At 44.0% G+C, this 72,089-nt stretch overlaps 1 long non-coding RNA gene across 2 annotated transcripts; it reads right to left on the reverse strand.

The window, feature by feature from the left end:
• Positions 1 to 12,190: 12,190 nt before the first annotated feature.
• On the reverse strand, positions 12,191 to 56,127 carry LOC138794983 (uncharacterized). Of its 2 annotated transcripts, XR_011363546.1 has the most exons (4): positions 55,138 to 56,127; positions 53,345 to 53,449; positions 14,005 to 14,139; positions 12,191 to 13,797 (listed from the first exon to the last, which is right to left on the reverse strand). It is a non-coding gene; the product is annotated as an uncharacterized lncRNA (long non-coding RNA). The 2 variants fall into 2 exon arrangements; XR_011363545.1 differs by having other exon boundaries at positions 12,191 to 14,139.
• Positions 56,128 to 72,089: the final 15,962 nt, after the last annotated feature.

Genomic DNA, 72,089 nt, shown 5'->3' on the forward strand with positions numbered 1-72,089 from the left:
ACTGAAAATAAAACATTTCCTGCAGGACATACAGAAGCTGATAAGTATGGGAAGACTTGAGATTTTTTTAATAAAAGTAAATTACAAATCTTTATAAGTTTCTGACACCAGTTGATTTGGAAGAAAAAGATTTTCACTGGATATCCCCTTTAAGAATAACAGAGTAATGCTGTTCAAAACTGTATACAATAAAACAGAGTTACAATGTTAGACTATATACTCTTCTTTAGTCTCCGATACTGGTACACATTATACTTTTTCTTCTTCGGCACACTCTCTGCAATCCTTTGCAATATGATTCCTGATTTTTCCGAATGTGATTTAAGACAAGTACATAAGAACATATGACTACTTTGACCTTTTATTTATGGTAATTTTTTTTTACTTTGAGACAGTACATAGATGTTTTTTTTCCTTTTTTCACTTTATCTGAGCAGAGATAATATTTCCATCAAGATAAGGGGAATTTGCATTTCTTTATACCTTGAGATTCTATCTACAATGATAATCAATGCTTTTGTATAAAAGGAATAATTTCTACTTTAAAGGCCCCTTTTTGGTTTCTCCCTACCTGGATCCCATTTGGAGGTGATATGAAATGCGTCATTGTCATCCAATGTCACTCACTGTCTGTCACGATGTGATGGCAGCATAATAAAAAGGTTTACAGCTAAATATCCACCTTACTAAGGACAGGCATATTCATACTCGGCATCTGTTGTCAATTTTTGAGGTTTTACAGAATTACTAAGCACAATCCAATCCAAATAAATTAGGTTTTACAAAACACTCTTCACATATGGCTGAACATGGTGAAGCAACTCTGTACCCACAATCTGCCCATCCCAAACCACTTGTACCTTCGGATAGCTGCTTTTAATCCAAGATCTGTCCCGAGGTCCATTCGGCAGGTGATGCAGTTATTGTCATAAGAAAACAACTTTTAAACTTGCAGTCCTGTGTCAAATTGGCGTGGCCAAGAGTGTCTATGCCCTAGGCTTGCACTGCCCCTCCATCCCTCCTCCCCGCCCTCTTCATCATTAGGAATGCCCCAAGAATAATTTCTCCTATTTATCACCTGTGTGAACACTGCACATGAGCTGAATCGTTAAGGCACCTGTGCAGTGTTCAGGTGAGGAGTAGGAAAAATCCTGCCCGGGGGCCTTTCTGTTGATGAGAAGGGACGGAGGGGTGTTGCAATCCTAGGGTGGACACACACTGTAGGCCACGCCAAGTTTAAAAGTTGTTTTTTAGGACAATAACTGCATCAACTGCTGAACGGACCCTAGGACAGATCTTGGATTAAAAGCAGCTATCCGAATGTACTAGCAGTTTGGGGAGTCAGATTGTGGGTACAGAGTCACTTTAAATTCTCAAATCCACACCATGCTTTGTCTGTTTTGCAGTAAATGTCAGCCAATACAACGAAAAGGGTTTGATTTACATTGGTCTTGATCAGTTAATCAGTCAGAAAGTCAAAAGTTTTGATCAGTGCGGGTCTAAGTGTTAAGACCTATACCGATTGGGAGAACAAGCAGGGAGAGGACCGCCATAAACTTACATTATGAGCCCGACTCTAATTTTTCTAACAGAGATTGGGAATGTGCGTCCTCTCCTGCTTGTTCACCCGATCGGTACGGGCCTGAACACTCAGACCCGGAACGATCAAAACTTTTGACATGTCTCTATAATTTTCTACAAACGATAGCTACACTTTAAGAGTAATCACTGTTTGTTTTTTTCTGCAGTAAAGAGTCAGTAAAGTTTACCCTTACAAGTTACAAGTGTGTCTGCACTGTTCAATTGCAGGCATAATGCAACTGATGCGGCCCCAGGCATCTTACACAACAAACATTTGGGGCAAGGACTTCCTTTATTATGAAGACCCCCTTTGATTAAAAAAAAAAAAAAGCATCCACAAGGTAGTTAACAAGGTCTACCAATACCCTCAGTTTCCCTGACTACTCTACCTATTCTCCTCCCCTGCAGGCACCACATTAGGAGGGCTCCATATACTGTACATGAGAAAGCTGATACCGCTAACCTGACAGTTTTTCCCTTGGAGACAAAAAGGCAAGAAAAAAACCATAGTCTGATAAAATTAATCTAGTTCACTTTGTGGCTGCAAACTTTACTCAAACAAGATGGCATGATTTCATAAATGTCACAAACAAATATAAACAGATTTCAGAATTTAAGATATAGATTAAAGGGGTATTCCAGGATATTTTGACATTTACTCTACAGATTAGTCTTGTAATAAAATTAATTTGTCTCATTAGTTTCTATTACGAATTTTGTCTCTTTCTCGCAATTTTTACATGAGTCACCTGGTCCTGTGACGTCACCGAACCGGAAGAGTGCTGACTTGCCGACTCAGCCGGCCTCTAGTTAGTTATTCACTTAGCAGGCTTCAGAGCCTTACAAACGGCCCTCCCTGAGCACGGGACGTCACATGACGCCCTGTTCCAGAGCAAGCCTGTCAGTGTAATCACCTCAATCCTCCCGGCCCCCCTCCCTGTGTAATGATTGCGGACCCCTCAGCCCCGGCCCCCCTCTCTCTGTAAATCATTGCGGACCCCCCGGCCGCGTCCCCCCCCCCCCTCTGTAATGATTGCGGACCCCTCCCGGCCGCGTCCCCCGACCCTGTGTAATAATTGCGCCCCCCTCTCCCTCTCTGTAATGATTGCGGACCCCTCCCGGCCGCGTCCCCCATCTCTGTGTAAACATTACAATATACAGATCACTCACCCCCTGGTGTAAAGGCCCTATTCCACCAACAGATCGGACGACAGATTATCTGCCAAAGATTTGAAGCCAAACCCAGGAACGGACTATAATCAGAGAACAGGTCATAAAGGAAAGACTGGATTTCTCCTCTTTTCAAATCCACTCCTGGGTTTGGCTTCAAATCTGTGGCAGATAATCTGTCGTCAGATCTGTTGGTGGAATAGGGCCTTAAGCCTGTTGCATCGCTGGACCCGATTTCGGCGCCTTTTTCAAGCAGCTATCCTCAGCTGACAGGCGCTCTGTGTGAGGCAGGAGAGATTCCTTTCCTGCTTCGTACAGAGCGCCTATAGATCGCCCAATACAACTCAGCTGACAGGCGCTCTGTACGAAGCAGGAAAGGAATCTCTCCTGCCTCACACAGAGCGCCTGTCAGCTGAGGATAGCTGCTTGAAAAAGGCGCCGAAATCGGGTCCAGCAATGCAACAGGCTTACACCAGGGGGTGAGTGATCTGTATATTGTAATGTTTACACAGAGATGGGGGACGCGGCCGGGAGGGGTCCGCAATCATTACAGAGAGTGGGGGGACGCGGACGTGGGGTCCGCAATGATTTACAGAGAGAGGGGGGCGCAATCATTACACAGGGAGGGGGGCCGGGGCTGAGGGGTCCGCAATCATTACACAGGGAGGGATTAAGGTGATTACACTGACAGGCCAGCTCTGGAACAGGGCGTCATGTGATGTCCCGTGCTCAGGGAGGGCCGTTTGTAAGGCTCTGAAGCCTGCTAAGTGAATAACTAACTAGAGGCCGGCTGAGTCGGCAAGTCAGTACTCTTCCAGTTCGGTGACGTCACAGGACCACGTGACTCATGTAAAAATTGCGAGAAAGAGACAAAATTCGTAATAGAAACTAATGAGACAAATTGATTATATTACAAGACTAATCTGTAGAGTAAATGTCAAAATATCCTGGAATACCCCTTTAAGTATCCTGTTTCTTTACCAGAATCTCCTGCTGCACTGTGTTACCTCACAAAGTATTACCCCTATATTTTACTTCCCACCATTAAGCCTCACTACATGGGCCAATGGTGAGGAGCAAGCGAGCGCTGACCTGTCAGAACAGCGCTTGCTTGCTCCTTGTTCCCCATTTGCGCTATTACATATGCCAACAGCGAGCGGGTCAGAACGGGGGTGGGGGGTGGGGAAGCATACCGTCGTTATCACTCAAAAATTTTTCAACATGTTAAAAGACAAGATTCAGCCAACACTGTGCATGTCGGCTGATCGTTGCCATATAACAGGAGCTATTACACCAAGTGATTATCGGCTGTAATGGCCAATAATTGCTTGGTGTAATGGGGCCTTTAACCTGTAAACTACTTGCTTATGGGAGACTTCACTCTCAAAGGCTCATTCTTTCACTCTTTAGACTTTTGTCCCAGTTCCCTACATTTAAAGAGTTCTGTCTTTCTGTTAATATTACCTGTGTCCCAAGGGTTTTATCCCTAAGCCATAGTATCTAGGCTCTCGCAGGACTAAAATACTGTCCAGTAGACAATCTTCTTACAAAACAAGAAACGGTGGCGCAGTCTTGTAGCTTTGACCCTGACTCTTCAAGGGCTTCCAACACGCTCTCCCTTTCACTGTCTACCGGAGCTTGTCTACCTATCTGGCATTTGCCCGAATACCAGATGACCAGTCCAGTCCTGGCAGAAAATGCTTTAGTCCACCAATGCCTTAATCTTTAATCAGACATTGCTGACTTTCTCAAAGTAGCATTTCTCAAACAGGAGCTGCCACTCAAACAGGAGCTGCCACTTGGCTGGGTCCTTCCCGGAGGGATATCTGGCTAGTCCTGTGTTTTGAGACTCTTCAATGAGGCTCCACGGACTCCTCTTTTGCATACTCATGTTTCCCAGGGGGCAATGCACCTAGGACTTCACTGCATTGAGCGCTTTCATTAGCAGCCGGCAGTGTTGTCATTTGGCTGTTCTCCCTGAGTTCAGCAATCTGTTTCTCTTATGGCTCTACTAGGCATTGCTCCCACCTAGCCAGAATCCTGCTCCACACTGATGAGGGGCAACACCCCGAAACAGCTGTCTGTGGATGGTTACCTAGCCTTGGTTTATCCCTTGTCATTACACTGACTTATAGGGCCACTTAATATGGTGGATTTGGTGGTTTCCTAACAGGAGCTGCCACTTGGCTGGGTCCTTCCCGGAGGGATATCTGGCTAGTCCTGTGTTTTGAGACTCTTCAATGAGGCTCCACGGACTCCTCTTTTGCATACTCATGTTTCCCAGGGGGCAATGCACCTAGGACTTCACTGCATTGAGCGCTTTCATTAGCAGCCGGCAGTGTTGTCATTTGGCTGTTCTCCCTGAGTTCAGCAATCTGTTTCTCTTATGGCTCTACTAGGCATTGCTCCCACCTAGCCAGAATCCTGCTCCACACTGATGAGGGGCAACACCCCGAAACAGCTGTCTGTGGATGGTTACCTAGCCTTGGTTTATCCCTTGTCATTACACTGACTTATAGGGCCACTTAATATGGTGGATTTGGTGGTTTCCTAACAGGAGCTGCCACTTGGCTGGGTCCTTCCCGGAGGGATATCTGGCTAGTCCTGTGTTTTGAGACTCTTCAATGAGGCTCCACGGACTCCTCTTTTGCATACTCATATTTCTCAAATGAGAAAGTCAGCAATGTCTGATGAAACATGTTAGATTAAAGATTAAGGCATTGGTGAATTTTAACAGCTGCATCCCTGATACCTACTACAGTTGCTATACACAGGAGAGGAGAGGATTATGGAGGAGGACAGATAGTGCAGATAGAGCGTATATACAAATCGCTCATTAACTTACCAGTCCATTATCATACCTCCTGGTATAGGCCAGTGGTAGACACAGGGCACAGTGCAAACATGAGTACCCAGGAATGAGACTCTAAAACTTGCAAGTAATACCGTGGAATTGGTAGTACAAGACAGAGAGCCCAGAGTCTAAAGCCAACTAGGCCGAGCACTTATACAGTAATACCTGGTCTCCCTGCCTATAGCGTCTGATACGTTCAATAGTAGGTAACGCCATCCAACTAGACAGCAACAATTATACAACTAGTTATACACAAGTTTATACTCTGATGCAAGAGATAATACATGAGTATATGTAGATGGATCTGGAATGGGACAGCTGTTTATTAGAGCACTGGAAATAGTGGGTGAAACATTTTAAAGCATACCGAATAAAAGCTAAGTATTAACCTTTGGGCAAGTAAGGTATCCTTTTGAGAACTTGATTCTCAATGAATGAATAGACAAGTGTGTGTCTATTAGTAGCTGTATGCCCTAAACATACTGAAGCATTAATCTAAAGCATTTGTGGCATCAAGCTCATCTGGGATGTCATTGCTCAGCAATTGCAAAGGGACCTGCCAGCACTGGATCTTAATGGTTTGTGTGCCTACCAATAACATCCTGTGCTTTCCAAACTTCAACAACTTTTTCTTCTGGATGTTGTCATTTCAATATGGTAGTGGGCAGAGGTTTTAAGCAGGTATGGAATAATGCCTTCTATCCCACTATTTTTTTTTATTCTGCACCAGGACAACAACCCGAAATGTACAGGTGACGTCATTAGCGTAAAAAAGAACTCAACATCTCAACATCACTGAGTGTCTGAAATTACATGAACAATTACATGAAGAGTACAAGTAGCTTTGTAGTTAAAGATAAGAAATAGAAAAAGCAACATTGTTTCTTAACTTTATGGAAGGTCACTCAAAACGTAATCATTTTTGTGAATGTAATCTAATAAAACAGTATTATAAAGGACTTACCTTAGTTATTCTTACATGTGTCTGTTTGCAGGAAACAAACGGGAAACCTTCTCCATCAAAAACTTCTTACTGTTTGTTGTAAATACATAATTCTCACTGTAGGCAGGGTGGTGGGAGTGATAAACTGCTCTGTGTAGTCTGTCAGATAAGGGGACAGTTCCTTTTCCATTACCCAATACTTTAAACACAACCACAAACTTACCACGAAATCCTATTTGAAATACCAGACACAGTTCTAGTAGGATTTCCAGCCACAGCGCCTCCAAGTAAACACATTAAAGCACTGCCATCCTTAGTGGTCCCATCCAAGTTCTATCCTAATTCCATCATAACACTACCAGCTACAATAAAGGTGCTATTATTATATTTGCCAAAGTGTTTCCATAAAAGTGCAAGCTACGCTCCTTATTACATTAAGAGCCACAGTCCCCCCTTGTCCCCCCCTAATACAAGCAGTCATGGTGTCCCATTAAAAGTGCTAGCCACAGACTCATATCATCACCATTCATGCTATATTTGTACAAGTGCCAGCCAAAGTCCTACCAACTAAGGCTACTAGAAGACTATAAGACTACCAACTACAGTGTCCCAATACCGGTTCTAGCCACAATCCCACCATAAAAAAAACCCACAGTATCCCCCCAAAAAGTCACAGCCACAGTCCCATAATAACATTAAAGGGGTTGTCCAGCGAAAATCTTTTTCTTTCAAATCAACTGGTGTCAGAAAGTTATATAGATTTGTTATTTACTTCTATTAAAAATCTCCAGTCTTCCAGTCCTTATCAGCTGCTGTATGTCCTGCAGGAAATGTTGTTTTATTTTCAGTCTGACTCCGTGCTCTCTGCTTGCTTCTCTGGACAAAACAGGAACTCTCCAGGGTAGGAGATGCTTTCTATGGGAATCCCCATAGAAAATCTCTCCTGTTCTGGACAGTTTCTGTCTCGGCCAGAGATGTCAGCAGAGAGCACGGAGTCAGACTGAAAATAAAGAAAAAGATTTTCGCTGAACAACCCCTTTAACATTCACAGTTTCACATACAGGTACTAGCCACAGCCTGTACACAGCCAAATACTGTGTGCCATAGTGTCCTTATATTACCAGCTACATCCCCTTTATAAGGCTGCCAGCTACTCTCCCCCCCCCCCCCAAGTACCAGCCGTGGAGAGCCCCTTTTAACTAGTATTAGGGACGGGATTGGACACTTTCCCACTGGAACAGCTCGCCAGCCAATAGTAGGAGACAGGAGGACTATTTTATAATTCTAGTTTCAGACACAGAGCTACTGCAGACTGAGTAGTTTGGCTTGACAAATATTATTATTTATTATTATTTATTTATAAAGCACCCTTAATTCCAGAGCGCTATACAAGCGATGGGGGTAACAAACAGAACAATACAAGATCAAAACACATTACATGAAGGCAAAAGGCAGAATGGTACATGGGGAGAGAGGACCCTGCCCGCGAGGGCTTACAATCTATAAGACAAACTGCTAACATGGTTGACTAGCCAGAAAAAGATGTGCAGATCCCAGAAAGAATTTGCAGTGTTGTGGTATATTCTTTCCAGTCTGACATAGTGCTCTCCACTGCCACCTCTGTCTGTGTCAGGAACAGTCCAGAGCAGTAGCAAATCTTTATAGAAAACCTCTCCTGCTTTAGACAGTTCCTGATATGAACAGAGGTGGCAGCAGAGAGCTCTGTGTCAGACTGGAAAGAATACAACACAACCTGCAAGATATACAGCAGCCGATAAGTACAGGAAGATTTAAGTTTTTTTTTTTTTACTTAAATAGAAGTAATTTGAAAATATGTATCACTTTGTGGCACCATTGAGTTAAAACCATTTTTTCTGGACTTCCCCTTTAAAAGAGAACAAATATTTTTCAATGTCTGATATGTGGTTTATATGACCTATTTTTCTTTTTGCATTCATTAAGCTCGCCCAAGAGAAGATAAATGTTAAAGGAAATGTAAGGTTTGCTGTGGTGTCAAAACATGCAGAGAAACCAGGGCATATAAAATTTAAAGTATATATAATATATGTTTCCAAGCATGGCATCACAAAGAACCAGATTAAGGGGGGAACATAAGCGTGCCCTGGGGTCAGGGCTGTATTACCAGCTGCTGCTGCCCTAGGCACTAAACCTGCAGACGCCCCATCTTCACTCACCAAGTAGCATCAAGATTTTCTAGTTTCTGAACATGATTTTGATATGTGATCAGTCTTAGCCGGCGTTCCCACATTTACTGTACGTCACCATATGCAGCCGAAACCAGACCCTCATGCAGTAACCAATAGGCGCATGGCCAATAATCCTGGTAACTGCACATGACTACTGGGGAAGAAATGGGAGCCTGGTTTCGGCCACATGCATTTCTATGCATGTAGAAACATTGTCTGAATTGCATTTTTCATGGTTTTTAACTGCTTAAAACATACAAATTTCCACATTGAATCAATGATTAGAGTCATCTGCATATTGTCTGAGGGAATTCTCACCACAGGATTGGTAGATTGGTAGGTAATAGCTCCAGGCGTCACATTTAACAATGCCATACCAGACCTGAACAATACCGCCATACTGTGACTGCATAACACTGCCATACCAGACCTGACCAACACCGCCATACTGTGACTGAAGTGACTGGATAATACGGATATACTGTAACTGGATAACACCGCCACATCAGACCTGAACAATACTGCCATACTGTGACTGCATAACACCGCCATATCAGACCTGACCAACACAGCCATACTGTGACTGAAGAGACTGGATAATACCGATATACTGTGACTGGATAACACCGCCACACCAGACCTGAACAATACTGCTATACTGTGACTGGATAACACCACCATACCAGACCTGACCAATACCACCATACCCCCCCCCCCTTTTGAAAAGACACCAGATGGTCTGGCAAGTCTGAATGGGAGGTGGGAGACGGAAACAAATTAAAAAAAAAAGTTTTTTCCTTCCTTTGCAACATGCTGTCTGCACAGTGGACTCTGATACCATATGGGGCTGCACAGATGTGGTTAGAACTAAAGAGGGGGGCTGTCCTAAGGGGGTTAATACTATACAATAGCTGCACAAAAAGGAGCCAATGTCCTGTATGGAGGTAAAGAAGAGGCTTATCCACTATATTAGGGAACAGACAGGGGCCTTTCTACTATGTGAGGGCATAGAGAGGGCTTAAAGCGACTCTGTACCCACAATCTGACCCCCCAAACCAGAAGCAATGAGACAGTTGAATGATCGCAACTGCTACAGGAAACTTACGGAGAATCCCCTAACTGTATTCAAAAAACGACTATGGGACATCCTGGGATGTGCCCTAAGAGAGGGCATAATTACAAAAAAAGTGCATGACGGGTTGATGGTTGAACATCCAATTATTCCAACCCTATATCTGTTACCCAAAATCCACAAAGATATTCTAAACCCACCAGGAAGACCTATTGTCTCCGGTAAAGGGGGACTTTGTGAACCAGTTTGCCGCTTCTTAGATTACTACTTGAAACCGTGTGTACAGGACCTACCATCTTATATTAGAGACTCGAATGAAGTACTGCAAAGACTTGATGGTGTGGTATTGGAAAGCGACATGTACATGGTCAAGCGATGTTGAGTCCTTGTACACCTGTATAAACCATCAGCACGGATTAATGGCATGTAGGTTCTTTCTGAGCAATAGTGGTCTTGATCCCAGACTAATAGATCTATTACTGATTTTGTTGGAGTTCATTCTTCACCATAATTTTTTCCTTTTCAGGGATAGATATTTTTTGCAAACGATCGGCATGGCCATGGGCGCGACATGTGCACCATCGTATGCTAATTTATTTCTGGGCCACTGGGAAAAGGAAAACGTATTGACCTATGACACGTCATCGTATGGCCAGGTAATTATGTGGATGCGCTTTATCGATGATATTTTGTTTTTGTGGCAAGGGACCAAACAGGGCCTGGAGAGGTTCATTGCAAACCTCAATGACAATAGTTTGAATATCAAGTTAACACATGTCATTAAACAGGATAACATTGACTTACTGGACTTGCATATTTTTGCAGATAATGGGGGCCTACTTCACACAAAAATTCATCGAAAAAATACCAGCACCAATTCTCTTCTTCATGCAAATTCATCACACCCCAGACATGTTGTGAAAGCTATACCAACAGGCCAGTTTTTGCCGGCGCGCAGGATCTGTGACCTGGATGAGGAATTTGAAATAGAATCCAGGGAGATGGAGCGGAGATTCCAACAAACAGGTTATAAATCCAGGGATATTGATGCTGGAATTGTGAGAGCCAGAGCAGCACATGGCCGCGAGCTGTTGGTACCACACCAGAAACGGACGAATGATGAGCAGATTCGACTGATCACAAGATACCATACTAGGTGGGCAGAGATGACTCAGGTATTTAGGAGACACTGGCCTTTATTATCACAAGATCCTGATTTGAAAAAGATTTTGTCCCCCCAACCTATGATTACACCTAAACGGAGCCAGTCATTGCGTGATCTATTGGTGCAGAGCCATTATATACCTTCTAAATCGAACTTTATTTTTCAGACACGTGGCCCGAAATGGGGATCATTTCCTTGTGGCAGATGCTCCATTTGTCCACATATTGTGAGAACGGATCGTTTCTGTGACTCCACTAAGGGACGTGAATTTCGCATTGTACATCACATTGATTGTCGGACTACTGGCGTTATATACTACGCTACATGTCCCTGTGATCTGATTTATATCGGACTTACATCAAGAGACTTGAGAGTCAGAACACAGGAACATATACGGAATATTAAGGCGGCTATGAATGCCCCTCTGGAGGATAATTACGCCATCCGACAACTAAAACCACTGGCTCGACATTTTCGGATTCAACATGGTGGAAAATGGAAAGAACTGACAGTACGAGGAATTGATCATGTACGACTTGGATCCAGAGGGGGAGACGTGGCCAAAATGTTGGCGCAACGTGAATGCGAATGGATCACAAAACCCAGAACAACCTCACCAGATGGTCTGAATGAACAATGGACATTCTCAAGTTTTCTGTGAAGCTAACACTTTTGAAATTCAGGTTATAATTAAAATGGATCTCAGAGTCATATGGAAGAGTACTGATTTTATGGGTTGGATTTTTAATTAATTTGTTATGGTATTGAGGCTGGGTAGTTAGGATTACTTATGGGATATCTTTCTCTATCATGTTTGACCTACGAGGGTACTATATATTATGGTGCTGCCCTTTAAACTTAAATTCCCTGCAACCTAATTTATATTTTTTATATATTTTATTTAAAAAAAAAAATAATTTATTTTTTTTTAAAAAATTTCTTCATGCGCACGGTTTCAAAACACAGTTTTCGCTTTCTGTTTTTTTTTGTTTTTTCACTTGTTCATCCTCACTCACGCAGCACTTATTTCACCCATATAGTGCACTCATACACTAGTATATTGCTCTTTCAGGTTATGCCACGTTTATGGGTTTTTTTGTGGCTCCAGTATTTTTCATTTATTGTGTTTTTTTCACACTTAATGTTTAGTAATTGACACACACTGATGCTTATTTTAATTTATATCTTTTATTTTGAGCTATTTTTCACTTTTTTCACAATCGGTATAATATACATCACTTTGCATTTCATGTCATTATGTATATCATGTATTAATGTCACTTTACCATATTTGCACAGCACCTTTTTTGCTTTCATTCCACAATCCGTATAAAAACATAGAAAAAAAAAATTCATTAGATTTGTACACTTATACAAATACAGTAATTTTTTTATGCATATATGCACTTTAATTAATCATGTTGTACATTTATTTTTGTAGTAATCCTTATAGCTGATATATATATAGATATTACATATAACAGTTGCAGGGCTATTCATTAATTCATCTGTACCAGGGAATATAATCTAATCATGTTATATGGAATATGAATTTTCCCTGGCCCTTTGTTTCTTATACTTTGGGCTATATCCAGCGGTTGCCCTCATCCAAGATGACCACCGGGATTGAGCGCTCCGAGGCGCATGCGCCCTCGGATCCGCGGTCGCCTCCGGTCTGACGTCCGTATCCCTGATGACGCACTTCCGGCGCCCTCGGTGATGCGGACTGACGACTAGCGCGATCCCGGATGTTGGGGGCGGCATGGCATCTGAGCGCCCGGTAATTAAAATCACGGTATGTTATTGGTCAAGATAAGCAACATCAGGTATTTAAACCTGGCCAGCCCCATACACCTCACCACTCCTTGAGAAAGGTTTACGAAACGCGTTGGAGGGTGAGGTGCAGGGGATGCAGTCGTGGGGGATGGTGTTTCCTATAGGTGAATTGGTCGTGAGTACAGGAAGCTTTTGGGCAATTTAGTCATTTGACTATTTTTACAGTACCTTATCTCATGACCATTTGTTTACAAATAGGCATATTGCACTTTAAGGATATATGAATTGGACCTATAGGAACCCCATGTATTTATTATTTGTTGTTTCCCCCGTTGTTTGCATAATTTATTAGAATTGGAATTGCATATTGTTATGATCCCCTGCACCCGTTGTTTTTAAATTGTCCATTGTGTTCTTGTTGCTTTTAATGGGATTATTTTGGGATTTATGAACTAATAAAGATTTATATATTTTTGGTATATTTGATTTTGGTAATTTTTTAAATTAATTGGTTGAAGGGTTTGTTTCTTTGGTAATACAGAGCTACTGCAGACTGAGTAGTTTGGCTTGACAAATATTATTATTTATTATTATTATTTATTTATAAAGCACCCTTAATTCCAGAGCGCTATACAAGCGATGGGGGTAAATGGGGGCAAATGGCAGAATGGTACATGGGGAGAGAGGACACTGCCCGCGAGGGCTTACAATCTATAAGACAAACTGCTAACATGGTTGACTAGCCAGAAAAAGATGTGCAGATCCCAGAAAGAATTTGCAGTGTTGTGGTATATTCTTTCCAGTCTGACATAGTGCTCTCCACTGCCACCTCTGTCTGTGTCAGGAACAGTCCAGAGCAGTAGCAAATCTTTATAGAAAACCTCTCCTGTGAGGGCGTGGTCAGGCTGCCTGACGGTGTGGATGTGATCTCCTGAGGCTCCGTGCTCAGCATCAAAAATAATCGACTGAACACAGCACATAACCGGCAATTTCCACACACAAAGGTAAATAAGACTATCCCCGACATGTCTGGAAGAAGAAAAAGACTTTCTAAGTCCACTATCCCAGCAAAATTCTATTTTACAAAAAAGATGCCTCAGGAGCAAGATGGCGCCGAGAAAGAAAGTAGTTCCGGCACGCCGCGCCGACAGCAGCCCTTGCGAGCAACAGCGATTATACATGAGGATATGCGCATCCGACGCTCATCATCAGAACCGGAGCTCAACAAAACATTACCTGACGCTTCAGATGGTTCTGACAGATCCAGATCTCCCTCTACCTTGAGTGAAAGCGGCGTTCCACTCGGCCGCAATGCGGAAGCACACAGCAGCTCCCATGAGGCAGATGCAATAGAATCCCCCACATCCAGCCCTGCAAAGCAAAAACAGAGACTGTCAGCCGATGTGCAGACTGAGGGGGCCTCACAAAGCACAAGACCACAACCAAATGATGCACTAGAGAGCCTGCCCACTCATAAAGGTAACTTTACTATGGACAATATGAAAGATATGCTGAAAGCACTCCGCAAATCCTTTCAACAGGACATTGCTAATCTATATGTCCCACTAAAAGCCACAGTAGAGGACATAGGAGACAGAGTGAATCATATAGAATCCAAAATGGAGGAGTTGGCAACTTCCCATAATACAGCAGTTGACTCGCAAGAAAAACTAGAAGAGCAGGTTGAGTTCCTTAAATCTAAAGTGGCGGATTTGGAGGACCGCAGTCGCAGAAATAATGTTAAGCTGCGAGGGATCCCCGAGTCCATCCACCCTAAAGATATTACACAATTTGTTAAGGACATTCTAAAAGCAACACTGCCATCTTGCTCACCTACTGATCTAGAAGTGGACAGAGCACACAGAGTGCCAAAGCCTCAGCACCTGGATGCTACAGTCCCCAGAGACGTGCTGGCCAGAATTCATTTTTTCCAAACAAAGGAAAAACTAATGGAATATACCAAAAAAAATGATGGACTCCCCCCTCCATACCACAATATCTCAGTCTATGCTGATCTATCAGCTGCTACGCTACAGGCTAGACGCGCATTAACACCTATCACTGCTACTTTGCGCCATAATAATATACAATATCGCTGGGGATTCCCAACCAAGCTAATCATTTCTTACAACAACAAAACCCATGTTGCCACAACAATAGAAGATGGAGAACAGCTACTGAAATCCTGGCAAATCAACATAATACAACCTCGACCACCGAACTCCTCCCGACCACGTTTACAGAAGGAATGGTCAACTATCAAGTGACTGCCGGATAGAACCACGAGCAGATGCTGATGGATGCCTAAACAGTATCTTCTCAAGTTAGGTTTCAGGTTGGACACTGTAATTTCCCCCCAACTACCTTAAGCTAACAAAAGTGTGTTAGCTATTCTAAACTTTCTTTGGTTTGTTTGCATTACATGTAAATAGTTTTGTTTTTGTTCTTTTATACCACCATGTTCTCTTGGTATCACTCTCACTCTAAAAGGGGTACAACAAATCTGTATGATAGTTACTGTTGGCACGTGTTCTCATGCTGGGAAACACTATGGGGGAGATTTATCAAAGGGTGTAAAATTTAGACTGGTGCAAACTACCCACAGCAACCAATCACAGCTCAGCTTTTCTTTCAGCACTGCCTAAAGCTGAGCTGTGATTGGTTGCTGTGGATAGTTTGCACCCGTCTAAATTTTACACCCTTTGATAAATCTCCCCCTATGTGCCTACTCAAAAAATGGTTACTACTACTTTACTTCATATTCAACTTCATTTATAGATGGTTCTTAAAATTGCATGCTTAAATGTTAACGGTTTAAACAGTCCACATAAAAGGGCTCATGTGTGGAGAGAAACAAAAGTGACCAATTGTGATATATTATGTCTCCAGGAAACACATTTGTTAGAAAGCGACGCATCCAGACTCCAACACCGTAACTTCCCCCACATTTTCCAAGCCCATTACTCTAAAAAGACCAGAGGTGTCGCAATATTAGTAAAAACTCAGTAGCATTCAACCTCATTACCCACATTGCAGACCCAAAAGGGCAATATACCATACTAAGATGTCTTATAAACTCAATAGAATACACGTTAGTATCCGTATATGCCCCAAACTCTCACCAACTAACGTTTATAAAGAAAACAATTAAAATAATCAAGAAAAACTGCGGGGGTCACTTAATCATATGTGGTGATTTTAACATTACATCCGACCCATCAATGGACTCATCCAATACAACTAGACTACCAACTCATTCTCTCTCTGAGCTTCTCAGGAGAGAAGACCTGTATGACATATGGCGGTTACACCTCGCCTCCGAAAAAGATTATACCTACCACTCAGTGGCCCACAATATGTACTCCAGATTGGACATGTTCCTTATAAATTTTATATCACTGTCCCTTGCTGAAAAAACCACAATTGAAAATATCACGTGGTCTGATCATGCTACCATTACCCTCACCTTAAGGGAAAAATATAATCAAGCCCCTACATACCTTTGGCGGTGTAATGCATCTCTCATGACCCACACCCATTTCGGCCCTCTACTACTAAATGATCTAAAAGAATATTTTAAATTAAACTCACCCTCTGTATCCAATCCCACTATTCTATGGAACGCCCACAAGGCGTATATAAGGGGCTCATTTGTAAAATATGGTGCTGCTATGAAAAAACTGAGAGAACAAAAAAATGCAAAACATCCTGAAAGAAACCACTGAATCCAACAACAAAATAACCCCTACACCTGAATTAAACAACAAGCTTAGAAAATTACGCCTAGAATTAAGAAGCATTCTCCTTGAATCTTATGAACGGAACTTAAGACATACGAAGGCCCTATACTACTCACAGAATAATAAAGCTGGGAAACTGTTAGCGGCACGCCTCAAATCTAAACAAACCAAAGCAAAAATCCCACTCCTGATTCATCCAACCACAGGCAATAAATTATTATCCCCTATAGATGTAGCAGAGGGTTTTAGAGAATACTACTCTAAATTATACAATTTAGCAGACTCTGAAGGCCGCCCCTCGATTACAGAGGAATCCCTTAACAATTATCTACATAACTTACACCTCCCAAGTCTGTCACCTGAACAGCTCAGCTCCCTAAACAAAGAGATAACAACTAGAGAATTAGAAAAAATAATCCATGCCCTCCCTTTAGATAAAGCCCCCGGTCCTGATGGATTTATCAATAGATATTACAAGCAATACTCCTCCATATTGATTCCACACCTAAAGGCCATGTGCCAGCAAGCTATGAATACAGGAACACTTCCTAAAGAAAACCTCCAAGCCTTAATAATAACACTTCCCAAGCCAGGTAAATCCACAGAACATCCACAACATTTCCGTCCAATCTCATTATTAAATGGAGATATTAAAATTTACGCCCGATTGTTGGCCTTGAGGTTAGCAAATGTCCTGCCTTGTCTAGTGACAACAGATCAGGCGGGCTTCGTTGCAGGTCGTCAGACTTTTCATAATACTAGACGTATGTTAAACATTTTACATCACATAGAATCTACAAAACTGCCTGCATTGTTTGAAGTGTTGGATGCCGAGAAGGCGTTAGACCGCCTCCGGTGGTCGTATGCCTTCTCGGCATTGGAGCATCTGGGATTTGGTGGGCCGATATTATCGGCCATGAAGGCCCTATACTCTAACCCCACGGCCCGTGTGTTTACCAACGGTTCCCTCTCCGATGAGCTAATTATTACTAACGGAACTAGACAGGTGTGCCCCCTCTCCCCCCTTATCTTTGTAATGGCTATGGAGCCTCTAGCCCAGGCTATACGCCTTAACACCTCTGTAAAAGGTGTCCAAATAGGTAACAAGTCTCATGTCATCACCTTATATGCAGATGACATTATTCTCTCCATAACGGACCCGAGTGTCTCACTCCCAGCAGTTATGCACTTAATCAGTGAATTTGGGAATATAACGTACTATCACCTAAATTCCTTGAAAACCCAAGTAATGCCAATGAACTTACCCCCTCAGGCTGGGTTCACACTACGTATATTTGAGGCTGTATGTTTGAGGCTGTATAGCAACCAAAACAAGGAGTGGATTGAAAACACAGAAAAGCTATGTTCACATAATGTTGTAATTGAGTGGATGGCCGTCATTTAATGGCAAATATTTGCTGTTATTTTAAAACAACGGCTGTTATATTGAAATAATGGAAGTTATTTACCGTTATATGGCGGCCATCCACTCAATTTCAACATTGTGTGAACAGATCCTTTCTGGGTTTTCAATCCACTCCTGGTTTTGGTTGCTATGAGGACCTGACATGAGGACCAAATACAGCCTGAAATATACATAGTGTGAACCCAGCCTCAGATTGTAACAGATCTTAAATCCTCCTATCCTTTTGACTGGACGCAAAATGGAATTACTTACCTGGGCGTCACAATTCCGCCATCCTTCCGGTCCATATATGAAGCGAACTTCATTCCCTTTCTAAACTCCATAGAGAAGGAAGCCAGCGTTCTTTCAAAGCAGGACAGATCATGGATGGGAAGGATAGCAACATTCAAAATGTTTTTACTTCCAAAATTCCTGTACCTATTCCAAACCCTCCCCATCACCATGTCCACAACTTTTTTCAACAAAGCCCAAAAAATAATCTCCAAATTCATATGGGCTGGGGAAAAACCCCGTATAGCAGCCCACTTAATACTTAAGCATAGATATGTTGGGGGACTGGGGGTCCCAAATATTAAAGGTTATCATACAGCAACCATTCTGTCTCAAATTAAGTGTTGGTGGAGCTCAGAGAAACAAATGCCATGGGAACAAATTGAAGAACTATCCGTATCACCATGTTCACTACAACATATATTACTATTACCATTTTGGAAAAATACAGTTACTCCAAGCTCAAACCCATTGGTGAATACATCTCTCCAGGTCTGGAAAGACTATCATAAGCAAATAGGCATCAAAACCAAGCTGCCCAAAGCTTTTATTCCATTATCCTTACTAACTATACTGATCCCAAATTTGGACCTGTCCTTATGGATAAATAACGGAATAACTAAAACCTCCCAAATGTGGAGAGAGGGCCTACTACTCCCATATCAAGAACTACAGAGAGAATTTGACTTACCACCTTATGATTTCCATAAATATCTGCATATTAGAAATTTACTACTGGGCCCAAAATATCTAACTACCTTGGTAGATAAATCTATATTTCATTACCTTATGACAAAGCAAAAAGGGCTGAGACCTATCTACGACAGCTACTGTGCATATTCTGCATTCAATAAGACCCATCCAATAAGAGCTTGGGAAACAGACCTGGGTTTGACCTTTTCTAATGAGTCTTGGAAGAAAGCTTTCACTATAATACACCAATCACTTCATTGTGTGTCTCATGTAGAGGCAGCTATAAAGACCTCCCTACGCTGGTACTACACACCAGACCGTTTAGCCAAAATGTTTCCAGGTTCCTCAGACTTGTGTTGGAGGGGATGTGGAGAGAGGGGCTCCCTATATCATACCCTTTGGACATGTCCATTGATCCAACAATTTTGGTATCAATACAAAAATCTCATTACACAATTGATACCATACCCTATAGACTGGTCCCCCCAATTGGTACTATTATTTATTAATATTGATAATGTACCTACTATGTATAGACCTTTACTATGTCAACTACTAATAATAGGTAAATTGGCCCTCACAAAATATTGGAAATCAACCAAGACCCCCCCACTAGACGAACTTATAAACATGATAAATAATACATGCATTTATGAAAACATCATGTCAAAAGGGCTATTGACTAATAAAAAATACATGTCCAGGTGGTATCTGTGGATCACCTCGTCCCACTTCCCGATACAACTATAAATAAAACCAGAGTAATCATATGCGAATCTTCCATCATTCGAGCATTGGGGAAAACTACTATCGTTAAATTATTTAGTATTGCTATACTGAACTCTAATGCTAACTGTCATCCCCTCTTTTTTGACCTTTCTTTCATAAGAGCTATAGGTGGTTCAATTAGTTCTGTTTCCTTTTCTGTTAATTTGTATGTGAAATTAATGCTTTAATTAACACACTGACTTTGACTTACGTCATCCATTCTAAAAATAACATCCCATAAGATGTAGACATGTATGCAATTGTGATGTACTTTCCTAAAAAAATTAGAGCAATGTTTCTAAACATGTCGTGTAACATCTACTGTTTAAATCTTAAAAATTCTCAATAAAAATAGTGAACAAGAAAACCTCTCCTGCTTTAGACAGTTCCTGATATGAACAGAGGTGGCAGCAGAGAGCACTGTTTCAGACTGGAAAGAATACAACACTTCCTGCAAGATATACAGCAGCTGATAAGTACAGGAAGATTTAAGTTGTTTTTTTTTTTACTTAAATAGAAGTAATTTGAAAATATGTATCACTTTGTGGCACCATTGAGTTAAAACCATTTTTTCTGGACTTCCCCTTTAACCCCTTGCCTCTTCAGCCTGTTTTGGCCTTAATGCCCAGGGCCTATTTTTAAAATCTGACCTGTCTCTCTTTATGTAGTTATAACTCTGCGGTGCTTTTAACTATCGCGGTTATTCTGAGATTGTTTTTTCGTGACATATTCCTCTTTATGTTTGTGGTATACTTTGGCTGATACACTCAGTAGTTTTTTGTAAAAAACACAACATTTGCACAAAAATTAGAAAAAATTACATTTCTTTATAATCAAAACTCTCTTTTCTGAGAAAAATAGTTATGTCACATGAACTAATTATTACTGCAACATCTACAACATGTCTGCTTTAAGGTGACGTCATTTGGTGAACGTCCTTTTACTTGTTAGGAATGTAGAGGGCTTCGAAACTTTGCAGTGATTTTTCAAATTTTCCGGAAAATTTCAAATTCTGATTTTATTAGGGACCAGTTCCCAGAAGTGGATTTGTGGGGCCTGTATGTTAGTTACCCCCATAAATCCTACCACTGTAAAAACTGAACCCCTCAAAGTATGCAAAGTAACATTTCATAAGTTCATTAACCCTTTAGGTGTTTCACAGAAATTTAAGCAAGTTGGAGGGGAAATTTAAAATTTTAATTTTTTTGGCAGATATTCCATTTTAACCCCTTCCCCCAATATGACGTCCAGGGACGTCATGAAAAGCAGTGGCAGAACGCATCATGACGTCCCTGGACGTCATGGCTTCCCTGCCTCCCCCCTCTGTCCCTAGGTGAGATCGGGCAGCAGGAGGAGGCTATGTCACACAGCATCCTCCTGCTGCCATTGCCCGGAGGAGAGCTGCGCTCCCCCCCGGGCAGTTAACCCCATAAACGCCGCGGTCAATGCGACCGCAGCGTGGGGGCGTGGGGGCGGTGGGGGGAGGCAGAACGCTGCCTCCCCCCACCGCCACTCAATATGTGTCCCCCGGCCCCCTCCCCTCGTCCCCCGATACCGACGGATCGCCGCTACTACCGTTTTAGCGGCGATCCGCCGGTACCTGGCATTACCGGCGCCGCCGATAGCTTTCATCTCCCCCCACCGTGAATCCACGGTGGGGGGAGATGAAAAATGTCCCCTCAGACCCCAGATCAGCCTACCCAGGCGGCCATCAGATCCAAGATGGCCGCCCCCATCCCTGCGAACAAACAATGTTTGTTCGCAGGGATGGAAATGAATTAGTGATCAAAGCCCCATGCTCTCCGCCACCGGAGGTAGCGGAGAGCATGGGGCAGTGATCGGGGACCCCCCCGTGTGGTCCCGGAGCAGGCGATCGGCGGTATACACTATATACCGCCGATCGCCTGTTCCCAGTGCTGATCAGCACCATAAATCATTGGTGACAGGGGATAAAAAGTGTCACCGTGCCCCCCCCCCAAGTCGCCCCCCACCCCCCCCAGTCACCCCCGTCCCCCAGTCACACCCCCTTCCCCACATACGTTACCTGATCCACGAAGGTCCGTCCTCCTCGACGTCCAGGCTGATTCTGAAGTGCGCATGCACTCCAGAATCAGTTATCTCAGAAAATTTAAAGTGACAGAGACCAATTTGGTCTCTGTCACTGAACTATGATTACTGTGATAGAAAATATCACAGTAATCATAGTAATACAGTGAAAATTAATGTATAATGTACAAAAAGTGACAAACATACAAAAAAATAAAACACACTTTTTATTATAGTAATAATTGCAGTTTACTCCCAGATTACCCCTAGCCCCCCCCAAATTACCCGTAACCACCCCAGATTGCCCGTTTCCGCCCCAGATTGCACGTATCCGCCCCAGATTGCAAGTAATCACCGCACGTTGCCCATAACCACCGCACGTTGCCCATAACCACCGCACATTGCCCATAACCACCGCACATTGCCACTAACCACCGCACGTTGCCACTAACCACCGCACGTTGCCACTAACCACCGCACGTTGCCCATAACCACCGCACGTTGCCCATAACCACCGCACGTTGCCCATAACCACCGCACGCTGCCCATAACCACCGCACGTTGCCACTAACCACCGCACGTTGCCCATAACCACACCACCGCACATTGCCCATAACCACCGCACGTTGCCTATAACCACCACACATTGCCTATAACCACCACACATTGCCCATAACCACTGCACGTTGCCCATAACCACCGCACGCTGCCCATAACCACCGCATGCTGCCCATAACCACCGCACGCTGCCCATAACCACCGCACGTTGCCACTAACCACCGCATGTTGCCCATAACCACACCACCGCACATTGCCCATAACCACCACACATTGCCTATAACCACCACACATTGCCCATAACCACCGCACGTTGCCCATAACCACCGCACGTTGCCTGTAACCACCCCAAATTGCCAGTGAGCCCCTCCAGATGGTCCGTAATCAGCCCCGATTGCCCGTAACCCCCATATTGCACGTAACCACTGCACGTTGCCTCTAACTCACACACATTGCCAGTGACCCCCTCCAGATTGCCCGTAACCACACCAGATTGCCGTAACCACCCAAAATTACATGTACCCACCCCTGATTACCTATAAGCACTTCAGTTTTCCGTAACCACCCCAGATTGTCTGTAACCACCCCATGTTGCCCGTAACCACCACAGATTGTCTGTAACCACCCCATGTTGCCCATAACCACCGCAGATTGTCTGTAACCCCCCCAGGTTGCCCCTAATCACATGTAATTCCCACCAGATTGCCTCTGACCACCGCACGTTGCCTATAACCACCACACGTTGCTATAACCACCACACATTGCCTATAACCACCGCACGTTGCCCATAACCGCCGCACGTTGCCCATAACCGCCGCACGTTGCCCATAACCGCCGCACGTTGCCCATAACCACCGCACGTTGCCTGTAACCACCCCAAATTGCCAGTGACCCCCTCCAGATGGTCCGTAATCAGCCCCGATTGCCCGTAACCCCCCATATTGCACGTAACCACCGCACGTTGCCTCTAACCACTGCACGTTGCCTATAACTCACACACGTTGCCAGTGACCCCCTCCAGATTGCCCGTAACCACACCAGATTGCCGTAACCACCCAAAATTATATGTACCCACCCCTGATTACCTATTAGCACTTCCGTTTATCCGTAACCACCCCAGATTGTCTGTAACCACCCCATGTTGCCCGTAACCACCGCAGATTGTCTGTAACCACCCCATGTTGCCCATAACCACCGCAGATTGTCTGTAACCCCCCCAGGTTGCCCCTAATCACATGTAATTACCCCCAGATTGCCTCTGACCACCGCACGTTGCCCCCGACCACCGCACGTTGCCCCCGACCACCACACGTTGCCCCCGACCACTGCATGTTGCCCCCGACCACCCCAAATTGCCAGTGACCCTCTCCAGATTGCCCGAAACCACCCCAAATTACAGGTTCCCATCCCAGATTACCTATAAGCACTTCAGTTTATCCGTAACCACCCCACGTTGCCCGTTACCACCCCACGTTGCCCGTTACCACCCCACGTTGCCCGTAACCACCGCAGGTTGCCCGTAACCACCGCAGGTTGCCCATAACCACCCCAGATTACCCGTAACCACCCCACATTACCTGTAATCTCATTTTTTTATTGTATTTTAGTAACTGCGCTATTCTAATAACCATTACTAGCTGCGGTTTTGCTCCAGCAAATTGGCGCTCCCTTCCTTCTGAGCCCTGCTGTGTGCCCATACAGTGGGGTCAAACAGCTCACTGCACCCCAAGATGAATTCTTTGAACGGTGTACTTTCCTAAATGGGGTGACTTTTGGGGGGGTTCTCTTCTGCTGACACTACAGGGGCACTGCAAACGCACCTGGAGCTCAGAAACTTCTTCGGAAAAATCTGCACTGAAAATGCTAATTGGCGCTCCTTCCCTTCTGAGATCGGCTGTGTGCCCATACAGTAGTTTATGCCCACATATGCGGTACCGTTCTACTCAGAAGAACCTGCGTTACAGATTTTGGCATGCAGCTTCTCTCCTGTTCCTCATGAAATTGAGAAATTTCAAACTAAACAAACATATTATTGGAAAAATTCTAGTTTTTCAATTTTACTGTCTTATTTTGAATACTTTCCTCTAATACCTGTGGGGTCAAAATGGTCACCACACCCCAAGATGAATTCTTTGAGGGGTGCACTTTCCAAAATGGGGTGATTTTTGCGGGGGTTCTCTTCTGCGGACACTACAGGGGCACTGCAAACGCACCTGGGGCTCAGAAACTTCTTCAGCAAAATCTGAACTGAAAATGCTAATTGGCGCTCCCTTCCTTCTGAGCCCTCCTGTGTGCCCATACAGTGGTTTATGCCCCCATATGGGGTACCGTTGTACTCAGGAGAACCTGCGTTACAAATTTTGGGGTGCGGATTCTCTCATGTTCCTTGTGAAATTGAGAAATTTTAAACTAAACGAACATATTATTGGAAAAATTTGTGTTTTTCATTTTTACTGTCTAATTTTGAATACTTTCCTCTAATACATGTGGGGTCAAAATGCTCATCCTACCCCAAGATGAATTCTTTGAGGGGTGTACTTTCGAAAATGGGGTGACTTTTGGGGGGATTCTATTCTGCTGACACTACAGGAGCACTGCAAACGCACCTGGCGCTCAGAAACTTTTTCAGAAAAATCTGCATTAAAAAAGCTAATTGGCGCTCCTTCCCTTCTGAGCCCGGCTGTGTGCCCATACAGTGGTTTACGCCCACATATGGGGTACCGTTGTACTCAAGAGAACCTGTGTTACAAATTTTGGGGTGCAGATTCTCTCATGTTCCTTTTGGAAAGGAGAAACTTTAATCTAAACATATATGTTATTGGAAAATTAAAATATTCGATTTTTTTACGGCCTAATTGTGAATACTTTCCTCCAGCCCCTGTAGGGTTAAAATGCTCATTATACCCCTAGATTAATTCTTTAAGGTGTCTAGTTTCCAAAATGGGGTCACTTATGGGGGTTTACAGCATACAAGCCTCCTAAATCAACTTAAAAAAAGAACTGGTCCCTAAAAAAAATCAGTTTTTGGAAACTTTCACAAAATGTGATAATTTGCTAATAAATTTCTAAGCCCCATAACAGCCTAAAAAAGTAAAATATGTTTCCCAAGTTATGCCAGAATAAAGAGGACATATTGGTAATGTGATTTAGTAACTAATTTATGTGCTATGACTTCCTTTTTTAGAAGCAGAGAATTTCAGAAGTTCATAAAATGCAAAATTTTCAAATTTTTCATGATATTTTGATGTTTTTCACAAAAAACACACAAAGTAATGACCAAATATTGCCACTAATATAAAGTGCCATATGTGACGAAAAAACTATCTCAGAATCGCTAGCATACGTTAAAGCATCACTGAGCTATAAGCGCATAAAGTGAGACAGGTCAGATTTTGAAAAATAAGCCTGGTCATTAAGGCCAAAACAGGCTGCGGAGGCAAGGGGTTAATGCCATAAAAAAAATAAGTAAAGAACTAACCAAAATGAAATTTTTTTGTTAATCCCTCCCCCTAAAAAATATAGAAAAAAGCTATCAATACGACGTATGTACCCAAAAGGTGAACCACTAAAAACGGCAGCTTATGCCACCCAAAAAAAGTTCTTACGTAACTACATTGGCAAAAATATTTAAATAGTACAGGTCTTACAATGTGCAAGACACAAACAGTATGTATAGTATAAATGCCATAAACTATAACAAAAGCTATATAAAATGGATATCACTGTAACCGTACCGACATGACAAATAATAATAACATGTCATATGTGACGTATAGTAAACGGCGTACAAAAAAATGATGAAAAACAGCTGCTAAATTGTGTTTTTTATTCTTACCACCTCATAAAAAATTAAATAAAAAATGATCAGGGTGTCACATGTCCCTCAGAATGGTATCGATGGAAATGTCAACTTGTCTTATACAAATATTTTGGCACCGCAAGGCCTCTGTGACATGATATAATGGCTATAAAAAACCTGAAATAAGAAAAGACCCCAAAAATACATAAGGCTTCTGTCATGTCTGAGGCCTGTGGTTGAGTCAGGTGACGCACTGTGGCCACATATGGGGGATTTCTAGAAACATTAAAATAAGGGGAATAAATATTGAGTTCCATTTCTCTGTTAATATTTGCTGTGTTGGAGGAAAAAATGGATTAAAAGAGAACAAATATTTTTCAATGTCTGATATGTGGTTTATATGACCTATTTTTTATATTTTTTTTGCATTCATTAAGCTCGGCCAAGAGAAGATAAATGTTAAAGGAAATGTAAGGTTTGCTGTAGTGTCAAAACATGCAGAGAAACCAGGGCATATAAAATTTAAGTATATATAATATATGTTTCCAAGCATGGCATCACAAAGAACCAGATTAAGAGGGGAACATAAGCGTGCCCTGGGGTCAGGGCTGTATTACCAGCTGCTGCTGCCCTAGGCACTAAACCTGCAGCACCCCATCTTCACTCACCAAGTAGCATCAAGATTTTCTAGTTTCTGAACATCATTTTGATATGTGATCAGTCTTAGCCGGCGTTCCCACATTTACTGTACGTCACCACATGCAGCCGAAACCAGACCCTCATGCAGTAACCAATAGGCGCATGGCCAATAATCCTGGTAACAGCACATGACTACTGGGGAAGAAATGGGAGCCTGGTTTCGGCCACATGCATTTCTATGCATGTAGAAACATTGTCTGAATTGCATTTTTCATGGTTTTTAACTGCTTAAAACATACAAATTTCCACATTGAATCAATGATTAGAGTCATCTGCTCATTGTCTGAGGGAATTCTCACCACAGGATTGGTAGATTGGTAGGTAATAGCTCCAGGCGTCAAATTTAACAATGCCATACCAGGCCTGAACAATACCGCCATACTGTGACTGCATAACACTGCCATACCAGACCTGACCAACACCGCCATACTGTGACTGAAGTGACTGGATAATACCGATATACTGTGACTGGATAACACGGCCACATCAGACCTGAACAATACTGCCATACTGTGACTGCATAACACCGCCATACCAGACCTGACCAACACAGCCATACTGTGACTGAAGAGACTGGATAATACCGATATACTGTGACTGGATAACACCGCCACACCAGACCTGAATAATACTGCCATACTGTGACTGGATAACACCACCATACCAGACCTGACCAATACCACCATACCCCCCCCCCCTTTGAAAAGACACCAGATGGGCTGGCAAGTCTGAATGGGAGGTGGGAGACGGAAAAAAAATAAAACAAAAAAGTTTTTTCCTTCCTTTGCCCTAGGCACTGGACCACGAGTGCCTAGTGGTAAATACGGCCCTGCAACATGCTGTCTGCACAGTGGACTCTGATACCATATGGGGCTGCACAGATGTGGTTAGGACTAAAGAGGGGGGGCTGTCCTAAGGGGGTTAATACTATACAATAGCTGCACAAAAAGGAGCCAATGTCCTGTATGGAGGTAAAGAAGAGGCTTATCCACTATATTAGGGAACAGACAGGGGCCTTTCTACTATGTGAGGGCATAGAAAGGGCTTAAAGCGACTCTGTACCCACAATCTGACCCCCCAAACCACTTGTACCTTCAGATAGCTGCTTTTAATCCAAGATCTGTCCTGGGGTCCGTTTGGCAGGGGATTCAGTTATTGTCATAAAAACAACTTTTAATCCTACAGAGCTGTGTCTAACGGCTGTGGCTTACATTTGTATATGCATTAGGCTGGCACAACCTCTCTGTCCTTCCTCCCCACCCTCCTCATTATTAGGAATGATCCAGGCAGATTGCTTCCTATTCCCCACCTGTGGCAGCCCGGCACATGGGCTGGATCGTTAATACACCTGTGCACAGCTCAAACAGCAGTAAATGTTCCTGGATCATTCCTAAAGATGAGCAGGGTGGGGAGGAAGGACGGAGAGGGTGTGCCAGCCTAATGCATATACAAATGTAAGCCCCGGCCGTTAGACACAGCGCTGCAGGATTAAAAGTTGTTTTTATGACAATAACTGCATCCCCTACCGAACGGACCCCAGGACAGATCTTGGATTAAAAGCAGCTATCCGACGGTACAAGTGGTTTGGGGGGGGGGGACAGATTGTGGGTACAGAGTCGCTTTAAATACTATTTGAAGTCCTAAACTGGGACTAAATTCTACATTGGGAAGCAAAGTGGACACTGTTAAGCTGGGTTCACACTACGTATATTTCAGTCAGTATTGTGGTCCTCATATTGCAACCAAAACCAGGAGTGGATTAAAAACACAGAAAGGATCTGTTCACACAATGTTGAAATTGAGTGGATGGCCGCCATTTAATGGCAAATATTTGCAGTTATTTTAGAACAACGGCTGTTATATTGAAATAATGGCAGTTATTTACTGTTATATGGCGGCCATCCACTCAATTTCAACATTGTGTGAACAGATCCTTTCTGTGTTTTTAATCCACTTCTGGTTTTGGTTGCAATATGAGGACCACAATACTGAGATATACGTAGTGTGAACCAAACCTCACTGTGTAAAGGAACACAGATAGGAAATGTATATAGAGGTGAGGATGATGTTAGAGCCTAAAATGTTTGTTTGGCAGACAATGCAACTATAACCCTCCAACAGCTGAGACATTCCGTGCATGCTGGCAGTTGTACCTGCCAGCATGCACAACTACAACTACTACCTACAACTCTCAGAATTTATATTATACCTCAGTTCCACCTGGACACCTGTAATATATGTTAAAGTGTCTCTGTACCTAAAATCTGACCCTCCCCAAATCACTTGTACCATCGGATAGCTGCTTTTAATCCAAAATCTGTCCTGGGGTCTGGTCGGCAAGTGATGCAGTTATTGTGCTAAAAAAAACAACTTTTAAACTTGGCAAATGTGTCAAATTGGTGTGGCCTAGAGTGTCTTTGCCCTAGGCCTGCGACGCCTCACTGTCCCTCCTCTGCCGTCTTGTGTGAGGTATTAAGTCCTTAGATAAAGGGGTACTTTACCTCCCTGTTAGCTGACTAAAGACTGGGACGCCAGACCACACATTCCAAATGGATGGAACCGGGTAGGATCGGGACGTCTATGTATCTGCACAGACATATCTAGGAAGGAGTGAGCCAGTATCCAGTTACCTCCCAAGTCCACTGTGACTCTTTGGAGAACTGATTTATATCTTCTCATATGGACCAGGGTTTATCATACCCTCCAATGCTCCCCCTTATCTAAGGACTTAATACCTCACACGAGACGACTCACATGCTGTGGTAAACACCTGTATAGCCACGCCTACCTTCATTAGTTTATCCTCCTGGGCACCCATGAGTTGGCCCGAATTACACAGCTTCTTAAGGTAGAGGAATTCTAGCTAATTGTCATATTACAGTACTATACAGTGCTAAAGTCTAAAGGTGGGGTAACCTGCCCATATAGGGACACTTTGCCTATGTCTGAGTTGACTATGCTTTTAACTCAGGTCGTTTCAAGAAAACACAGATTTGTCTCCACCAGAGCAAAGTGCAGATAAAGCCGAAGTACTCCGTTAATCTTCGCTCGGTCATCCCAGGGAACCCTGAGTTTCTAGCTTCAATTAGTTGTACAAGCCAGGGGCTCGAGCAGCCAGAACTGTCCCTCTGTGATCTGTCTAAAAAGAGGCGTATCTTATCCTAAACCGTGATTACCAGTATCTTCTATCAAGATTTCCTACAAGCCAGTCGCCATGACAAAGTACTGCAACTTATAAGGCAAGGCTCCTTGGTAGCCCCCTAGCCTGTTCTACCCAGCCAAACCTTCACCTAACCTACTAAGCGAAGCTAAAGTATATAGAACCTATTTATACACCTATATACCTCATGTACAAAGCTCAAGCATTCTTTGTTGTCCACTAGGAGAAGGACTATATCTATTTTTGATATATTGCACCTTTTTGCCAAGATACTGCTATTTTTGTGTACTGCACTGAAGTTTACAGTAAACTGTTCGTCTTGTTTAAGAATTGGACTCTGTGGTTACTTCGTCCTCACACTTACACCTGTTGTACCTACAAAGTCATGTGTCAGTATACCCGGGGGTGGGACTACCACTCCTGGCCAATGTGACAAGTGCCTAGTCACTACATTCAACACCAAGCCCACTGCTAATTCCAACACCTAGCAACCCCAGGGTCACTGCACTGGGACTTGTAGTGCCTCCTGGTATAACAAAAGAACACACGTCTGCCAAGCAAATACTTAAGGTTCCTTACTCCAGCACCATCTTCACCTCTAGAGCTGTGTGCATGTGCGATCCAAACTGGGTCCCAAAAAGGTTGCAAAAAGTATCTGCTGCAAGATTCCTGAGGATTATGTGCAATAATAAACGCATTGGGTCAGAGAAGTATTATCTGAAGAGCCCCCAAAAAGAACCAAAGAAGGGAAATAAAAAATCTTAATTTATTTTTATATAACATATATGCTGATATTAGAGGATCAGATCATGTGTACTGTTGAACTCTAAGTAGAGAAAATACAGACGCGCCATGTAAATTAGTTAGATTATACAAATATTGGAGTAAGCCTAAATTCACACTGTATTAACCCAGTATGCATAGGTATATATCTCCACCCTGTCACAAAGGGTTGCAGATGTACATCGTGCTGTACTGTCAGCCTCTATTCAGTTTAATCCCCTGAACAGAGTGTAACAGTAGCAGCTACTTTTGGCTGCTGGACTCTAGTACTGCTTTGCAGCTCTGTCCTGGTAATAACAGAGCTATGAGAGTCTATGACTATGGTGCCTGCCAGTTTATGAGTATAGCGATCATTTGCACCCACATGATCCCATGGAAAAGGGACTCTTAGGTTAGTATCACACTGTTTCATTACAGAACGTTTAATTTTAACATACAGAAAAAAGTGGTCAACGACAAATAAAAAATTAAGATCCGTTTCAACCAGTTTTTCTTTATGATGTACCTCAATGGGTATACATCATTTTTACTATTCATTATTTCACCTGTTACTTTTTTTTTTTTTACTTTTAGTGTCTACCTTGAACCAAAACCAAACCAAAAACCTAGTGTGAACCTAGCCTGAGATGTTTTTGGCAAATTCTGTATTCATAAATTGTGGTGGTAATCATAAAATCATAAAAAGTGTGGTGGTAATAATGAGGAGTAATGTGGTGGTCATGTTCTAGCAGTATCATATGATAACAGTATATAAGTATTATTTTTCACTAGTAAACTGGTATCATTGGTAATATTTGTCTCAGTATACATAATTTGGTCAGTAACAGCCTTGCAGTAATGTACATGGTGATATCTCCTCCTTGTATTCTGGTATGTTTAGTAATATTACTCTCAGTCTGGGCCGTATTTGCCACTAGGCACCCGTGGTCCGGTGCCTAGGGCGGCACCTTGTAGGGGGCGGCACCTTCAGAGGAAGAAAAAAAAAAAGAGCGTCAGTGGGAGTGGGCGGGCCATTATAAAGGGGGCGGAGACACAATCGCAGCCAGGAGAGAGTGTGGAGCGCTCCCTGCTGTCAGCTCCTTGCTTCACTGATGGAGCTGGCAGCGCAGCTCACATCTTCCCTGCTCCACTGCTGAAGCAAGGAGCTGTGAGAGCTGCCTCCTGCTGCCCTGGATAAGAAGATGGAGTGCCCCCTCCTGCCTGGCCTGAAGGAGACCACCACCATCTGGCCTCACCTGGGTAAGGAAAATGGGGGTGGTGATCGCGGGTGTAAGGGGGCGGACCAACGTTGAGGGGGTGGAGCCTCATGGGGCTAAAGGCATCCACTAGGCCATGAGCAGAATCTGGGTGGAATTTTTATACAGTTACCCCTCTCCCCTGCACTATGGCCTAGTAAGCAGTATGGTGAGGGGAAGGTGATCCTGTACACACACACACACCCTCACCCATGTACTGTTCAGGGCCTGGTGATCATATATACAGGGGGGGGGGGGTCTCTGTATAGGCACCAGGCCCTGAACAGTACATGGGTGAGGGGGGTGAGGGGGAGGAGGGAGGGGGAGGGCATTGGGTGTACAGGATATCCCTTCCTTTTCTCTGTATACTCAGGTCACAAAACTAGCGGAACTGTCCGCCGCGGAATGCCGCCAGCCTCCCTGACATAATGGGAGTCTATAGGAGGCTCGGGCTGCTGCTCTCACAGCGTCTCTCAGTATGATGGAGGTCACTCAGCTTTCCTAGCATCTTGTAGTCAGTATGATAGAGGTCACCCAGCTTTCCCAGCATCCTGTATGTCAGTGAATAATGGAAGACGGAGCGGCCGGGAGCAGGATGGGCGGGCAGGCAGGCTGGTTCCCTCCCCCCATGCAGCGCCGGGGTCCGGGGTGCGGGTCTGGGGGTCAGCTTCCGCCACACACAGCCTGACAGAGGCCGGAAGCTCACAGCTGCAGCCAGCGATGCCCGATCTTCTCTCCTGCTCGGCAGCGCTCAGGTGATGTGGCGTCATCACCGAGCAGGAGAGAAGATCCGGGACCACGGGGCTGCAGCTGTGAGCTTCCGGCCTTTGTCAGGCTGTGTGTGCCGGAAGCTCACCCCCGGACCCCGGACGTCGGCCCTGCATGGGGGGAGGGAACCAGCCTGCCTGCCCGCCCATCCTGCTCCTGCTCCCGGCCGCTCCATTTCCCCCCCCAGCCTCTCCCCCCTGCCCCCCAGCGTCTCCCCCTAACCCCCACCGTCCGCCAGCCCCCGGCCTCTTCCCTGTCCCAGCCTCTCCCCCTTGCATCCTCAGCTGCTCCCCTGCCCCCCAGCGTCTCCCCCTAACCCCCAGCCTCTCCCCTGCCCCCCAGCCTCTCCCCCTGTCCCCCAGCCTTTCCCCCTGCCCCCCAGCCTCTCCCCCTGCCCCCCAGCCTCTCCCTTGCCCCCAAGCCTCTCCCCCTGCCCCACAGACTCTCCCCCTGCCCCCCAGCCTCTCCCCCCTGGTCCCAAGCCTCTCCCCCCTTGTCCCCAGCCTCTCCCCCCTTCATTCTCAGCTGCTCCCCTGCCCCCGAGCCTCTCCCCTGACCCCCAGCCTCTTCCCCTGACGCCGAACCTCTTCCCCTGACCCCCAGCCTCTCCCCTGACCCCAGCCCCTCCCCCTGACCCCCAGCCTCTCCCCCTGATCCCCAGCCTCTCCCCCTGAACCCAAGCCTCTCCTTCTGAACCCCAGCTTCTCCCCTGCCCCCTACTGCTCCCCCTGAACCCCAGCTTCTCCCCTGCCCCCCAGACCCCCCCCCCCCGTAACCCCAGCTTTTCCCCTGCCACCCTAGCTGCCCCTCCCTGCTGCTCCCCTGCCCCCCATCTGCTCTCCCTTTCCCCCAGCTGCTCTCCCTGGCTCCCCCAGCTGCTCCTCCTGTCACCCCCAGATGCCTCCCTTCCCCAGTCACCCCCAGCTGCCTCCCTTCCCCAGTCACCCCCAGCTGCCCACACTGCAGACGAGTTGTGGTCGGAGAAGTCTTCATGATGCTGCGCCAGATGGAGAAGAAAGCAAAAAGTTAACGACGGCAATTCGAGAAGACGTCACCTGTGAGTCATTAGTAACTGCACTGTAATCACTTCTATAGTGTGCAGAGCCTGTGTACCATTGGGGTCTCAATGGGTCAGTGTATTGTTTGCGGTAGTGTACTGACACAGCCTGCGTTCACTAGAGTACACTAGTGCAAACTAGGACCCAACTACAAGAGCTGCAGGCACTACTCCCTGCAGGCATATCCTGAGGGCTGCAGACTGTCAGTACATGCTGGGAGTTGTAGTGCCTGCAGCTGTTGTAGTTGGGTCCTAGGTGCATTATACACTGGAGGCTTTGTGGGAGATCAGAATACAGAGATCTGTGGGGGCTCAGTGTGTGGAAGTGACCCCAGAACATCACTAATAGGGGATATAACAAAAACATCTCCCCCTATCCCTATTAGTGATGTTCTGGGGTCACTTCCCTGCACTGAGCCCCCACAGATCAATGTATTCTGATCTCCCACAACGCCTCCAGGACCCAACTACAACAGCTGCAGGCACTACAACTCCCAGAACAGTCTGCAGCCCTCAAGATATGCTGGGAGTTGTAGTGCCTGCAGCTGCAGTAGTGTGGTCCTAGGTGCATTATACACTGGATGCCTTTGTGACATATAAGAATACATAGATCTGTGGGGGCTCAGTGTAGGGAAGTGACCCCAGAACATCACTAATAGGGATACAACAAAAACATCTACCACTATCCCCTATTAGTGATGTTCTGTGGTCACTTTCCTGCACTGAGCCCCCACAGATCTATGTATTCTTATATGCCACAAAGCATCCAACTCCAACAGCTGCAGGCACTACAACTCCCAGCATTTACTTCAGTCTGCAGTCCTCAGGATATGATCGGAGTTGTAGTAAAGTAGTACAATCCTCTGATAGCTGCCGCTGTAGACAGATGTATTGCTGGACCTTCAGGGCTGAAGGTTGTCACCTCCAGATTGCAGCCACCAGGAGCCTCTGCACACAGTGATTTATTACAGGGTTGTCCTCTCAGAGACTACAACTCCCAGCTTACCCTGAGAGCTGTACAGATACAGATGAATTCAGGAAAGGAGCGGGTCAGCATGTCGTGTCTCACTGGTTCTATATTGGCGGGCCCCAGGTACCCCAGTCCGACACTGGACAGAACCGGTCCCCAAACTAAGACGTCCCCAGCCTCCTTCCTTCCTCCATCACGTCTGTTTGATGAGAACAGCGTGCATCAAGCAGAAGGGCACCCAAGTGCCAGGGTATATAACATGCATGTACAGTAACGGGGGGGGGCTCAGCATGCAAAGTGCCTAGGGCAGCATGAACTCTAAATACAGGCCTGAATATAGGTATCAGTATACATTGTCGGCAAGAGTATTGCAGTAGTGTATAAGGTGATAATATTTGTTCCTCTCATGCTGGTATTAAAGGGAAACAATAAGCTAATTAGGCTCCCAGAACGGCTGCACAGACCTCGCAGCTAGGTCTTCTATCATGTCGGGGGTTCAGGGCTCTGTTCCTTAATGTCCCAGTAAATCGCTTTTTAATCACTCTTTTGACTCAAACCACCACTCCCCCCAGAGTATCTTTACCACAATGCACACCGCCACATATGAATACACTATCCACAGTTTTTGATACTTGTCGTAAGAATCTAACAATCCCCGATACTCCCGCCCCTCATACACTTCCTATTAAGGGTGATCATAACCATGAAATAGATGATATGGACACTTCTTTGTTCACACTCCACCCGGGGACACAAGATAACACCACAATGGAAAACGAAAGAAGTGAGGTTATTGTTGCTAATAATTCACATGATGAACTTTCTTTTTTAGCGCATTCACCCGGAAACTGACGCTAATGAGACACTTTGAGATTGAAGACGGTTTGAAAAAATCACTAATACTCCAGGCACTGATAGTACAGCAACAGCAGATAATGGAGTGGTCCACCAAAAAGTAAGGGGGAAATCAAAATTTAATCCATTACACCACAGGGGCCCACATATTCAAACTTTTTATGACTTAGTGCAGAAGGATTTCAAGGATATCCCCCATAAACATCTACCTTAAAAATATCTCAGCTAGCGAAAAAAGAGCCCTAACAACCCTCAAAAATAACCACAATATTGTTATTAGGGAAGCGGATAAAGGGGGTGGGATTGTCATACAGGACAGAACAATATATGTTAGGGAAGCGCTACATATATTAAATGATCAGAATTATTATGAGGTACTTGAGAGAGACCCAATTTCCGAATACCAAATTAAATATAAACATTTTATTGATAGTGGTTTTATTAATGGCATCCTCAACAAACATGAAAAACATTTTTTAACTGTCCTCAACCCCAGAACCCCCTTCTTTTATCATCTCCCCAAAATCCATAAAGATCAACAAAATCCCCCTGGCCGACCGATCATCTCAGGCATTGGCAGCTTAACAGCCAACTTGTCCAATTATATCGATCTTTGCCTGCAACCGGTAGTGGTCAACCTGCCTTCCTACTTGAAAGACTCCGGCACTTTAATCAGTGATATCTCACATATACCCTGGGAGAATGACTACCTGTTTTTAACTCTTGATGTTACCGCATTATACTCAAACATAGCACACGCGAGAGGATTGGAAGCAATGAGATTGACACTAGAGGACTGTGGACTATATAAAAAACCACAGATAGATTTTTTTAACTTTTATTCTTAATCATAATGTTTTTACTTTCCAGGATGTATGCTATCGGCAGATAAGGGGAACTGCGATGGGGACTCAGGCCGCACCAAGTTATGCTAATTTGTTCATGGGGCGGTTCGAGTCCCTATTCATCGCAGATTAACCTTGGGCCAAAGATCATTTTGTTTTTTACAAAAGATACATAGATGACTTGTTTTTAATATGGAGAGGGGACCAGTCCTCAGTCAGTAACTTTGTCTCTCACCTTAATTTTAATGACTGGGGCCTTAATTTTACTCCCTGTTTTAATAGCGACAGCATTGTATTTTTAGATTTAGTCATTAGTCACCATAATCAGAAGATTATTACAAAAACTAATTTTAAATCTGTCGATTCAAATAGCTTTTTAGATTTCAAAAGTCGGCATCATAAAAAATGGATTAAAAAATATTCCTTACAGCCAATTTCTCCGTATTCGGAAGAATTGCACCACCGACGATGATTTTAGAATTCAGAGTAAAACCCTACAAAACAGATTTTCTGAAAAGGGCTGCCCTAAAAAACTAATTAGTGATGCCTTCCATAGAAACTTGATGACCCAACAGTGCACACTCTTAGGGAAGAAAAAGAAGGAGGATTCTCCTGAAAAAAGAGCACCTAATTTTATTACTATATTTAATGATGACCATCTAGTTATAGAAAACATTTTAAAAAAACATTGGCACATCCTTGCCTCGGATACCTACCTTCCTGACATTTTACCAAAAAAAACAAGGTTGACTTCCCGTAGGGGATTGACGGTGCGTAACATTATTGCACCCAGCAGAATACGTTCTGTTTTACCTATAGAAAGTAATAAAAAGAAAAATTGCCAAACTATGGGAAGAGGCATCTATAAATGTGGAAAACCCTTGTGTCTGTGCTGTTAGAATATAGCCAGCGGAGAGAAAATGTTTAGCTCAAATGTTACAGGGGTCTCATACCCCATCAAACAGAGACTTGACTGCTCTCGCACTTTTGTTATCTATTTACTCACTTGCAATTGTGGCCTTCAGTATATCGGACGTACTAAACAGCCATTACATAAAAGGATCAATGGTCACCGCCATAACACTGCTAAAGGCTTTCTGAAACAAAGTGTGTCAAGACACCTCACTGAGAACCATAACAGCAATTTTTCCAACATTAAAATATTTCCCATCGAGCAAATCTCTGCAAATAGTACTGATCGTTGATCATCACTATGCAAACGAGAGTCATTCTGGATCTACCAGATCCAGTCTCTGACACCAGACGGCTTTAATGAATGCATTGAACTTAGTTTAATATATATATATATATATATATATATATATATATATATACTAAAACTTTCTTTTCTTTACCCATAGTCATTCATTCCCTCCACTCTCCCCTACATTCATAGCAACAATCACTATTTCATATACTTCCTACCCTCTTTTTTTATTGTCCTTTGTTATATTGTTCATTAGCATTAGTAACAATGTAGACTGCCCTTCTACTTTCTGTCCACTAGATGGCGACATGACCGCATTTCCCATTTATAGTTTCCCACTTTTTTTTTTACTACACCGCACTTTAATTAACACCCCCAATAAATAAATAAAACAACTAAAATATACAGTAATATCTTCCCTACATATATTGCTTATTCTTCTTTCAGTGTGACTGTGACATCATTGCTGCCAACAGTTCTGACTGTTGATGACATCACTATGCTGTGTGTAGTATTCTATGTGTCCAGGGTGCCCTGCAGTCATTTGACTACTAGTAGTTAGAAGAGATGGAGGGTTGGAGATTTTATACTGTGTTATTGCTTTGTAGCTGTTGTTTAGGAGAGGAGAATATGTCAGAGTCATCATCAGGTAATGGCTCCACACTGGAGGAACTATATATTTCTAAATAGAGTTTAAATATTACTGTATATCTACCAAGGATGGTAGGAAACCAAGTTATTCATGTGTGAGAAATATATGTCTAGAGCGAAGGGGCTAATTTTACATGATCTGGTTGTGAATAATAGTGAAAGGGTGATTGGTAGGTTGGGCCCCTTTTCTGGGCCCCTGGACCCCCTATTCTGCCATGGTCTAATAATAGATTAATAGTAATAAATAATATAGAATAATACAACTAATCTGATAATAGTAGCTGTTCTTGTGTATTGACAGTTGATAAAGGCATATCGCCGAAACGCGTTCTGCTACTAATATGTTCACACTTGGTTTATGGAACTGAAATAAAGCTATACTATATGATGATCTAGTGGTGAGTTGCCGGGATTTCTACTTTCTTGGATTTTGTTGGGATTGTGTTCCCTTCCTCGTGCACCACCCATCCACCACGGAGTGCCGCTCTGATTTTTTTGCATACTTGTGTATTGACAGGCACAGGCTCAGTTGGCCTTATAGTAAATTTATACCCCTATTCCACCGGTCGTTAAGAGGAGCAAACGAGCGCTCTCAGCGCTCGTTTGCTCCTCGTTCCCCGCTCTCTGCCGCCACTATTCAACGCGGCTGCAGCGAGCAACATGTTGAAAAACAAGCGACTGCAACGATCAGCCGACATGAACGATGTCGGCTGATCGTTGCACTCTATTCCACGGGACGATTATCGTTCGAAGCGGCCAAATACGAACGACATTCGTTCCGTGGAATAGGGCCTTTAGGCCTTGCGGTTGCCGTTGCGATCACCATCTGCTGGTAAGTTTCTGCTGCCTGTGTTCTCTGGCTGCAGGCTGCACTGATGTTATGGGATGACTAGGTAAATTACTTTTCTCATCTATATGAGTTTATCCAATGACTACTTTTTTTCACAGCGTTATTTATCGTTGTAGACGCCATCGGAAAAAAACAGGAGAGAAAGAGTTAGAAGAAGTTATTGTTCTTAAACCAGGTAAAAAAAGGGGATGTGTCTTAAATGGGCACTCTCATAAAATAAACTTTTTTTCATCGGTGTAAGATCCAGTTACAGCACAAACATATCCAAGATTCTGATGTCTTCCCTTTTACATTACAGACATTCCAGCAGTCGTGGTGAACATGGAGGACAAACCAAAGGGAGAAATTGTCTACAAAATTGCAGAGGAGGTGGTGACCCCAAATAATCCAAAGAAAAATCCAGAATTAAAGAAATCTACTCTGTGCTGACAAAAATGGCAGAGAAGGCAGGGGTCATCACAGAGAGAAATATGGGAGAGATGACAGAGGAGGGAGTTGTCAGCAAAAAGAAAAATATTGGAAAATTCTTCTCTTGGCTAAAGATAGAAAAACAAGAAGCAGTGATCATGTATGAAAAAAACAAAAAACATCAGAGCTAAAAAATTCATCCACTTGCGATCCTGATTCAGGAAATGTCATGAGGATAAGAGGAAAGAAAGACAAGAAAAATGCAAAAGAGTGAAGCCAGGAATTGTAGTAGCTCAGTCTACACACTGCTGGAAGTGATGCAGTGTATATATTTAATAAGAGTTAAACCAGCATTGGACTTGTGAACTATGCTAGGACTTCATTTTGCAATTAACTCTCTCTTGTAAGCTCTGCTGAAACTTCTAGGGGGTGACAGTGACAGTGTCACTTTAAGTACAATGGCATAAAACCTGTGTAAATTGTTTAGCGTTGTAATCATACTATGAAACAAAATAAAAGTAACCTTTCAGTTTTCCCAAGGCTGGAATCCCACATGGCAGTTTTTTTGGAAAAGTGGATTCAACTGGAATGGGAAAAATAAACTTGTACTTCTTTTTCCTGTTGGATCCACTTCTGTGTGTGATTCCAGCCTATATGATGTACAGCATAAAGAAGAAATCCCCCGGAAGTTTCAGGCTATGCTCCCACTCAGTATTTTGCAACCAAAACCAGGAGTGGATTGAAAACACAGAAAGGCTATGTTCACACACTGTCAAAATTGAGAGGATGGCCGCCATTTAATGGCAAATAATTGCTGTTATTTTAACCCCTTAACGACCATGGGTGTACATTTACACCCCCGCAGGCTGGGCCTTAACGCAAAAGGGCATAAATGTACGCCCCGCTGAGGAACCCCGCTATGAAGCGAGCTCAGGAGCTGAGCTTGCTTCCTTGCAGGTGGGGATTGGCTGCAATCAGCAGCTGGGCTCCAACCGTTAATGACAGGCCGCCACGATCGTGTGTCCGCCTGCCATTAACCCCTTAACCCTTTGAGGACCAAGCCCAAAATGGCCCAGTGGACCCAGTGTTTTAGTTTTTTCCTCCTCCCCTTCTAAGAGCTCTAGCACTTCCAGTTTTCTATCTACAGGGCCATGTAATGGCTTGTTTGTTACACGACTAGGGTATAGCTGAGTCCTTGTCCCCCACCCATAACCCCTCAATAATTTGAAACAGGCAACGAGGTGGATTAATTGGCCACAGCAGCAATTTATTTTACAACAAACATGAACAGTATATATAACATGTCACCCCCCAAACTCAGCCAAATCGCAGGCAGTCCTCGAAGCCCCAATGCTGATGGTCCCCTAGTACAGGCATCCCCACACGGGATTTGCCTGCAGCCGCCTATCGGGCTTGCTGACAGCAATGTTGACCCCCGTGTGTCCAGGATGACCTGCTCCAACTGGGGCAGGAGCCCCTCTCCACAGGTAAATCCTGGACCATATAGGAAGTCCAGAGACAACCTTGTCTCCCCCCTGTACTTAACCCACCTCTAAGCCTATTGTCCACCGACTCCGAGGACACCCTCCTCCCTCCAAGTCAACTGGTCGCTGTGACAAAATTAGGCCACTGACCAATCACACCACCTCCTCCAACCCTGCAACCCGCAACCCCCCCCCCCCCCCCCCCAGCAGTCCCAAAAAAGGGGAAGGGAGGGTGGGAGCTTGTCCTGTTGATCTTCCAGAGCTGGAATGAACTAACTTATTTCTATTGCCCCCTATATACCCTATGACACCCCTATCCCTCACATAGTCTGACCCAACCAATCCCCTTTCTCTGGGCCCCCCACCTGACCAAAAATTGTTACATTTTCTCTCCAAATACCCCCTGTCCCATCTGCCCTCTGAATGACCCAGCTACTGGTCATCCTGACTCCAGTCCCAACTAACCCAGTCATGTAGGCCTCCCTCCTAGATTCCCTCTAGTAAGGCCTAACTTGACTAGGGTATAGCTGAGTCCTTGTCCCCCACCCATAACCCCTCAATAATTTGAGACGGACACTGAGGTGAATTAATTGGCCACAGCAGCCATTTATTTTACAACAAACATGAACAGTATATATAACATGTCACCCCACAACTCCTAATCTGGGTTTCCCCAAACTCAGCCAAATCGCAGGCAGTCCTCGGAGCCCCTAGTACAGGCATCCCCACATGGGATTTGCCTGCAGCCACCTATCGGGCTTGCTGGCAGCAATGTTGACCCCCGTGTGTCCAGGATTACCTGCTCCAACTGGGGCAGGAGCCCCTCTCCACAGATAAATCCCGGACCGTCAGCCCATGCCACACCGTACAGGAAGTCCAGAGACAACCTTGTCTCCCCCCCTGTACATAACCCACCACTTAGCCTATTGTCCACTGACTCCGAGGACCCCCTCCACAGAACGCCGGCGTTTCATCTGGCGTCCCTCCACACTGGCGTCCCTCCACGCCTCCAATGCCACCTCAAGCCCGTTGCGCAGGCCCAAGGCCCACATATCGGTGCCCACCGCATTAAGGTGAACCCCGTCCCTCCGCCAGAACTCCCCCTCACCCGCCTCAAGGTCCACATGCCGCACTGCAAGCAAGCCGTTCCTAGCCAGGAACCGCCCGACCGCCCTGTTCACCTTCACCCGGGCCCTGTTGATCCTGTGAACCGATCTGGCCTCCTTCCAAACCCTCCTGGGCAATACGTCCAACCAGACGATGAACAGCTTTGGATATAATGCCCACAGCCACAGAATGTCAAACTTGATGTCCCTTACCAGCTCTTGGAACAGGCGCCTCCCCAAGTCGTTGCCCCCTATATGGAGGACAAGGATATCGGGCGGTCTATCCAACAGGATGAACTTCGTAACGTCCGGTAGCACCCGGTTCAATGTCATGCTACTTTTTCCCAACCAACGGACCGTTGCCTCGCTTTTCTGCAGGCCCAATTGCCTACCGTCTGGCCGGACGTCTGCCCTCAAGGCTCCCCACACCACAAAGGAATGCCCCATAATCCAGATGAGACAAGGGGGCGATTCTAGAAGGCAAACACAAGGGAACCACCACTATTCCCCTCCCCCAAGAACAGACGCCCCCCCCCAGCCCCCCAATGTTCACAACAAAGACGGCCGCACATAGGACCGGAACCGCAGGGATTCCCAGCGGCCAATCCTACGGATCACCTCCTCCGACAACCCACACCGGGCCGCCTCCGTGGCCGCCCCTATCCTAAAGGAATGGCCGCTGAAACCCCTGAACGACAAGCCCCCGGCCACCAAGCACCTCCTAAAAACCACCAAAAACTGATATCTCGATAAAAGGGAACCATCCCTGTGAACCAACAGTGACCCCCCTAGCCCACCTGCCCAGGTCCTGAAATGATCCAAACCACAATGACCTCAAACAACAGCACTCTCCGGCCTCGACCCAGCCAGTCCGTCTTGGACCGCCGCAGCCGGAATTCGACTCTATCATCATACAGGTCAACATCCTCTGACCACAAACCCCCTGCAACCCCCACGGCCGGGGACACCAACTCCCCCAGCCGCAGGGCCCCAAAAAAGGCCAAGGAGAAAGCCAGCTGAAACAAACTCGCTTCCTCGGCATCCCTGCACACCTCCTCCACCCGATCCCCCAACACCTGCAGGACCTCAAAAGACACTGGTCTCCTCGTATCCGCCACTTTACCACCCTTCCTATAACCCCGCAAAGCCTGACGCACTACAAACGCCTTCGTGACATCCATCCCACCATGAGCCTTACACCCAAATGAGACACCTACCACAACCAACCCTGTTCCCTGCAATGCCCTAGCAGCAACAAAAACACCAAATCCTCACTCCCCACGTCTCCCACCTCTCCCCTCCAGTCCTCCCATTGCCGCCAGGCCGACTCATGCCACCCACGCACTACCCACCAAAGACGCCCTTATCAAACTTCCGGCAGCCAGAACATCAGCTCCCACAACCTCCCAGGGAAATCCCCCTCCCCAAACTGCCGCACCCACGCCACCGCGGCGGCGAAGGATGTGTACACCACGGAGCATAACGCCGGGTCAATGCCGCCATTCACCGAAGAGCCCTTCAGGAACGACAAATGATGGATGAGCCGAAACTTGTTCGGCTCCTTCTTGGGCACAACCCCCAGCGGTGAAATACGCAGGTTAGCCATTGGCAACTCCACAAATGGACCCGCCATCCGCCCCAAACTAACTTCCTTGGCCAATTTCTCCGTCACAACCGATGGATGTTCCAATGCCGAGTGCAAATTCCTGCGCTGACCCCCCCCCCCCTGCTGACTCAACAAAAGGAATACGAAAACCCTCCCGAAAACCATTTTCTAACAACAAAGCCGCATCCCGCCGTGGATATTCACTTAGAAATGGGAGCATCACGTCCAGCCAGACAGGCGTTACCCCCTTTTCCAGACGGCTCCCCTCTGCCGTCCTCCCTGAAAACAAGGGGCCGCCCCATGACGCCGTTAGCCCGGCAGCCGACTGCCGCCCGGAACCCACCTCCAGCCGAGATGCCGATCACGAGCCGACCTGCTCCTCTCCTCGCGCCGGGCGGACGCACCGCGACTGCTGGAACCCGCCGAACCAGGTCCGGACACCCCAGAGCCGTCGTTCACGGAGAGGGGAGGCGACTCCTCCCCCCGTCACGGGCTGCGCTGCTGTTGTGGATACCTCCTACGCCAGGGCCTGCTGACCGGAGAAGACTCAGCCGCAGCCCGGCATAGAGCGTCCCCAGAGGGGCTCCTATTCCCGTGCCGGACCCGCGGAGCCTCGTCTGGGCTAAGGCGCACCGGAGGCCTGGTCCTCCGTGGTTGGCGAGTGGGGGTCACCTCATGGGTGGGTGGCTCCCCAGGCCCCTGCAACAAGCCTCGAAGCTGGTCCTGCAACCATCCGGGGCTCCTCGACTCAGCCTCCCTGCACAGCTGTGCATACAACTCCTCCACTGACGCCATGGATCAACAGGTAAAAGGCACTGGAATATAAAGAATGTCCTGAGCTTGTCCTGTCGCTCTACCAGAGCTGGAATGAGCTAACTTATTCCTATTGCCCCCCATATACCCTATGACACCCCTATCCCTCTCTTAGTCTGACCCAACCAATCCCCTTTCTCTGCCCCCCCCCCACCTGACCAAAAATTGTTACATTTTCTCTCCAATTACTCCCACTCCCATCTGCCCTCTGAATGAACCAGCTACTGGTCATCCTGACTCCAGTCCCAGCTAACCCAGTCATGTAGGCCTCCCTCCTAGGTTCCCTCTAGTACGGCCTAAATGGAATAGTTGTACTTTGTAATGGCATCTTTCATTCTAACATAACATGTATGATGGAATCCCAAAATATTATTTATGAATATAAAAATTGGTGAAATCGTAAAAAAAGAATGCAATATGGTAACTTTTGGGGGGTTCCTGTGTCTACGTTATACACTATACGATAAAAACGACATGATACCATTATTCTATAGGTCAGTCTGAACACAACCATATGCAGGTTAACACTGATTTTCTTATGTTATATATATATTTTTTATGAAATCCTTTTTTTTGCAATTAATTATTAATAAAATGGGCCTATTGGGACACTTATAATGGTTTTATATTTGCCCCTATGGGGCTGTATGGGGTGGTTTTTTTCCGCAATGATCTCTAGTTTTTATTAATACCAAATTTGTGAAGATCGGACGTTTTGATCACTTTTTATTATTTTTTTTTATATATAATGTAACAAAAAAAATCGGTAATCCTGGCACTTTTTTCCCTCTTTTCGTCTATGCCGTTCGCGATGATGCTTGTTATATCTTAACAGATCGGACAATTACGCACGCTACGGTATATTATATGTTTATTTATTGATTTTTATATGTTTTATTTATATAACGGGAAAGGGGGGTGATTTTAACTTTTACTGGTGGAAGGGCTTTGGGGTATTGTAATAATGATTTTCACTTTTTTTTTTTTTGTTAACACATTTTAAGTCCCCCTGGGGGACTTTTACATACAATACTCAGATTGCTTACACTGTACAATGCTATGCCATAGGCATAGCATTGATCAGTGTAATAGGCGTTCTTCTCATTGAGCCTACCTGTGGCAGGCTCAATGAGCAAAAAGCTGATCAGACCGCATGGAGGCAGGTAAGAGACCTCCGGTGGTCTGATAGGGGACTCCCCCTGTCACTTACACTTAAACGCCACGGTCGCAGCGTTTTAGGAGCTAATGACACGCTGCAGCAAGATTGCTGTAGCCTGTCGTTAACGGTGAGGGCCGGGCTGCTCACTGCAGCTGGCCCCCACCTCCTATGAAGCGTGCTCCACTCCAGAGCGCACTTCATAGGTCAGGAAAGTACCGTATGCCCAGGGTCGGCTGGGCACAGACCAGGGCGTACCGATACGTTCTTTGTCGTCTAGGGGTTAAAGTGTACCTGTCGTTTCATTTCTTTTGCAGAAATCAACAGTACAGGCGATTTTAAGAAACTTTGTAATTGGGGTTATTAGGCAAATATTTCATTATCTGCATTCAAAAAGACTTTCCCCTATTCCCCCCCCCCCTACTCCCTCCTCTCTCTCTTATCCATTGCTCATTATCAGGAAATCTCGACTTGTTTACATCAGACGTGACCTGTGTACTCTATGGAGAGTGGTAGCTGTGTGAAAGCCCATATTCAGAGATCAGTGCTAACTTCAGAGGATATAGCCCGGTAATGTAGCTGTAAATTAAGTCTTTGTTGTCCTGTTTTGGTGCCTCATCTCCCTCCTCCCCTCCCCTCTCCATAGAAAACCATGAAGACAGGGGGGAGAGCTTCAAACTGCTTTTTCATGATAAAAATGCATTTTTCGGCTAATAAACCCAATTACAAAGTTTCTTAAAATCGCCTGGACTATTGATTAAAAAGAAACGACAGGTACACTTGAAACACCGCGATCGCCCCAGCGTTTAAGTGTAAGTGACAGGAGCATCTCCGATCTACCGATCGGGACCCCCGCAGAATGTCTGCGGGGGTCCTGATCACATGGCTTGACTGCCGTAGGTATACTCCTTACCTTCATGCAGTCTGATCTTCTGATAGAGCCTGTCACAGGCCACAGGCTGGAGATCACAGATTACATTGATCCCTGCTATGCTATGGCATAGCAGTGATCAGTGTATGAAATCTAAAGTAATAATATAAAAGTCTCCTAAGGGGAGTAAGTGTAAAAAAAAAAAAACAATAAAAGTTTTTGAAAAATGTCCCAACGCCCCTCCCCCATTAAAAGTGAAAATCACCCTCCCTTCCTATTTTACATAAAACACATAAAAGTAATAAAATTAACATATAATACCATAGCATGTGTAATTGTCCGATCTATTAAAATAAAACAATACTAAACAAAAAGCGGTAAGCGGCAGGGATTGCTTTTTTTAAGTTACATATTATGTATTAAAAAAATGATCAACAACCCTGATCTCGAAAAGAATGCGACCCAGTAAGTGAAAAAAATAAAAAAAACTATAAGAGTCACAATAGTAAAGTTTTACTGCTAATAAAAATAGTAAAACATTGGAAAACCTAGTAAACATGCATATCGCTGTGTTCAAACTGATCTATAGAATAAAGAAAAATTGCCAGTTTTACTGTAAAGTGCACTACGTAAAAAAAAAATATTGTGGAATCAGATTTTTTGACCCAAATTCACCCTATAAATGATATTTTGGGGGTTTCGTCATTCATTTTTTGGCATCATAAATGACTTCACTGATGACATCATCAATGACATCTCTAATAACATCATTGTCAACATCATTGATGACATCAACAGCATCAATGAAGTCTTCATCGATAATAGAATCGAAGACATCATTCACGACATCAGTGACGACAATCATTGACAACAATGATAACTTTATCGACAACATCATCGTTGACATCACTGAAGACACCAGTGATTACATAATCGAGTAGTGATGACATCACTGAAGACATCATCGATAACATCTCTAATGTAATCATTGTCGACATCATCGATGACATCAACAACATCAATGATGATATCATCAATAATAGAATCAAAGACATCATCCACGACATCAGTGACGACAATCATTGACAACAATGATAACTTTATTGATCACATCATTGATTGCATCATCGATAACATCATCAAGTAGTGATGACATCATCGATGACATCACTGATTACATCATCAACGACATCTGTAATGACATAATTGTCAACATCACTTCAGAGGGGGTCCAACAGCACCGGTAGATAAGAGTTCAGAGTGGTGGTAAATAACCACAGGGATGTACGCCAGGGGGACAGCAATCCTACTAGCTGACCTTACGAACATCAGGCATGGGTAGAGTCCGACAGCATCCAGAGTAGAATTTCAAATGCTTTATTAGCACATCAGGTACAAGTAGCGACATTTCGACCTTGTGGTCTTTACCAAGCTTGATAAAGACCGCAAGGTTGAAACGTCGCTACTTGTACCTGATGTGCTAATAAAGCGCTTGAAACTCTACTCTGGATGCTGTCGGACTCTACCCATGCATAATTGTCAACATCAACGATGTTGTTGACAACATCAATGATGACATAATCGATAATAGAATCGAGGACATCATCCACGACATCACTGGCGACAATCATTGACAACAATGATAACTTTATCGACAACATCATCATTGACGTAATTGATGACATCATTGAGTAGTGATGACATCACTGATGACATCATCGATGACATCATCAATGATATCATTGTCGACATAATCCATGACAAACATGACTGATGACATCATCGATAATATAATCGACGACATCACTGATGACAATCATTGACAACATTGATTACTTTATCGACAACATAATTAACCCCTTAAGGTCAAAGCCAATTTTCGTTTTTGCGCTTTTGCTTATTCCATTTTAAGTTTAAAAGTCAACAGCGCTTGCATTTTTTCACCTAGAGACGTATATGAGCGCTTATTTTTTGCGAAACCAATTGTACTTTGCACTGACAGGCATTATTTTTCCATAACATATGCTGCGAAACCGGAAAAAAATCATTTGCGCTGTCAAATTGAAAAAAAAACTAATTTGTTTTGATTTCGGGGAGTTTTGCATTTACGCCGTTCGCCCTGGGGTAAAACTGACTTGTTATGCATGTTCCTCAAGTCGTTACGATTACTATGATATATAACATGTATAACTTATATTGTATCGGATGACCTGTAAAAAATTCAAACCGTTGTTAACAAATATACGTTCCTTAAAATCGCTCCATTCCCAGGCTTATAGCGCTTTTATCCTTTGGTCTATGGGGCTGTGTGAGGTGTCAGTTTTTGCGCCATGATGCGTTCTCTCTATCGGTACCTTGATTGCGCATATATGACTTTTTGATCACTTTTTATTACATTTTTTCTGGATTTGATGAGACCAAAAATGCGCAATTTTGCACTTTGGAATTTTTTTGCGCTGACGCCGTTTACCGTGCGAGTTCAGGAATGTGATTAATTAATAGTTCGGGCGATTACGTGTGCGGCGATACTAAATATGTTTATTTATTTGTTTATTTATTAATTTATATTTATAAAATGGGAAAAGGGGGGTGATTTGGACTTTTATTAGGGGAGGGGATTTTTTATTAATAAAAACACTTTTTTACTTTTTTTTTTACATGGACTAGAAGCCCCCCTGGGGGGCTTGTATATAGACAGCACTGATCTCTCATACAGATCAATGCTGTGTATATACACAGCAAAGATCCATGAGATCGGTCATAGATTACTATGGCCTGCTGCAGGCACTGCCCGGCTGCACATGTCAGCCGGGATCAGCGCCGTTCAGAGCGGGGTCCCGGCGGGACCCCGCTCTGAACACCCCCCGCGGCACCATGACGTATCAGATACGTCATGGGTCGCTAAGGGGTTAATGGCATCACTGATGATATAATTGATTACATCATCGAGTAGTGATAACATCACTGATGACATAACCGATGACATCATTGATTACATCATCTATGACATCTCTAATGACATCATCGATGACATAAATAACATCTGTAATGACGTCATAAATAGTATAATTGTAGACATAATTGACGACATCACTCATGGCAATCATTGACAACAATGATAACTTTATTGACAACATCATCGTTGACATCATTGATTACATCATCAATGACATTGAGTAGTGATGACATCACTGATGACATCATCAATGACATCACTGATGACAATCATTGACAACAATAACTTTATCGACAGTATCATCGTAGACATCACTGATGACATCATTGATTACATCATTGAGTAGTGATGACATCATCAATGACATCACTGATGACATAATCAATGACTTCTCTAATGACATCATTGCCAACATCATTGATGACATCACATCAACATCAATGATGACATCATCAATGCCATTACAAAGTACATCTGTTCCTGAAAAAAACAAGCCCTTACATGGCCTTGTAGATGGAAAAATAAAAGATATATGGGTCTTAGAAGGTGAGGAGGAAAAAACGAAAATGCAAAAGTGACAATTGGCCCGATACTTAAGGCTTTAAACTAAGGACATTGTTTGAAATACCAACCTTTATTTGCCATTAAATGACTGCCATCAATTACATTTCAACAGTGTGTGAACATAGTCTTTCTGTGTTTTTAATCCACTCCTGTCAGGATTGTGCTGTCAGGATCACTCGTCAGTTCCAGACCCTTTGGTCAGCCCAACCCGTTTTGTCTGTCAGAGTTCTGGCAATGAAGGAGTTACTCTGCTGATAGATTCTTTGCTACTCAGGATTCCTTCAGCTGTTCAGTATTGTGTTCTCCTGACTAACAGATGCTTCTGCTAGCGAGGGTTTACCTGCACAGGTGGATTCGGGCAGCCGGTCCAATGAGGTTATGGACTGGGCTCCTGGTCTGTTATAAAAGCCTGACACTCCAGCAGTTAGATGCTGGCTATTGAGTTATACTCTGCTACAGCTTTTACCTCTGCTATTGTCTGTGTATATCTGACCTTTGGCTTTGTTTCCTGACTTCCCTGTTTTGCAGCCTGCCCTGACCTTACCACCTGACTTTGGCTACTCCTTTTGGATCTTGATTCTGTGCTTTTGCCGCCCGACGTTGCTGATCCGGATTGTCTACACTGGCCCATTGTGTTTGTTTTGTCTGTCACTGTTCTGTGTTACACTTTATGACAGTGTAGGGACTGCCATTGTTGTTGTCCGTAGCCGCCTAGGGCTGTCCGTGGCAAGTAGGCAGTATATTATTATTTTGCCATACCTAACGCTGACAACTGCTCTTTGTGGTTGAAAAATAACATCATTTATAGGATCTTGTTGCCCACTGATACTCACCACTGGGTAGCCACTCCAATCTTACTTGTCTTTTTCAGTGTATACACTAGTAAGTGCCAACTATTATCAGGCTCACTGGGCACCACACACAGGTAAACCATGCACTCCAATTGTCTCAAAGGGCAAAGCCCTATATCCATGGGATTTGTGGTATCTCAGTGTTGCAGTGTACATTTCTTCACCTCACTTGCAGCGTCTTGAGTTCTTCTCACTTTTACTTTTCGGCCAGGAGTGTCTCTCAATTGTACTGCACGGCTCTTAAGTGAACCTGGAATCCCCCCCCCCCCCCAAAAAAATAATTTTTTTTTAAAAAAAATACAGTAATATCTTCCCTACATACATTGCTTATTCTTCTTTCAGTGTGACTATAACATCATCGCTGCCAACAGTTCTGACTGTTGATGACATCACTATGCTGTGTGTAGTATTCTATGTGTCCAGGGTGCCCTGCAGTCATTTGACTACTAGTAGTTAGAAGAGATGGAGGGTTGGAGATTTTATGCTGTGTTATGGCTTTGTAGCTCGTGTTTAGGAGAGGAGAATATGTCAGAGTCATCATCAGGTAATGGCTCCACACTGGAGGAACTATATATTTCTAAATAGAGTTTAAATTTTATTATAGATTATTATAAGTTATTATTGTATGAGGAATATATATCTACAGTCAAGAGATTCATTTTACATGATCTGGTTGTGAATAATAGTGAAGGGATGATTGGTAGCTTGGGCCCCTCTTCTGGGCCCCTGGACCCCCTATTCTGCCATGGTCTAATAATAGATTAATAGTAATAAATAATATAGAATAATACAACTAATCTGATAATAGTAGCTGTTCTTGTGTATTGACAGGCACAGACCAACTGAGCCTGGCCTTATAGTAAGCTTAGGCCTAGTGGTTGCTGTTGCGATCACCATCTGCTGGTAAGTTTCTGCTGCCTGTGTTCTCTGGCTGCAGGCTGCACTGATGTTATGGGATGACTAGGTAAATTACTTTTCTCATCTATATGAGTTTATCCAATGACTTTACTTTTTTCACAGCGTTATTTATTGGTGTTGATGCCTTCGGAAAAAAAACAGGAGAGAAAGAGTTAGAAGTAGTTATTGTTCTCAAACCAGGTAAAAAAAAAAGGGGATGTGTCTTAAATGGGCACTCTCATAATTTTTTTTTTTTTTTTTCATGAGTGTAAGATCCAGTTACGGCACAAACATATCCAAGATTCTGATGTCTTCCCTTTTATATTACAGACATTCCAGCAGTCGTGGTGAACATGGAGGTGGTGACCCCCAAAAATCCAGGATTAGAGAATTCTACTCTGTGCTGAAAAAAATAGCAAAGGATGCAGGGGTCATCACAGAAAAAAATATGGGAGAATCCAAAGATAAAAAATTATTCTCTTGGCTGAAGATAGAAAAACGAGAAGCAGCGATTATGTATGAAAAAACAAAAAACATCAGAGCTAAAAAATTCATACGCATGCGATCCTGGTTCAGGAAAAGTCATGAGGATAAGAGGAAAGAAAGACAAGAGAAATGCAAAAGAGTGAACGAGTGGTTAGAAAAAGGAAGAGAAAAAAAAGGAGGAGCCGGAAGAGAAAAATGAAAATGAACAAACGGAGAAAGAGGTCATCTTGGCTATGTTGTGCATAACATCATGTGACATAAAAACTTTGAAAATGGAAGTCGGAGACTCCGCCTACGATTACTGAATGGTTTGCGGAAATTCCGTTTCTGCAGAGAATGGAAGAACTTAGGACTGAGCATGATAACAACTCTGCTGCTAGTGCTGCGATGTGGTCAGTATGGACTGCATTTATGGACACTCCGCTCTATCGCTCTTATTCTGCCTAATGAGCGCTCAAAAGGAGGCGGTGTCTTTCGAGGATCCGTGCCTTATCTTTTTTTTTTCTTTTTAATATATGTCTTTTTCTCTTCTCATCTTTGGGACTGTGCTGGCTTTTCTCTTTTCCTTTTCTATTTTTCTCACTCTTTTTATCTCTTCCTTGATACTTTTAAATTGTTACCAATGGTTCACAACTATTTTTTTCTGTCTGTTTGTTGGGTCTCAATGTTTGCAATCTGAGATACATGGAGTGTTGCCATTAACATAGTGTTCATTGTCAGTATTGTTGATCTGCATCTACTGTAACTTTGTACCCCAGTGTTATCAGAATTGGTTACCACAGATAGTATAATGCCCTGAAAGTGCCCCCACACTGCATCACGAGCCCCAATACATTCGGTAGTTATCTTATAACATTCTTACCACCATACAGTGATTACATGTTGCCTCTGAACAAAACGGAAAGATATCATCAATGATACCATTGAATAATACCGCCACACCATGACCACTATCATTACAACCCTATAACAGAGTGCAGTTACATCCAGTGACTCACAGGTGGTGTCTTCTCTGATCAGAGTCTTTCACCTTTTCTTTCTCTCTCCATCCTGCATGGGCCATCTTGAAGTCTTCTCCTGGCTGTGAATCCTCTCTCCAGAATCTGACAGAGAAAGATTTTAGGCTCCAACACACAGTAGTTAGGTCCCCTGTACACCTATATAATAGTTACACCCCTCTGTGCCCCCATAGTTTTAAGGTGTCCCTGTGCCCCCAGTTAATAATTAGGTATGCTTGGTGCCCCACTATAGTAGTAAGGCCCCTCTGTGCAGTCCCAATGTGGTATAGACCCCTGTGTGCTGCCCCCAGTAGTATATAGACCCCTGTGTTCTGCCCCCAGTTGTATAGATATCCTTTGTGTTCTTCCCCCAGTTTTATATATGTCCCGTGTGCTCCCCGAGTTGTATATATGTCCCCTGTGTGCTCCCTCAGTTGCCTGTGTGTATATACATAACTGTGTGTCTGTGTATGTATATGTAGTTGCCTATGTATGTTACTGGAAGGTATGTATAAGCTCGGTTCACACTGCATTTTGTGTTCATGTTTCACTGTTTGTATCATTATGTTTAATTTTGCTGTATATAAAAGAGTAGCTGACTATGCTACTCTACATACAGTAATATAGCTGACTATGCTATTGTATATATAGTAATACCATCAGGGGGGATAAGTGTCAGCTGTACAGCTGACAGTTATTGAGGTGTTTGGACACCAGGGTTACAGGGTCGGCAAATGGTGACCTGGAGCTCCTGCACTGTGACGTCCTCCCTCTCCAGGTGACTGGCGCACTCACCTGTATAGGAGACACACCCGCCTGGAGAGGGAGGATGTCAGTGCAGGAGCTCTGTGGCTGCTCTCCTCTTCCTGCACTGAATGGACGGCTGGGCTGCTGGTACAGTAGTATGAAGATATGCTAGGTGTTGGGGGCTGCTATTGGCCAGTGTATTGGGTGAGACACAATCCCTGTGCACAGTGACATCCTCCCTCCCCAGGCCGCTGGCTTGTCTACCGGCGCACTCAGCTGCATTTGCCGTGGGCATCCAGAACCTGTAACCTAGGTGTCCAAACACCTTAATACAACCTGACAGTTCTACCCCCTGATTTTGTTCGGATACCAATGTATGAGTACTGAACAAAACTTCAGAGGGAAATGTGGTTCAAATACCAAGGTGTTACTGTATATCCAAAAGCATAGTCCCCTATACTTTTGTATGCAAACAGTGAAACGTGAACACAAAATGCAGAGTGAACCGAGCTTATACATACCTTCCAGTATTATACATAGACAAAAAGCTACATATACAGACACATTTATGTATATACACACACAGACACACACATTTATGTATACACAAAGACACACACACACTTTTATGTACAGTATATACACACACACAGACACACACTTATGGAAACAGAACCACAAATTTATGTACAGTATATACAAACATACAGGCACACACTTATGTATACACACACAAACATTTATGTACAGTATATACTGTACACAGAGGCACACACTTATGTATACACACACACACACACACACACAAACACACACACACACATATATACACAAACACACACAGATACACACATTTATGCACAATATATACACACACAGGCACACATTTATGTATATACACACACAGATACACACACACATTTATGTACAATATACACACAGGCACACATGTATACACACACAGATACACACATTTATGTACAATATATATACACACACACAGGCACACACTTATGTGTACACACAGACAGACACAAAACGTCTACCTCTCAGCTAGGTGTGTGGAACTTGCACTTTATCTTCTTTCCATCCTGGGACAGTCATGGAGGGGTCTGATGCAGACATGAGCAGCTGACAGGAGAGGCCCAGGACACAAGGCACACTTCCTGGTTACCATGTGTGGTCTCTGTAGGCCGCCATTCTTTACCACCTCCTCCTCTCTGGCCGGACAGCTGAGCTAGCTACCAGAGGCTGGAGAATGTGCAGCAGGGGATGAGTAATGATGCACATTAGTGCAGCCTCCTGGCAGTGGGCGCTCAGCTCCTATATGCTGCTTCCGGGTTCGGCCTGATAGAGGCCCCTGGTGCCCCCTGTCATATGGCGCCCTAGGCCATCGCCTACCCCTGCCTACTCTTTGTCCCGGCCCTGATCAGGGGAGATGACAGAGGGGTGCATCGGCCACCTTCTCAGCTCTCTCTATCTCTCACTCTCGAGGGTCTGTCGTAGAAGTTGTGAGGGGGATGCACCTAGGTGGTTGATGATGGTTCTTGTAGTTCTCCTGGGGCTATCTGAGTTGTCTGGTTATAGCGAGGATGCCCTTGGTGTTGGTGAGGTGCTGGAGTTGTCAGGGTTACACAGGACAGTTTGGTCATAGAAATGTTATGGCTGACAGCGTCAGACGGGTTACTTCACTCTGTGATGGAGGTCATTAAGATGTCTTCCAGCTAAGAAATACACTATGCAGTGAGACTTGGCTTTACTGGATATCTACTGCATGCTGGGCCTAAAGCCAATATGGACGGCTCCTAGAAATAGACTTGGGGTACTTTGATGAATACTCCCCAGCTAGTGGTACGGCTGCTTAGGTGGGGACTCCATCAATCCCTTTAATTAACCAACCTCAAGTCTAGGCTACCAGCTTATCCTTTCTTCATGATCTTTTCTTCAATAATCCTGTCAGTAATGGACTCCCTGTCCTAATTACTAATACACGAGCCGACTTCTCTACCTACCAACTGACAGCTAACTTCCTTTTCTGTCACAGCCCGGTTTCCATGGAGAGCTCATTAAAATAGCTCCACCCCTTACTGGAACCTTCCTCTCAGCTAGAAGCAGTTCCCTTAGGAGACTGGTGGTGGCACTGTTGCCTAACAGCTAGGTGTGTGTGTGTGTGTGTGTGTGTGTGTGTGTGTGTGGACAGTTTGTAATGGTGCGTTTACACAGAAAGATTTATCTGACAGACTATAACCAGTGAACAGCTTATAAAGGACAGACTGAGATTTTTCCTCTTTTGCAATCCATTCCGGCTTTGGCTTCAAAAATCTGTCAGATAAATCTCTGTGTAAACGCACCCTTACTCATCTTCATCTTGTCAGCTACAATGGTACAAGTAAATACAATTTATACAAATACGGCAATAACATTACAACTGGAGAACTGATGCCACAGACGCTTTAGCTAAACGTCATTATACTGCGTATGTACACTGTATAACTTATATAAATATGTATACTATAGCTTTATATACACCAGTCTGACCCCTGCTTTAGAGCAGATTGGTGATCGGTAACAGACAACAAACTGTCAACAAGGGGAGAAAAAGAGCAGCATATAAGGACAAGGAGAAGTTTGCTAAATGGATGCATTTGCAAAATGGGGTAATACAGCGACAATATATAGATTTGTGATTTACTTCTACTTAAAAATCTCAAGACTTCCCATACTTATCAGCTGCTGTATGTCCTACAGGAAGTGTTGTTTTCTTTTCAGTCTGAAAGCTCCAGTGCTACACCCTTGCCTGGTAACCATGAATAGAACGGCGCCGCACACGGGAACCGGGCCGCAGTTCAAAAAAAGGACCGCGGCACCGGCTTCCCCGTGCCGACTCTGTTCAATTCATGTGTAATTTTAAAGAGAGTTTACCTGATGGTACATCCTCTTTAACCGTCAGTATAACCTGAAAAGTCAAGGGATTGGTCCTCAGTAGGACAAAGAGCATAAGCCGAAGTATCCAGGGCCGGGACAAGGAGTTTTGGTGCCCTAGGCAGAGAAGGCAAATGGCGCCCCCCCCCCCCCCCACACATTAGAATTGGTGCTCCCCACACAGTATAATGCCCTGAATGTACCCCCACACTGTATTAAGAGCCCCAATACATACAGTAGTTACCTTATAACACTATTTCCACCATACAGTGATTACGTATTACATGAAAACTGCACTGAACAGAACAGAAAGATATCCCCAATGATACCATTCCGTAATACCGCCACACCATGACCCCTATCACTACAACCCTATAACTGTGCAGTTACATCCAGTGACTCACATGGGCCGTCTTCTCCGATCTGTCACATTTTCTTTTTCTCTCCATCCAGCGTGGGCCACCTTGAAGTCTTCTCCTGGCTGTGAATCTTCTCTCCAGAATCTGTCAGAGAAACATTTTAGGCTCCAACACATACAGTAGTTAGCCCCCTCTGTACCCCTATATAGTAGTTACACTCCTCTGTGCCCCCATAGTTTTAAGGTGTCCCTGTGCCCCAGTATTGTAGTAAAGCCCCTCTGTGCAGCCCCAATATAGTATAGACTGCTGTGTGCTGCCCCCAGAAATATATAGACCCCCTGAGTGCTCCCCCTTAAATATATAGATCTCCTGTGTGCTCCCCCAGAAGTATATAGACCCCCTGTGTGCTCCCCAGAAGTATATAGACCCCCTGTGTGCTCCCCAGAAGTATATAGAACCCCTGTGTGCTCTCCCAGAAGTATATAGACCCCGTGTGCTCCCCCAGTTATATATATAAATCCCCTGTGTGCTGCCCCCAGTTATACATAGACCCCCTGTGTGCTGCCCCCAGTTATACATAGACCCCCTGTGTGCTCTTCCAGTTATATATAGACCCCTGTGTGCTCCTCCAGTTATACATAGACCCCCTGTGTGCTCCTCCAGTTATATATAGACCCCTGTGTGCTCTTCCAGTTATACATAGACCCCCTGTGTGCTGCCCCCAGTTATACATAGACCCCCTGTGTGCTCCTCCAGTTATATATAGACCCCTGTGTGCTCTTCCAGTTATACATAGACCCCCTGTGTGCTGCCCCCAGTTATACATAGACCCCCTGTGTGCTCTTCCAGTTATATATAGACCCCTGTGTGCTCCTCCAGTTATATATAGACCCCTGTGTGCTCTTCCAGTTATATATAGACCCCTGTGTGCTCCCTAACCCTTCCCATATAACAGTAATTCTCCAAAACAGACAAAAAAAACCCCACTTATACTCACCTGGGCCATGCGTCTTCTCTTCACTGCACTCTTGTGGCAGAGTTACCTGCGGTCACAAGAGGCCGCTCTCCCCATCGCATAACAGTGCACCAACACACCCCTGACCCTGCAGAGCATCACATAACAGTCCACCCACACACCCCTGACCCTGCAGAACATCTCATATCTATGCACCCACACACCCCTGACCTGCAGAACATCTCATATATATGCACCTACACACCCCTGACCTGCAGAGCATCTCACATCTATGCACCCACACACCCCTGACCTGCAGAACATCTCATATATATGCACCTACACACCCCTGACCTGCAGAACATCTCACATCTATGCACCCACACACCCCTGACCTGCAGAACATCTTATATCTATGCACCCACACACCCCTGACCTGCAGAACATCTCATATCTATGCACCCACACACCCCTGACCTGCAGAACATCTCATATCTATGCACCCACACACCCCTGACCTGCAGAATATCTCATATCTATGCACCCACACACCCCTGACCTGCAGAACATCTCATATCTATGCACCCACACACCCCTGACCTGCAGAACATCTCACATCTATGCACCCACACACCCCTGACCTGCAGAACATCTCACATCTATGCACCCACACACCCCTGACCTGCAGAACATCTTATATCTATGCACCCACACACCCCTGACCCTGCAGAACATCTCATATCTATGCACCCACACACCCCTACAGAACATCTCATATCTATGCACCCCCCCCCTGCAGAACATCTCATATTTATGCACCCACACACCCCTGCAGAACATCTCATATTTATGCACCCACACACCCCTGCAGAACATCTCATATCTATGCACACACCCCCCCTGCAGAACATCTCATATCTATGCACACCCCCCCCCTGCAGAACATCTAATATCTATGCACCCACACACACACACCTGCAGAACATCTCATATCTATGCACCCACACACCCCTGACCTGCAGAACATCTCACATCTATGCACCCACACACCCCTGACCTGCAGAACATCTCACATCTATGCACCCACACACCCCTGACCTGCAGAACATCTCATATCTATGCACCCACACACCCCTGACCTGCAGAACATCTCACATCTATGCACCCACACACCCCTGACCTGCAGAACATCTCACATCTATGCACCCACACACCCCTGACCTGCAGAACATCTCACATCTATGCACCCACACACCCCTGACCTGCAGAACATCTCATATCTATGCAACCACACACCCCTGACCTGCAGAACATCTCATATCTCGCACCCACACACCCCTACAGAACATCTCATATTTATGCACCCACACACCCCTGCAGAACATCTCATATTTATGCACACACACACCCCTGCAGAACATCTCATATCTATGCACACACACACTCCTGCAGAACATCTCATATCTATGCACACACACACACCCCCTACCCCTCCCCCTGCTGACCAGTGCCCTCAGTGTGGCTTACCTTCTGCTGATCTTATACACTGCCCTCACTGCCTCATAAACAGCCTAGGAAACTAGCTGCCTCATAGAGCCTAGCAAAGGAAGATAGCTCCTCCCACACTGGTCACATGGGCATGATGTCATCAAAGGTCCTTTACACCTCCTGGACACTCTATTCCTGCTGCTGTATGTAACAGTTACAGTGCAGGGCGGGCCGGCAGACAGGCAGGGGGCGAGCGGGGGTAGGATGGATGGGTAAATAAATTACCTACCCATCCAGATGGCGCCCCCTGACGTTTGGCGCCCTAGGCCATCGCCTACCCCTGCCTACTCTTTGTCCCGGCCCTGGAAGTATCCTACTGGTAATTGCTCGACTTCCTTGGGTAATTTTGAGAACAAAACCGTCTCTGTGCTGGTTTGGCAAAAGACTGTTTTCTATACAGTTCTTTCTCTTCTATACGAAGTTTGAGGATCTTCTACAGTAACACTCAAGTCACGCTCTACAGCATCCCGGCAGAGTACACTTCTTCTTAAGCAAGGTCCGCAGGGCAGCCTCTATACCTTTCCAGAGTCGTTATACTTTATCACCTATCACCTGTTTATCCAAGTCACTACCTCAAGCAGCACTGATATTTGTACCTGCACCTATCAAGCTGTTTACTATCCTAACCTGTACTGCACTAAAGTATTTGAATAAAAGTCACCTTCTGGTTAACTAGCACAGACAAAAACAAAAAACAGGTACAGCGCCTGATCGGGTAGTACGCTCAGGACCACAGAAAGGCAATAATATGACCCCAATTTAAGGCTCACCTGATCAGCTTGTGTATAGCCACAACCACTTGAGCACATATATGTCGCCAGCCGCAGCTCCACAGTAGTACATCCACGCACTTCCACTACACTTCTGGTTAAGTGCTGGACCCTGTGATCATTGTTCCGTCACACCTGCATGCAGGAACATCAATGGTGAAGTTTACGCACCACGTTTCTTTCAACAGCCATCAGAGATAGATGCGTTGCTGGCGACCGATTATTTTTTAACATTTTGAAGAAAGCGATTGGCCAACAAGTGAACGATTGCTTGCTCCTGAGCTGATGGTTGTCTTTATAAGAGTAGATTCACACATATCGGATCCGCAGCGGATTTCACACTGCAAGTTTGCAGCAAAATCCGCTGCAGATCCTGGTAGTGTGAAGCTGAATGGGTCACATACCCGAAACCGAATTTTCATTCCGCTGCCTGTATGTGACCCACCCCTTTAACCCCCCGCATCCTGCCGCCCGCAGCCCTGGCCCGAAGCATACATTACCTGCTCTGCGGCGCAGCTGCAGTGAAGCTCCAGGCTCCCCTTGCAATAACGATCGCATTTGAGGGATAATCGTTGTAAACACAGCAAACGATCAAGCGACGAGCGAGAAATCGTTCATTTTGATCTTTCAACTTGTTCTCAAATCGTCGTTTGTCATTCGTTAAAAATTCGCAGATCACTTTGTGTAAACAGTCTTTCACCGATTCACCCTATGTAAAAGATGGGCCTGATTCAGCAGATTATCTGTCTGTGTAATTACATAGTTACATAGTAATTGGGCCTTTACTCTCTTGAGTAGCATATTTTTTTATCAAATTTTATTTCCACAATCTTCATATTTGTCCTTTATGACCAATAAGCCTCAAATTCAAGATAATAAGAAATAAGAGTGTTTAATGTGTGAAAGCCCAATGGGCAGTGTATTTAAGGGGGTTATCCAGTGTTAGAAAAACATGACCACTTTCTTCCATAGATAGCATGACTCTTGTCTCCAGTTTGGGTACAGGTTTTGCAACTCAGGTCCAACAAAGTGAATGAAGGTTACTTGCAAACCACACCTGAACTGGAGACAAGAGTGGTGCTGTCTCTGGAAGGAAGTGCCTATGGTTTTTAATGCTAGATTACCCCTTTAAATGTTTACATTGACGACTACTGGTCTGTTATTTCCCAAAGACATCACCTTTAGACATGTCATAGAGACATATAAAAGGTTTTTAACAGTTGAATCTCGAATGTTCAGACCTGGACCTCTCAGGAGAAAGAATCGGGAGAAGCTGTCATAATATAGGTTCATAGGATCATTTCGCTCACATAGACACAGAACAGGGAGAGAGGCACCTGGGAGCTCTAAATACTTGGACCCTGACCGATAAAAACTTTTGACATCTCTGTGACATGTCAAATGTTTTGTTTTTTTGTTGATGACAGATATGCTTTAAATTTATAAATGGTAAAATAAATACATGAACCATTTACAAATATGTTTGTCTCCTTATTACAAGATCTATTACAGATCACAACAGTTATACTAAAAACATACATTGCCTACAATACCTCTCTTTATCTCTTATTCTCATTTATCTTTATGTTTAGCCACAAGATGTCTCACATCTCCTGTTTCTAGTTTGATAATGCCATGGGGAAGTTTCTTGTCTTCTGAATTAATCTCAGAACTTGCTGCATTGCATACGCTAAGGATGAGGAAAATAAAGCACACCCTCCTTGAATGCTATGGTTGTACATATCAGGGCATAATATAAAAAATATTGGTTATTAGAAAGCCTTGATAAAAGGTAAATACAACTAGAAGAAAAAGAACACCCAGCAGATTCCACCATGTCATTATTTATTTGACAAATACTGTATTAATCCAAAATGTAAAAGCCATGTGTGAAAAAGTAAGTGCAACATTCTCTCATATTGTTCTGGAGACACTAAGAAAACCTAAATGGGGTACTCAGGAGAAAAAAAATTCTTTAAATCACCTGATGTCTAAAAGTTATACAGATTTGTATATTACTGTTATTTCAAAAATTCTGGTTCAATAGTTTTTTATTGAGTTTTACAATTTTTGTATAAGAAGTACATACAAAATAACAACATTGTATAAAATACAACGGTATATATCATAAGAAAGAACAAAGTTTCACAAGAAAGTCCCACTTCAAAGAACAAGCGGCAGGGCAAATAGAAATTGTGTGGACGAAAAGAAAGAAAACAGTAAGAAACAAATGTCCACATGGGTTATATAGAAGGTTGAGTGAGCCTACCAAATAAAATTTTATTACCAAACTAAAGTACAAAGTATGTCGGGATTGTACTGGTGGGGGAATCTGGAGTTTCCACACAAAGAAAAAAAATTCATATAAGAATATGTGTAATTTGGAGGAGAGAGTTATGTTATGTTTATTTAAAGGTTCTTAAGTTATTAAAAAATTTAAGCCTTCCAGTACTTCCAGTATAAGCTGTTGTATGTCCTGCAGGAAATAGTTTATTTTTTCCAGCCTGACACAGAGCTCTCTGCTGCCACTTCTGTGCATGTCAGGAACTGCCCAGAGCAGTAGCAAATCCCTATGTATTGTCCCACCCAGGTAAAAGCAGTTCTTTCAGGTGTCACAGCTGAAGTATTTAGTTTGCTGTGCAGTACTCCAACCACTAGGTGCCAAGCTCCCCCAGGACACAGCTGCAGTTCATTTTGTGATGTGCGTCCGTCATCTCTCTGAACTTGTTTTGAAGTTTAGAAGTTCAAGAAGTTTGTTTCACTCATCTCTAGTTATATTCTTGGGTTAATACCCATTTGTTAAATCGGGACAAAGCTAAAATCGTTCGGTTGAATAGCAGTTATCGATTAAACGACGAACGAGACCTGGACCTATTTTTATCGTTGCTCATTCGCAAATCGTTCACATGGAATAAGACGTCGTTCGATCGCTCGCAGTAGCGCCGAACGCAATAGCGACAACAAGACGACCACCTGAACGATCATAAGTAACGATCATCGTTCCATGTAAATGGGTGAACGATTTCAGGTCGCTCTCTATAGCGGTCATTTGAGACTGTTTATCGTTAACGATTATGCGAATGATAATAGTCCCATGGAAAAGGGCCCTTAGTTACCAGGGAGCAGCACCAAGATACCTGTAGTTTATCACTATCACTAAAAGGTCTCCATTATTTCATCTGATTGCATGCACCAGTAGTGCCAGTACTGTAACTTTGATAGCGACAAAATGACTTCAAATACCATAGATATACATAATACCATCCACAGATATCACTGCAATACATAGATATAATTCCTCAATAAACCAGTTGTGGTATTTAATAGAAAAGTTCCAATATCTTAAATACTAATATAATACAGATACAGAAAAACAAATACAGAGGTCTCAACAGGTTTCCCCCAAAACCATATGGGTTCCTCTAGGAGACCCAATCCGTGAGGGAAAATCACTGTATGGCGGTGACCTCCCGGAGATGGGGACTGGCTAAATTGTTTTGGGTAACAGTATGGATAAGAAATCATATTTTCCTTCTTTTCCTTTTAACTTTATCCTTCTGTAAGAATATTTATCCAATTAAAATATAAGAATGCAAGAAAGCTCAAGTCTAGATTGATATTGGGATAGAACTCTAAAAATTGGGATAAAGTAAAAAATCTGAGGGCAAAAAGTTATTAACAAAGTTAAAGAGGTACTCCGAGTTATGTGTATTTTGAGTGTACGGCCGGGGAGGGGGGTGGATATAGAAGCCGCCGGTCACTTACCTCCCCGGTTCCAGTGCCGATTCCCAGATCGCACCGCCCTGTTCTCCCGTCCGGCTGCCGCTTCCTGGTCTGAGCTGTGGCTTGAGACGTGAAGTTGCTGGAACCGGGGATGTAAGTGACCGGCGGCTCTTATATCCACCCCCTCCCCAGCTGTACACTCAAAATACACATAGGCTGGAGTACCCCTATAAAACAGAAACTGGGAACATTTCCTGTGATGCGTAGTCATTTGATGTGCTGTCTATGATGTTGAACACAGAGCTGAAGGTGCTGGATCCAATTGTGAATAGAGATGAGTGAATCTACAGTAGGAACATAGTGAATCGTTTCGTTCCTATATGCATTCTGCTTCTCAGGCTGTGGGCTTTGAAGTCTGCTTCGCTCTATGCTGCTCCTCCCCAGGTGCTGGGAAAAGATGGATGCAGTCCTGGGAAACTTCTCCCAGTTTCCCAGGACTGGATCCATCTTTTCTCAGCACCTGTGGAGAAGGGTCAGGGAGCAGAGCAGACTTTAAAGCCTGCAGCCCGATGAGAATGCAGATAGGAACAAAGCCATTCACTTCGTTCCTATAGTAGATTTGCTCATCTCTAATTACTGTATGAACCTGCATGAAAACATTTTTTGTAAACCGTTTTTTTTTCTCCTTTTATTTATTCTTATTTGTCTTTATTTATTGAATGATTGATTGATTTCCTTTACCATGGAGGCATAGGTCAACTTGATAACAGTGACTAATGGTAACAGCACATTAGATGACTATTCCCAGTGATCTGCTGTGAAACAGGCTAGCAGCAGATTCCTCCTACACATGATGACACCTATAACATTCCCTCCTCATAGTTACATCACTGTCCCAAATAGAAAATGAAATAGATATAGCAGGATTACAGAATTGAGCTCCTCTCTCTGGCGTACAATCGTGGGCTTTATCAAGGCCCCTTTTGCAGATCTATGTGAATACTGTATTCTATGATTGGGAGTTGGACCTGTATAAATATATTAGTTATTGCTAGCTACACAAGGTGTTGTGGTTAGTTTTTAAGCAGAATATTTTGAAATATCTGACATGCGAATGGGAAGTGGTATCTTTGAGGTTAAGCTTCAGCACAACATGTGATAGAATAACCACTTTGTAAAATAACATCTCACATTCATGCAAAGGTGGGTTCTCATCTATTTTGTCTTAAAGTGAATGTGTCTACTAGACATTCTAGTTTTTCCTGATTACAGACAGATACTGAAACATGTTCTTTTTTCTGATCTGTTTCTATTGTCTGGTTGTAATTGTTTTTATTTTAGGTACATTATTATGGGGGCAGCCATCTTGCCTGAGCATTTTGAGATATGTTTTACAGCAAGCCCTTTAGACATAGATACAATGAGCATCTCCAGACGCTAATCTATGTGTGGGGCAGGTTTGTAAGCATGTTCCTAACTCCTTATTGACCAGGCCCACATGGGTGCTAAACACCAAGCTTTTTAATTTTCTTTTCTTTTTTAACATTCTCACATTTAGGCTATGTTCACACGGCGTATGAGACCGGCCGTTCCATGACCTAGCCAGTCTCTGAAAAGATCATCCCGGCCAGTACTGCAGTACCGGCCGGATGATCTTTCCGGCCGCAGTGTTCTGATGTGGGCGCATCTCAGCGCGCCTGCATCAGAACTCCCCATAGCTTACAATGAAGCAAGCGGCCGCTCACTTCATTGTGTGGACTGACAGGTCTTTCTGCGGCCGCAATTTATTGAATTGCGGCCGCAGAAAACTGACATGTCAGTTCTTTGCGGCGCCGCATGAGATCCCAGCCAGAGCGTATACTATGTGTATATGCTCCGGCCAAGATCCCATAGAAGAATAGGCAGTGTTCCACACCTTACAAAGTACGATGGCAACAACGGCCGTACTTTTACGCTGTGAGAACATAGCCTTAAAGTAATAATATCATCAGGCTTGTCAAAAAATATATCGCAGCGGGTCTCACTGCTGAGAGAGCATGGTAGCCATGCCATTTCCTTCCTGATCGTTAGAAAATTCTGACAATGTAGTTTCATAGATTTACATTGTCGTAATTTTCAGAAGATACAGCCGAGGAGTGGATTTCACCCCTGCCATGCTCGATCCCCAGCTATATCTCCTGATCACACCCTAATGGCTTGTCAAAGGTTATTTTTAATGACAGTGACTTAATTACATAAAGGAAATGAAGAAGCACCCTTTTTTTTTTTTTTTGCAGGATGAGTTGTATCGTTCAGTGGCACTGGTTTGGGCTATTTATAACTTAAAGGGGTTGGACGGTATTTGGTATTTTTTTTTAATATGTTTCTGCTAGTGCATATAAAACAATAAACATCTTATATTTGCTGGTCCACGCTTCCACGCTGTCCTCTTCTGGTGTTACTGGTGTCCCCTGGTGACAGCAGAGCCTTAACTTCTGAGGCAAATGAGCCAGAATCCTGCTCCACACTGATGATAGGCTACAACCAAAACAGCTGTATGTGAATGGATACCTGGCCTTGGTTTTACCCTTGTCATTACATTGAATTATTTATGTTTCCCAGGGGGCAATGCACCTAGGACTTCACTACTTTGAGCGCTTTCACTAGCAGCCGGCAGTGTTGTCATTTGGCTGGTCTCCCTGAGATCAGCAATCTGTTTCTCTTATGGCTCTACTAGGCATTGCTTCCACCTAGCCAGAATCCTGCTCCACACTGATGAGGGGCAACACCCTGAAACAGCTGTATGTGGATGGTGTCCTGGCCTTGGTTTTTCCCTTGTCATTACATTGACTTATAGGGCCACTTAATATGGTGGTTTTGGTGGTTTCCTTACAGGAGCCACCCCTTGGCTGGGTCCTTCCTGGAGGGATATCTGGCTAGTCATGTGTTTCGAGTGATCTGTTTCTCTTATATATCATCTCAGGAGTGACAGCCCGTTCAGCCAATCACTGGTCACGGGGCTGACCCATCTCATTCATTTATTGGCTGAGCAGGCTGTCACTCCTAAGACAAGTTAGTCTTGAAAGGGAAGGCTCTGCAGTCAGTGGAGGACACCAGTGACACCATAAGAGGACATTGGTTAAGCACGGACAGGTAAACATAGGATGTTTATTGTTTTATATGCACTAGCAGCAATACATTAAAAAATACCAAATGCCAGACAACCCCTTTAATGGTTAACTTTATTTTAACTCTTTTCTGTGGGGAATAGAAAAAGACTAGTGATGATTGAACAGTAAAATGTTCGAGTGAGAGTCAAACCTCGAACAGTAATGAAGTTTGGTTCGAAGTTCGAACGCAAACTCGAAACCATTCAAGTCAATAGGAGATATTCGGGTTAATTTTGATACCTATACAGGCGAGTGGAAGCTAGAATTACCATCTAGAAGAGGAAACTGGAACAACTTACTGAGGAAAATTTGGCTTTAAGAATGACAGAAAAAAAATTAAGAGGGTAAAATACTTCATTTAGTGATGAGCGAATAGTATTCGATCGAATAGTACGTTATTTGTGCTAGACTGAAACGTATGCTTCTATTTTACGTTCATCACTAGTGTTAGATGCATCCAGGCATGCTTCCCCTGCAAACAGCACCCACTGCTAACTGTCATTGTGTGTGTGTTATTTGGTCATACCGATTTGAACCCTAGCCTGTTGCCACGGGGTGCCTCAAGTATTCAATTTGATTCAATTAAAAAAAAATAATGAAAGGATTTGAATTGAATTTGATGAGTCGTTAACCACACTAGAGACTCATTATACTCAATATAATGAGTCTCTGGTATACAGAAGAGAACTGTGAGAACTGTGAGAATGTGAGAATGTGAAGATGTTCTAATTATCACTATGACCATGCTGCATTTTCACTGTCTGTTCTTTTGATTTGATTTGAAATCGAAGAATAAAAAAACAGCCGATAAAGTGGCCTTTACCGAGCTGCTGGCTTCTGTTTTTGAAACAGCTACAAAATGAAAGGAGGGCAGAGGAAACCCCTCAATGGCAGATGTTCGGGTTAATTTTGACACCTATATATAGGAGAAACTGTAACTGTAAACTGTAAAAATGGAAAAACTTATAGCCTAAAATTTGACTTTAAGAACATACATCTAACAGATGCAGAGATCATTGAAAAAAGTGGATCTGCAATGCAGACTGTCAAAAATGGGCTCTGTACCCACTCAGGATAAAATTAAACCACAAACTCCTCTGTAAGAAACATCGATACCTCTAACAGGTGAAGGGATTATTGAAATTAAAAGGGGCTCTGCAATGCAGACTGTCAAAAATGGGCTCTGTACCCACTCAGGATAAAATTAAACCACAATCTTCTCTGTAAGAAACATTGATACATCTAACAGAAGAAGAGATTATTGAAAAAAAAGTGGACCTGCAATGCAGACTGTCAAAAATGGGTTCTGTACTCACTCAGGATAAAATTAAACCCCAAACTCCTGTGTTTGATGAGTCATTAACCACACTAGAGAATCATTATACTCAACTCTCTGACTTTCTAAAGGAAATTAATGAAATGGATAGCTGTTACTATGTGTACCTGAAATAAAGAAAAGAACTGCCTGTTCTTTTGATTTGATTTGAAATTGAAGATTAAAAAAACAGCCGATAAAGTGGCATTTACCGAGCTGCTGGCTTCTGCCTTTGAAACAGCTACAAAATGAAATGAAGGCAGAGGACACCCCTTAATGGGAGATGGTCGGTTTGATTTTGACACCTATATGTAGGAGAAACTGTAATTATCCTCCAGAACAGTAAACTGTAAACATGGAAAAACTCATAGCCTAAAATAGCTTTAGGGTACAAACCCACACACCGTATACACAGCAGATACGCAACAAATACGCAGCAAATACGCAGCAGATTTGTTGGTACAGATTTGATGCTGTGTTCAGTTATTTAGATCTAATCTGCTGCGTATTTGCTGCGTGTTTGCTGCGTATTTGCTGCGTATCGCAGCAGTAAATACGCTGCTTATACGGTGTGTGGGTTTATACCCTTAAGAACATACATCTAACAGATGAAGAGATTATTTAACCCTTAAAGGACCGGGCCAATTTAAATTTTTCCTTTTTAGTTTTTCCCTCCTTGTGCTTAAAAGGCCATAGCAGTTGTATTTTTTCACCTAGAAACCCACATGAGCCCTTATTTTTTGCTCCACTAATTTGCAATGATAGGCTGAATTTGTTCATAGTACACTGCAAAAGCAGGAAAAAATTAAATGTGTGGTGAAACTGAAAAAAAACACATTTTTTTTATTTGGAGGGTTTTTGTTTTTACGCCATTCGCTCTGGGGTAAAACAGACTTGTTATTTATGTTCCTCAAGTCGCTACGATTACAAAGATATGTAACATGTATAACTTTTATGTTATCTGATAGCTTGTAAAAAATTCAAACCATTGTTAACAAATATACACTCACCGGCCACTTTATTAGGTGCACCTGTCTAACTGCACGTTACTGCTTAATTTCTAATCAGCCAATCACATGGCAGCAACTCAGTGCATTTAGGCATGTAGACATGGTCAAGACAATCTCCTGCAGTTCAAACCGAGCATCAGTATGGGGAAGAAAGGTGATTTGAGGGCCTTTGAACGTGGCATGGTTGTTGGTGCCAGAAGGGCTGGTCTGAGTATTTCAGAAACTGCTGATCTACTAGGATTTTCACGCACAACCATCTCTAGGGTTTACAGAGAATGGTCCCAAAAAGAAAAAACATCCAGTGAGCGGCAGTTCTGTGGGCGGAAATGCCTTGTGGATGCCAGAGGTCAAAGGAGAATGGGCAGACTGGTTCGAGCTGATAGAAAGGCAACAGTAACTCAAATAGCCAACCGTTACAACCAAGGTAGGCAGAAAAGCATCTCTGAACGCACAGTACGTCCAGCTTTGAGTCAGATGGGCTACAGCAGCAGATGACCACACCGGTTGCCACTCCTTTCAGCTAAGAACAGGAAACTGAGGCTACAATTTGCACAAGCTCATCGAAATTGGACAGTAGAAGATTGGAAGATTCTGCTGCGACATTCGGATGGTAGGGTCAGAATTTGGCGTCAACAACATGAAAACATGGATCCATCCTGCCTTGTATCAACGGTTCAGGCTGGTGGTGGTGGTGTCATGGTGTGGGAAATATTTTCTTGGCACTCTTTGGGCCCCTTGGTACCAATTGAGCATCGTTGCAACGCCACAGCCTACCTGAGTATTGTTGCTGACCATGTCCATCTTTTTATGACCACAATGTACCCAACATCTGATGGCTACTTTCAGCAGGATAATGCGCCATGTCATAAAGCTAGAATCATCTCAGACTGGTTTCTTGAACATGACAATGAGTTTACTGTACTCAAATGGCCTCCACAGTCACCAGATCTCAATCCAATAGAGCATCTTTGTGGTGGAACGGGAGATTCGCATCATGGATGTGCAGCCAACAAATCTGCGGCAACTGTGTGATGCCATCATGTCAATATGGACCAAAATCTCTGAGGAATGCTTCCAGCACCTTGTTGAATCTATGCCACAAAGAATTGAGGCAGTTCTGAAGGCAAAAGGGGGTCCAACCCGTTACTAGCATGGTGTACCTAATAAAGTGGCCGGTGAGTGTATGTTCCTTAAAGTCACTCTATTACCATGCTTATAGCGCTTTTATCCTTTGGTCTATGGGGCTGTGTGAGGTGTCATTTTTTTCTGGATTTTCTGGATTTTTTACCCACTGAGGATAAATTGGTACCATTGGTGGCAGGAAAAAGAGCCCAGCGGGGAACACAGAGGTTGCAGTTCAACTAAATTAGGTAGCAGGAGAGAAAAAGGCATGTAAAAAATAACCATTTTAAGGCCTAAAAAGAGGATAAGGAGAAAGAGGATGTATGTAGTGCGCATCAAGTTCATACAGGTGTATTTTTCAAAAATATATTCCGTTAAAACACTTGGAACGCTAGCTGTGGGCAGCAGTATATTCCAATTTTTAGAAGCAGCAGGCATAGGAACTACAGACGTAAGATGTAGTGAAAATGTGAATTTTACATTTTCAAGAAGACATGCTACAGTTTACTAGTCAGTGACATTGGCAACCGTTGCAACAAAATGGTCAGAGATCCACGCTTGATTCATTTTTATAAAGGTAAAACGCTCCACATTGTCAGTGGATAGATGGATACGTTTGTCAGTTATGACACCGCACCGATAACTGTGCTGAATGTGCGTTCTAATATAACATTGGCTGCTGGGCAAGATAACACTTTTATGGCGTGTCTAGCAAGCTCAGGCCATTCATCTACTTTGGATACACAGAAGTTGAATGGGTCAAGACCGAGTCCAAAAACATCGATGTTGAGGCGCAGCACCATTGTCGCACACCACTTTACCTGGTGCCAGATTCTTAGCACGCAGTCAGTGGTTGGTCTGAGTGCGCAGAGCCCTCCACCGCTCTTGAACTGTGTGTTGACGGTCTCCAAGACAAATTAATTTAAAGCGACTCTGTACCCACAATCTGAACACCCCCAAACCACTTGTACCTTCAGATAGCTGCTTTTAATTCAAGATCTGTCCTGGGGTCTGTTCGGCAGGGGATGCAGTTATTGTCATAACAACAACTTTTAATCCGACACCACTGTGCCTAACGGCCGGGGCTTACATTTGTATATGCATTAGGCTGGCACACCCTCTCTG

Source organism: Dendropsophus ebraccatus, chromosome 6 (assembly GCF_027789765.1).
Source record: "Dendropsophus ebraccatus isolate aDenEbr1 chromosome 6, aDenEbr1.pat, whole genome shotgun sequence".
Taxonomy (NCBI): domain Eukaryota; kingdom Metazoa; phylum Chordata; class Amphibia; order Anura; family Hylidae; genus Dendropsophus; species Dendropsophus ebraccatus.